The 69,764-nt window shown below is 46.8% G+C and overlaps 3 long non-coding RNA genes across 3 annotated transcripts; all 3 read left to right on the forward strand.

Annotated features, from left to right (window-relative positions):
* The first annotated feature begins 29,528 nt into the window (after positions 1-29,528).
* Positions 29,529-34,471, forward strand: LOC144898333 (uncharacterized). The gene is made up of 8 exons (XR_013627238.1): positions 29,529-29,606; positions 29,666-29,775; positions 29,904-30,363; positions 30,440-30,552; positions 30,663-30,740; positions 31,201-33,090; positions 33,173-34,339; positions 34,378-34,471. It is a non-coding gene; the product is annotated as an uncharacterized LOC144898333 (long non-coding RNA).
* Positions 34,472-44,688: 10,217 nt separating this feature from the next.
* LOC144898334 (uncharacterized) lies at positions 44,689-46,355 on the forward strand. Its single transcript, XR_013627239.1, has 5 exons — positions 44,689-44,766; positions 44,826-44,935; positions 45,064-45,523; positions 45,600-45,712; positions 45,823-46,355. It is a non-coding gene; the product is annotated as an uncharacterized LOC144898334 (long non-coding RNA).
* A 3,218-nt stretch (positions 46,356-49,573) lies between these two features.
* Positions 49,574-51,543, forward strand: LOC144898335 (uncharacterized). The gene is made up of 2 exons (XR_013627240.1): positions 49,574-50,384; positions 50,454-51,543. It is a non-coding gene; the product is annotated as an uncharacterized LOC144898335 (long non-coding RNA).
* Positions 51,544-69,764: the final 18,221 nt, after the last annotated feature.

A 69,764-nucleotide genomic window follows, 5' to 3' on the forward strand; every position in this document is an offset into this window, starting at 1 on the left:
CTGGCCCTTTAAGGCTGGGCCTCTAAGGCTGGACCTCAAAGGCTGGCCCTTTAAGCTGGCCCTTTAAGGCTGGCCCTCTAAAGCTGGCCCTTTAAGGCTGGCCCTTTAAGGCTGGCCCTTTAAGGCTGGCCCTCTAAGGCTGGCCCTTTAAGGCTGGCCCTTTAAGCTGGCCCCTTAAGGCTGGCCATCTAAGGCTGGCCCTTTAAGCTGGCCCTTTAAGGCTGGCCCTTTAAGCTGGCCCTTTAAGGCTGGCCCTTTAAGCTGGCCCTTTAAGGCTGGCCCTCTAAGGCTGGCCCTTTAAGACTGGCCTTTTAAGGCTGGCCCTTTAAGGCTGGCCCTTTAAGCTGGCCCCTTAAGGCTGGCCCTTTAAGCTGGCCCTCTAAGGCTGGCCCTTTAAGCTGGCCCTCTAAGGCTGGCCCTTTAAGGCTGGCCCTTTAAGGCTTGCCCTTTAAGGCTGGCCCTTTAAGCTGGCCCTTTAAGGCTGGCCATTTAAGCTGGCCCTTTAAGGCTGGCCCTTTAAGGCTGGCCCTTTAAGCTGGCCCTTTAAGGCTGGCCCTTTAAGCTGGCCCTTTAAGGCTGGCCCTTTAAGGCTGGCCCTTTAAGGCTGGCCCTTTAAGCTGGCCCCTTAAGGCTGGCCCTTTAAGCAGGCCCTCTAAGGCTGGCCCTTTAAGCTGGCCCTCTAAGGCTGGCCCTTTAAGCTGGCCCCTTAAGGCTGGCCCTTTAAGCTGGCCCTTTAAGGCTGGCCCTTTAAGATGGCCCTTTAAGGCTGGCCCTCTAAGGCTGGCCCTTTAAGACTGGCCCTTTAAGGCTGGCCCTTTAAGGCTGGCCCTTTAAGCTGGCCCCTTAAGGCTGGCCCTTTAAGCTGGCCCTCTAAGGCTGGCCCTTTAAGCTGGCCCTCTAAGGCTGGCCCTTTAAGGCTGGCCCTTTAAGGCTTGCCCTTTAAGGCTGGCCCTTTAAGCTGGCCCTTTAAGGCTGGCCCTTTAAGCTGGCCCTTTAAGGCTGGCCATCTAAGTCTGGCCCTTTAAACTGGCCCTTTAAGGCTGGGCCTCTAAGGCTGGACCTCAAAGGCTGGCCCTTTAAGCTGGCCCTTTAAGGCTGGCCCCCTAAGGCTGGCCCTTTAAGGCTGGCCCTTTAAGGCTGGCCCTTTAAGGCTGGCCCTCTAAGGCTGGCCCTTTAAGGCTGGCCCTTTAAGCTGGCCCCTTAAGGCTGGCCATCTAAGGCTGGCCCTTTAAGCTGGCCCTTTAAGGCTGGCCCTTTAAGCTGGCCCTTTAAGGCTGGCCCTTTAAGCTGGCCCTTTAAGGCTGGCCCTCTAAGGCTGGCCCTTTAAGACTGGCCGTTTAAGGCTGGCCCTTTAAGCTGGCCCCTTAAGGCTGGCCCTTTAAGCTGGCCCTCTAAGGCTGGCCCTTTAAGCTGGCCCTCTAAGGCTGGCCCTTTAAGGCTGGCCCTTTAAGGCTTGCCCTTTAAGGCTGGCCCTTTAAGCTGGCCCTTTAAGGCTGGCCATTTAAGCTGGCCCTTTAAGGCTGGCCCTTTAAGCTGGCCCTTTAAGGCTGGCCCTTTAAGCTGGCCCTTTAAGGCTGGCCCTTTAAGGCTGGCCCTTTAAGGCTGGCCCTTTAAGCTGGCCCCTTAAGGCTGGCCCTTTAAGCTGGTCCTCTAAGGCTGGCCCTTTAAGCTGGCCCTTTAAGGCTGGGCCTCTAAGGCTGGACCTCAAAGGCTGGCCCTTTAAGCTGGCCCTTTAAGGCTGGCCCTCTAAAGCTGGCCCTTTAAGGCTGGCCCTTTAAGGCTGGCCCTTTAAGGCTGGCCCTCTAAGGCTGGCCCTTTAAGGCTGGCCCTTTAAGCTGGCCCCTTAAGGCTGGCCATCTAAGGCTGGCCCTTTAAGCTGGCCCTTTAAGGCTGGCCCTTTAAGCTGGCCCTTTAAGGCTGGCCCTTTAAGCTGGCCCTTTAAGGCTGGCCCTCTAAGGCTGGCCCTTTAAGACTGGCCTTTTAAGGCTGGCCCTTTAAGGCTGGCCCTTTAAGCTGGCCCCTTAAGGCTGGCCCTTTAAGCTGGCCCTCTAAGGCTGGCCCTTTAAGCTGGCCCTCTAAGGCTGGCCCTTTAAGGCTGGCCCTTTAAGGCTTGCCCTTTAAGGCAGGCCCTCTAAGGCTGGCCCTTTAAGGCTTGCCCTTTAAGGCTGGCCCTTTAAGCTGGCCCCTTAAGGCTGGCCCTTTAAGCTGGCCCTCTAAGGCTGGCCCTTTAAGCTGGCCCTTTAAGGCTGGCCCTTTAAGCTGGCCCTGTAAAGCTGGCCCTCTAAGGCTGGCCTTTTAAGCTGGCCCTTTAAGGCTGGCCCTTTAAGCTGGCCCTCTAAGGCTGGCCCTTTAAGGCTGGCCCTTTAAGGCTGGCCCTTTAAGCTGGCCCCTTAGGGCTGGCCCTCTAAGGCTGGCCCTTTAAGCTGGCCCTTTAAGGCTGGCCCTGTAAGCTGGCCCTTTAAGGCTGGCCCTTTAAGGCTGGCCCTTTAAGCTGGCCCCTTAAGGCTGGCCATCTAAGGCTGGCCCTTTAAGCTGGCCCTTTAAGGCTGGCCCTTTAAGCTGGCCCTTTAAGGCTGGCCCTTTAAGCTGGCCCTTTAAGGCTGGCCCTCTAAGGCTGGCCCTTTAAGACTGGCCTTTTAAGGCTGGCCCTTTAAGGCTGGCCCTTTAAGCTGGCCCCTTAAGGCTGGCCCTTTAAGCTGGCCCTCTAAGGCTGGCCCTTTAAGCTGGCCCTCTAAGGCTGGCCCTTTAAGGCTGGCCCTTTAAGGCTTGCCCTTTAAGGCAGGCCCTCTAAGGCTGGCCCTTTAAGGCTTGCCCTTTAAGGCTGGCCCTTTAAGCTGGCCCCTTAAGGCTGGCCCTTTAAGCTGGCCCTCTAAGGCTGGCCCTTTAAGCTGGCCCTTTAAGGCTGGCCCTTTAAGCTGGCCCTGTAAAGCTGGCCCTCTAAGCCTGGCCTTTTAAGCTGGCCCTTTAAGGCTGGCCCTTTAAGCTGGCCCTCTAAGGCTGGCCCTTTAAGGCTGGCCCTCTAAGGCTGGCCTTTTAAGCTGGCCCTTTAAGGCTGGCCCTTTAAGCTGGCCCTCTAAGCCTGGCCCTTTAAGGCTGGCCCTTTAAGGCTGGCCCTTTAAGCTGGCCCCTTAGGGCTGGCCCTCTAAGGCTGGCCCTTTAAGCTGGCCCTTTAAGGCTGGCCCTGTAAGCTGGCCCTTTAAGGCTGGCCCTTTAAGGCTGGCCCTTTAAGCTGGCCCTTTAAGGCTGGCCCTTTAAGGCTGGCCCTTTAAGGCTGGCCCTTTAAGCTGGCCCCTTAAGGCTGGCCCTTTAAGCTGGCCCTCTAAGGCTGGCCCTTTAAGCTGGCCCTCTAAGGCTGGCCCTTTAAGGCTGGCCCTTTAAGGCTTGCCCTTTAAGGCTGTCCCTTTAAGCTGGCCCTTTAAGGCTGGCCATCTAAGTCTGGCCCTTTAAACTGGCCCTTTAAGGCTGGGCCTCTAAGGCTGGACCTCAAAGGCTGGCCCTTTAAGCTGGCCCTTTAAGGCTGCCCCCCTAAGGCTGGCCCTTTAAGGCTGGCCCTTTAAGGCTGGCCCTTTAAGGCTGGCCCTTTAAGGCTGGCCCTCCAAGGCTGGCCCTTTAAGGCTGGCCCTTTAAGGCTGGCCCTTTAAGCTGGCCCCTTAAGGCTGGCCATCTAAGGCTGGCCCTTTAAGCTGGCCCTTTAAGGCTGGCCCTTTAAGCTGGCCCTTTAAGGCTGGCCCTTTAAGCTGGCCCTTTAAGGCTGGCCCTCTAAGGCTGGCCCTTTAAGACTGGCCTTTTAAGGCTGGCCCTTTAAGGCTGGCCCTTTAAGCTGGCCCCTTAAGGCTGGCCCTTTAAGCTGGCCCTCTAAGGCTGGCCCTTTAAGCTGGCCCCTTAAGGCTGGCCCTTTAAGCTGGCCCTCTAAGGCTGGCCCTTTAAGCTGGCCCTCTAAGGCTGGCCCTTTAAGGCTTGCCCTTTAAGGCTGGCCCTTTAAGGCTGGCCCTTTAAGCTGGCCCTTTAAGGCTGGCCATCTAAGTCTGGCCCTTTAAACTGGCCCTTTAAGGCTGGGCCTCTAAGGCTGGACCTCAAAGGCTGGCCCTTTAAGCTGGCCCTTTAAGGCTGGCCCCCTAAGGCTGGCCCTTTAAGGCTGGCCCTTTAAGGCTGGCCCTTTAAGGCTGGCCCTCTAAGGCTGGCCCTTTAAGGCTGGCCCTTTAAGGCTGGCCCTTTAAGCTGGCCCCTTAAGGCTGGCCATCTAAGGCTGGCCCTTTAAGCTGGCCCTTTAAGGCTGGCCCTTTAAGCTGGCCCTTTAAGGCTGGCCCTTTAAGCTGGCCCTTTAAGGCTGGCCCTCTAAGGCTGGCCCTTTAAGACTGGCCTTTTAAGGCTGGCCCTTTAAGGCTGGCCCTTTAAGCTGGCCCCTTAAGGCTGGCCCTTTAAGGCTGGCCCTTTAAGCTGGCCCCTTAAGGCTGGCCCTTTAAGCTGGCCCTCTAAGGCTGGCCCTTTAAGCTGGCCCTCTAAGGCTGGCCCTTTAAGGCTTGCCCTTTAAGGCTGGCCCTTTAAGGCTGGCCCTTTAAGGCTGGCCCTTTAAGCTGGCCCCTTAAGGCTGGCCATCTAAGGCTGGCCCTTTAAGCTGGCCCTTTAAGGCTGGCCCTTTAAGCTGGCCCTTTAAGGCTGGCCCTTTAAGCTGGCCCTTTAAGGCTGGCCCTCTAAGGCTGGCCCTTTAAGCTGGCCCTTTAAGGCTGGCCCTTTAAGCTGGCCCTTTAAGGCTGGCCCTTTAAGCTGGCCCTTTAAGGCTGGCCCTCTAAGGCTGGCCCTTTAAGCTGGCCCTTTAAGGCTGGCCCTTTAAGCTGGCCCTGTAAAGCTGGCCCTCTAAGGCTGGCCTTTTAAGCTGGCCCTTTAAGGCTGGCCCTTTAAGCTGGCCCTCTAAGGCTGGCCCTTTAAGGCTGGCCCTTTAAGGCTGGCCCTTTAAGCTGGCCCCTTAGGGCTGGCCCTCTAAGGCTGGCCCTTTAAGCTGGCCCTTTAAGGCTGGCCCTGTAAGCTGGCCCTTTAAGGCTGGCCCTTTAAGGCTGGCCCTTTAAGCTGGCCCTTTAAGGCTGGCCCTTTAAGGCTGGCCCTTTAAGGCTGGCCCTTTAAGCTGGCCCTTTAAGGCTGGCCCTTTAAGCTGGCCCTTTAAGGCTGGCCCTTTAAGGCTGGCCCTTTAAGCTGGCCCCTTAAGGCTGGCCCTTTAAGCTGGCCCTCTAAGGCTGGCCCTTTAAGCTGGCCCTCTAAGGCTGGCCCTTTAAGGCTTGCCCTTTAAGGCTGGCCCTTTAAGCTGGCCCCTTAAGGCTGGCCCTTTAAGGCTGGCCCTTTAAGGCTGGCCCTTTAAGCTGGCCCTTTAAGGCTGGCCCTTTAAGCTGGCCCTGTAAAGCTGGCCCTCTAAGGCTGGCCTTTTAAGCTGGCCCTTTAAGGCAGGCCCTTTAAGCTGGCCCTTCTTCTTCTTCTTCTTCTTAATTTATTTCAGACATGAATACTATGTTACATTATTCTTTCTCACATATGCACTTACAATATCTATTTATATATATATATATATATATATATATACATACACAAATATATACATACATATACATACACAAATATCTACATACATACATATATACATATATACACATACACATACATGCATACACACAACACCTCATTACTACACATGTCTGAAAAGGAGCAGGAAGAAGCAAAGCTTATTAAATCCTACCCCTTCTCCACGCCATAGCAGTTACCAATTCAATAAGTTTTTTTTTTTTTTTTGTTTGCTTTTTTATTCCACACTTATGACAAAACAACAAAAGAAGAGTGGGAACATCGGACACCCCAGCAAAACCCCAGAACATTGCTGAAGCACACCACCAACCCCGCCAGTCAACCCACCTGGCCCCGACCCCCCTAGCCCCTGAGTGCACCCACCGAGTGCCCAGCACCCCAGCAGTCCCCGCACACCCCGCTGCCCTCCAATAAGACGCCATTTTGGCTGAACCCACAAGTATGTGTGATCCCTGGGCGGGCCTACATTTGGATGGATTGTTTGTTCTGTTATCCAACAGACCTCTTCCTCGTGCCACAGACATGTTACCAACATGTGGTCAACGTGACACCCGATGTCCAACCATCATTTACCTCATTATTGTGAGGCCACACGGAATGCTCCCATAAGAAGCACCCACCAAGCCCGGGCGCCCACAGCGCCATCTGCGGCTATTGAGGCCCCAGCCCCGCCAGAGAGCAGCAAGCAGCTGCTGAAGCACCTGAGACCCAGACTCACACCCCCAGTAGCCAGGGGAGGCCAGACAAGGCAGGGTCCACTTTACGAGGCCACAGCACACTCCCGCCCTTCCCAGAGCTTCACCTAGATGCCCGACATCACCCCCCCCTCATGTTGTCTGCCTATAAATGATGTTACCATGATGTAAACATAACAACTGGATTTGTTGCAACTTGGCTCACAGCAACTGTTATGTAATCTATACAATGCGGTTTACAATTTGCTTTCTGGTACTCATGATTCCCTTTCATATTTACTCATAAGATTGTTTATAAATAGTTGTTTAAATCTATTTAGCGTATCACAAGTTTTCATCTTTAAATCTAAATTATTCCATATATCTACTCCGTTGATTGACATACATCTTTGCTTTACATTTGTTCGTACTTTCCCTTTTGTATACACACTCATTCCTCGTAGGTCATATTGACTAGTACGAATCTGAAACATCCCCTGGACAACATTTGGGAGCATGTTTTTATTTACCTTAAACATCATTTGCGCAGTTTTGAAATCAACTAGGTCATAAAATTTTACAATTTGTGAATGTAAATAGAATTTACTTGTTGGTGCTTGGTAAGCAGCTTGATTGATTATCCTTATTATTCTCTTTTGCATCATGTAAATTGGTTTTGCAATGGTTTTGTAGGTGTGTCCCCAGATTTCAATGCCATAGACAATATATGGCTCTATAAAAGTTCGATATAGTAATTGTAGAGAGTGTTTATTGAGGATATACTTTAGTTTATATAGTATTGCGATTACTTTTGATATTTTGTTTTTTATATGATTTATATGTGATTTCCAGTTGAGTTTGTCATCTACAATAATTCCTAAAAATTTGCTTTCCTTTACGCGTTCAATTTCCGTATTCTCTATTTTAATTTGTGTTTGTTTTATTTTTTTATAGTTTCCAAATATAATATATTTGGTTTTATGTAGGTTTAATGATAATTTATTTGTGGCGAGCCATCTTTTTATGGTTCCGAGCTCCCTCTGCACTGTAACCAGGAGATGTTCCAGATCCCCACCAGTACATAATACATTTGTGTCATCGGCAAACAAAACAAAATGTAACAGCTTAGACACTTTACAGATGTCATTCATATATATAATAAATAATTTAGGACCCAGCACAGAACCTTGTGGTACCCCGCATGTCACATTCAGTAGATCAGATTTATTATCATTTAGTTGCACATATTGTTGTCTATTATTTAAATAATCTTGTAACCACCTTAGTGCTATACCTCTGATCCCATATCTTTCCAGCTTCTTTATTAATAAGTTGTGGTCAATAGTATCGAATGCTTTTTGTAAGTCCATAAAAATACCAATTGCATATTCCTTATTATCTATTGCTGTCGCTATTTTTTCTGTAAGTTCCATGACTGCTAATGTCGTAGATCGCTTTGATCTGAACCCATATTGATGTTCAGTTAGTACTTTTTGTGTTTCTATAAAGTGATCAAGTCTATGGTTAAAAAGTTTCTCTAAAATTTTGGAGAATTGTGGAAGTATAGAGATGGGTCTATAATTAGCGAATATATGTTTATTTTCGGTTTTATATATTGGAATGACTTTTGCTATTTTCATTTGATTAGGAAATATGCCTGTTTGAAATGACTGGTTGCAAATATGGGTCAGAGGTGTAGCTATACAATCTACAACTTCTTTTACTAATTGCATATCAATGCCAGTATAGTCAACTGATTTTTTGTTTTTACATGTATTTACCACATCCACAAGTTCTCTTTCAGTTATTTTCTTGAGGAAGATGGTATTTGGATTTACCTTAATAATATTCTCATCTACATCTTGAGTTGCTGTTGGGTGTACAATTTCTTTTGACAAGTCATGGCCCATATTCACAAAATAGTTGTTAAAGCCATTTGTAATTTCATTAGCTTTGGTTATATGTGGCTGATTCTCTTTAGTAAAGTAATTAGGATAATATAATTTAGTAACTCCTTTTTTAATAATAGTATTAAGCACTTTCCATAAACTCTGTGTGTCATTTTTGTGCTCTTCTAATTGTCTATGATAGTAATCCTTCTTATTGGTTCTCAATATGCTAATTAATTTATTTTTATATTTTTTATATTTATTCTCAGCTTCCTTTGTTCTTGACTGCAGAAACTGTTTGTAAAGTAGGTTTTTCTTTTTACACGCATTTTCCAAACCCCTTGTCATCCAAGGCTTTTCACATTGTATTTTCTTCTTTTTTGTTGTAATGGGACAATGTTTATCATATAATTTGGTAAAAGTTGCCAGAAATTCTTCGTATGCTTTATTAGGGTCATTGTTTGAGTAAATACCTGTCCATCTTTGCTCTTTTAAGTCCTTCTTAAGTGCTTCTATGGATTCAGTTGTTCTATATCTTATGTTGTAGGTATCAGAGTTTGCCTGTGTTTGGGTGTCATATGAACATTGTACTGTTATGAATACAGGTAAATGGTCACTGATGTCATTAAGAAGAAGTCCACTTACTATTTTTTTCTCCATTGCATTGGTAAATATATTATCTATTAGTGTTGCAGTGTCTGTTGTTATTCTACTAGGTTTTAATATGGTAGGAAATAAATTTACACAGTGTCCAGTGATTCAATATAGCTTTTTGTCTTATTGTGTTTATGTGGGTTTAATAGATCTATGTTAAAGTCACCACAGACAATTACCATTTTTCTATCATTCATCTTATGATACATTTCAATAAGTTTATCATTAAATACATCTATACAAGATCCTGGTGTTCTGTAGATGCAACTTATTATTATGTTACTGGTTTTCCCCATATCTATTTCTATTGTGACACATTCCATGATGTTTTCTATTTGCACTGACATATGCTCAATTTTTTTATACTTTAAATCACTGCTCACAAATAGGGCAACTCCTCCTCCCTTCTTATTGCTCCGATTTGTGGTAAATAATTCATACCCATCTAAACTAACATCAGCTTCTTTCTCACTGTCCAACCAAGTCTCTGATATTGCAATCACGTTAAAGGTAGGAATTTGTTTTAAATAGTCCCTGATTTTGGTGAAGTTTCTACTCAAACTTCTGCTGTTGAAGTGTATGACTGAAAAGGTTCCATCCATTAATTTTTTTTCTGTAAATGTCTCATCTGTGTAGTAGTCACAGCTACAGTTAATTGTGTTATAATGATGATTTTCTGAATCAATACTATTGTCTATATCATACATCTTGTGTTCAGTGTATGCAAAAGTTTCCAAATTCAGCTGTTCTAAATCATGATGTTCACTGCTCACGCTGTCTGCCACAGTCTCAATCAGTCCATCATCGTCTAAATCACTGAAGGGAAGTCTATATTCATTGTTCAGTTCCATTATTGGCATCATAGTGTATCATATAAACACAGTTATAATTTGGGATAAATGCACTTTTGTTCATACCCTCATTTACCTCATATATTTCACTCATAATATCAATATCTATATTTATATATGCATCCATGTTCTAATATATGCCCATTTTCTATATCCCACCACAACATATTGTCCATAGCCTGTCTTTCAATCAATTATAACAACAATTGTTCATTTCCTTCTTCTAAGTTGTTCAAGGTCTTTCAAGTCTCTTATCATCCTCGGCTGTGACCCTTCTTGTTCTCTTATCCATATGTTGCCATTTCTGGTCCATGTTGCGAAAATGCTTTTTTGTTTTCTTAGTATCCTTGCCTCTCGTGCAATGTCCCCATTTTTCTTTGTCAAGTGCTCATTTAAGTATACATTTGTACCTTTAAGTTTCTTTGCTTGCATTAACAGTTCATTCCTATGCTTTCTACTGATAAATCTTATGATGATAGCCGGTTTCTCCTTCTCTGTCTTTCTGGGTAATACGTGACAGATAGATATATCAGCACTTTGAATGCTTATGTTCTTACTGTGCAGAAATCCCACTACTTGTTGCTCCAGTGTCAGTAGTTCTTCCCGTGGTGCATCTTCTGTTGTCTCCAAGTTAGCTGTAGCTCGTGCGTAAGTTCGGTGTCGCGTTTCCAGACCTGTTAGTACCAAGTTGTCTCTTTTCGTGTATTGTTCCAATTCGTCCACCCTCTGCTCCAGCACAATAATCCTTCTGTCTTTTTCCATTAGCATAGCCTTCAAGGTTTTTACTTCCTCCACCAGTCCAATTAGTCGTTCCTGTTGTGATGTTAGCTTTGCAAGCTCACCAGACATAAAATTCAATGCTTTTTTAATCTCTTCCATGTCGTCAGCTGCTGCCGTGTCCTTATCTTTGTCCCGTGTATTGCTTCTCCCACTAGGCATTCTCGTTTCACTAGTCAGTGATTTGAGGGGGGGTAAATAATAATAATAATAATAGTCCGGTGTCTTCCGGGTTTGCGTAAAGCTTCACTCATTTCCCGGTAAGTCAGCATGATGTATTTTGTATGGATGAATTCATTGAAATCTCAAGATATATGATGGTTTGGCAGTAGTTTTAAAGCTCAGTCCGCTATATTGTCAAAAGTGTCACTCTTGTATTTTTTTCCTCTTATACAGCATGATACTCCAAAACAATTAGCTGCACCACATACAGTTGAAATAAAAGTCTATGGTCACGTCGCGGTAAAACAGTTCAACTTTGCAACAACTTTTCACTCCTTTCCCGGTCAGCAAGCATGATGTATTTGGTGTCAATGGATTGGTTGAAATCTCAAGATTCATATAATACCACTGGTTTGGTGCTACCTTTGAGTCCGCTAGATTGTCAAACATGTCCATGTTGCATTTTTCTCTCTTATGCAGTACGCTAGGAGCCTCCAGCACGCTAGGCCTAATGTTTGTAAACATTGCCAATCATGAATTGTTATTAGTAAGGATCATTTGAGATGGTTATGTTTTAATGTGATGTTTTGCTTAATGTCTATAGCCTGTACTATTTACAGCATCATTTAGTTTGTTTTTGTAACCCACATGGAAGTTATGCATCCTTGGAAAATAATGAAAATATATTTTATAATCAAATGATGATGATGAATATTTCTATCATATAAAAATATTCCCCGGTCTTTTATAACGTCCGTGAATGCAACCCAGTCACATGACGGAAGACGGAACGTTCTTCCGCTTGCGCTGCGTCTCAGCCAATCAGGTTCGCCAGGGCCGCAATCAAATACACCGGTGCGCTCTCCCTCACACACACTGGTGAGGAGACAGGCTACAGGACGCTGCTAACACGGTTAGTCTCGAACAAACTACTTCAACTTATATATATTGTTGATCGTTCTCTAAAACTTTGTGCATTATAAAACTTGTAGAAGCCGCGTGCCGTCGCTGCAGACATCTGGGTTCTAGCGGGGACTGAATTACGAGGGAATCGGTGAGTCTGGATGCTATTGTTGCGTGTGGTTAGCTTATGTAGCGTTAGCATATCAATGCGATCGGCAACCAACTTCGCTGCTGTAATGCGATTCATTGTTATGCTAACCCCCAAAACGATAATCAAACTTTTTAACTTGATTAACTGTTTAAATATTGAGCCACTGCTTTTGATTACTGTGTATTCTGAATGTTATGCACCTTAAATTGCATTTTAAAACAATCCTCTTTAAAGCTAAACCGGGGTTGATCATTGAAAATGTATTTTTATATTCTGATTTTGCATACTGATTCATTGATTTGTGTACACTGAGCTAGCTGATGATAATTATGACTGATTTACTGATAGTGGTCCTGTCTGTGATATACAGGCCAGGTGTGCCTGGTTGGGGACCCCGAGGCGAGCTAGACCCAAAGAGAACCGAACCACTTCAACATCCTCCTGCGGTCTGGTAGGGGTGTTGGCAGCCAGTTCTCTCCCACCTATGCACTGGTCACTTTATCTGTTCACATATGAACTCTGTTGCGCGCGATCATGGACAATTTCCACATATACCATGGACTCTGGGTTCCTATGAGATGGACATTCGCTCCACACATTGTTGTGGCCACTGACCCTTTATTGTGAATACTGTGATTTTGTGCTTTGTGTGATTTGAAGGGCATTTACACCCTGGACTGTGCTGAACCACTGTTGAATTGTGATTTCTTTATTTGTAAGAAACAAATGAACTAGATTGAAAGACTGAAGTGCACTTCATCAAACAGCTATAGGAATTCCCAAAACCTCTATACCATTTTACTGCCGTTTGTAAATATTGTCAATAATTTGTCACTGTTTGCACTTAAAGCAAATAATAAGGCACCAAGCCACTTAAAAGTACATTTTGTGTCTTGTGTGATATTACTGTACCTCAACCTCCCTAGAGCCGAGCATAGATCTTCTGAGCTAGTCCGTACTTGTATTTAATTCATCTTGACCTTTTCTTGCATTTCTCATACGTATATGCTACATTTTCACAAAATGCAATTTGATATTGTAATACTTACTTGTAATACATTACCGTTGTGGTGTACTGGCCACCGGTCCAGGGTGTACCCCGCCTCTCGCCCCCAAGTCAGCCGTACTATGTACTATGTACTATGTACTATGTACTATGACTGTTGTGATCAGAGGTGTAAATGTTCAGAAATCCTATGTGTTTGATTGTAGGACCTTCTGGGCTGTGACCTGTCTGAGACTTCAGGACCATAGACAGCGATGGTCACAGACTGAGTGCTGTCAGTCTTAAAGGTACTATATGTAAGAAATGTGTAGATTGATTGATTTTTGAAAAAATGGGACATGGGAGATGATAGCCGTATGGCTAATTTGCACTTCCCATTGGCAGCTTGGTTTTGAACATATAAATCACATTATTCATAAAACATGCAAGGTTATGTGTTTCATGCGTATTACTATATTGCAACTTGCCCAAGTGCACACTAGATGCTGTAAAGTGCTATTTTCATTTGACAATTCTCCAAACATTTTACAATCATGAAATACCAACAATGGTCATTTTATAATACTGAGAGAACTAGACTCTAAAAATGATTCATGGGATTAGTTAGTTGAGCTTAAAATCAAGAGCTTTTTCAACATAAAAGAATAAGGTTGTTACATGGACTTATTATAACAAGTTGGTAACTTATTTGAAGAAGTTGGTCCAGCTGAAAATATGGGCTTAGTTAGTTGAGTTGAGTTAAAATCAAGAGCTTTTTCAACATAAAACGATAAACTTGTGTCACTGACTTATTAAAACAAGTTGTTAACTTATTTGAAGAAGTTGGCCCAGCTGAAAATAGAAAAATAGAAATGTTAACTTAAATATGTATGTATATTTTGAAGCAAACTTTTGAACAAATTCAAATACAAAAACTTTATCTGTCCCCAGGGGTAATTCAAAGGCCACATTAAACATGCCGTTTCAAAACAAGAGCACCGCTCATGTTTCATGTTCATAGTAATGGGAGCTTTTATTTTGAAAAAAACAGGGAAGACGTTCTATTGTACGATGTCTCCGAGATGTCAGGACCAAACGTTTCTCCGAATTTTCTGGATGAAGGTAAGCTACAGGGTCACATTCTCACTTAAAAGGTTGTTAAAACTTGATGAAATGACATATTCCCACAGCTAGAGCCAAATGTTCAACAGCTTTCAGAAGCTGCTCTGCTCCTGCTCCTGCTTCTGGTTTTATCCTGCAATCACGTACAGAGAGGAGCCAGACTGCGACTGCTATTAATGCCTGTTGGAAAATCCCCAAAATCCCAAGAAAAAAACAAGAGTTTCTATGGAGCAATACGAGGTAAGTAACTGTTTTTGCTTTATTTTGTTCATAACGGCTACTAACTGTATCAGCAAATGTTGCACTAATTCGTGTTAACGCAGACATCATTGAAATGAAGCTAATGTAGCCATTTTGTAAAATGGTAGCTTCATAGCTGCCTATAACTGCATGTTACAAAACTTTAGAACTGAAGCTGTTCATAAATGTCCTTTTGCCCGCGCTCTCTCGCCCAGCGCCGCCCCTCGACCGTTTATCGTCAGACAAAGACGTCTGTGGCAGCCGAACGATTTGAATTAGCGGTAAACGTTAGTTAGTATATCACTCTTATCAAGGTAAGAGAAATGAGTGTATTGTTTTGTTCACATTTTTTCCAAGTTTGGACTACATTGATGAAGTTTGGCCAGCTAGTAGTTTCTGTTTTAAGTGACGTGTTGGTGTGTGTCTATGAGAGGTTAAGGCACCCACATTAGTTGTAGATACGCCATAGAACAAGTTTCCTTTTAGTAAGGCTGCAGTAGGCCTGGCTATTTTTCTCTTTTGCTATTGAGACAGGTGGCATTTTCTGAAGTTAGGAATGAATGTATACACACAAAATGTGTGTATAGTGGTGTGTAGTGTTTTTTTTTCTCATTTAGCTCACTTTAAAAGTCCAAAATATTGTGAAGCAGTTCAACCATATTTCAAATCCTTTAGAACCCAAGACAAAGGATCATTTTTGTGCAGTTGGTTGCAAGCACATTTTTCACACTTTTTCCATCTTCAATTTAGAAACACATCATAGGCAATATATTTTTCCAAGTCATGCTGCACACGCTGTAAGCACTAAAGCTATGAATCACTAAACAATTCCAAATGTCATGAAAAAATTCAAAGCCGTTTAAATAGAGCTTTGTTTAGTTTTAAAAATGAATTGGACCTGTAAACTTGTGTCAAGAAAAAGTGATCTTTGAAAGCATTATAGGCTTAGACCATGGTGGCCATGGTGGAGAACTTCTCCCTTGCCTCCATTGGGAGCGTTATTGGGAGCGTTATTGCTCGTTTAAAACATGGGGCAGCCTGAGAACCCATCTGTCAAGAAGCCATTCAACTCGTGAGACAGGGACACGCAGAGAAGTTCTGTCTTTGAAATGTTCATGTTGCTCTTTAAACACCATCTCCACAGAAAGAGAATACTTTGAACACATTGGCCGTCATTTAAAAAAGCAGGAAACAGTGTCTTGTGTTTTTGAAAATTGCTCTCAAAACAAACATTTCTGGAACATTTGCCTCTCATAGGAGCCGGAAACACACTCCTCATTCCCTGGATGACTTCAAGCCTGAGCTCTTGCAGAGGTACTGTATGTTCATCTTTCAAATACAGGGGTCCTTTTGATATGATCCTTTTGACGAGGATATGGAGGTTACAGTGAGTGAAGATCCTGAAGATGAAGAAATGAGAGAACTGCCACTGCAACTTCATTGAAAAAAATGTAGCCCACCTGCTGTTGAAAATGGAAAGCATATTCAATGTACCACAAAGGTGTATTCATGAGTTAGTGGAAGAACTGCACTTTATTTCTTCATCAGCTTCAGGTCCTCTTTTGAAAGATATTTTACAGTCATGCTTAAAGAGGCATAATTGTTGATGAAAAGTTGATGATGTGATCATCTCAGAGATGGCGACAGACCTATCTGTGCAAGTCTAAGCCAATGACATTAGCTCTAGGACATACTGCTCCTCTTTCCACCTTTCCACCTACAAAAGAAGGGAGCATTTTTCCATGGTGGAACCTACAGAATATCTAATCATGTCTTCTCAGTTCTTCTCAGGGAGAAGAAAAGTTTCCAACATGTACCAATTTGAAAGTCCTTGCATGAGGTTTTGAAGAAAAAAAGAGATCCAGGATTTGCTCAAACATAGCTCTGAAGCAGACAGCAGCTCTGACACTCACTACAATTCATTTCATGATGGCATACATTTGAAAAACAATAAATTGCTATGAGAAAAGAATCCAGCCATTTCTCTCATTCTGTATGTGGATGATTTTGAAGTGTGTAATCCACTTGGCACATCAAGAAAAAAACACAAAATGACTGCTGTGTATTGGGTTTTAGCCAATGTGCCACCATTGCTCAGATCCTCGCTCACATCAATCTACCTTGCCATTCTCTGCAAGGCTGATGATGTTCAAAAGTTTGGCTATAGTGCTGTGTTAGAACCACTGCTTAAGGACCTTCCTTGCCAGCCTAGAAGAAGAAGGACTTTACATTCCTTCAATAGGTCTACGAGTCAAAGGTACTGTGTATTGTGTCGTTGCAGATAACCTTGGTGCCCACTCTATTGGAGGGTTTGTGGAGAGCTTCTCACGTCTCACAAGTACACACACCTGCAGGTTCTGTCTTGGAGAAAGATCTCAATTCCAGGTGAGTGAAGTTAAAACAGGAACAACACAAGAGCACAGGTTGCATGTTCAGACAGCACAGAGAGATACAAGTGCATTCTTCTCATTGTTATGGAGTAAAGAGACAGTGCCCACTGACTGACAAACTCAAATATTTCAATGTTTTATCTGGCTATCCACCTGATTTGCTACATGATCTCTTTGAAGGCGTTGTGCCTTTAGAGTTAGCACTATGCCTAAATGTGTTCATCAAAGAGAAATATTTCACACTCGAGGAATGAAATCAATGAATCAAAGAGTTCCCATACAGATGGACAGATAGAACGGATGCACCGCAACCAGTTCCACTGACTTTTGCTGCAAGAAAAACTGTTGGTGGAAATGCCCATGAAAACTGGGCTTTGCTTCGCCTCCTTCCCCTGATAGTTGGAGAAAGAATCCCTGAGAATGAACCAGCATGGCTGATCCTTCTGAACCTTAAGGACATAGTTGAACTTGTCCTTTCTCCTGTTCACACAGACCTCGCTGTTTGTTTCCTTGAAAGCAAGATTTCTGAGCATCGGCACAGATTCCTGGAGGTTTTCCCTCAGGAAAGCATCATTTTCTTGAACACTACCCACACCAGCCAGATGAAAGCTTTTGGTCCACTTGGTTCATTTGGTTCACTTTGTGGACTATGCGCTTTGAAGCTAAGCACAGCTTTTTGAAGCGTGTGGTCAGACATACGCATAGCTTCCGAAACATTCTGTTGTCTCTTGCAGTGAAGCATCAGTTAATGATTGCATACCATCTACATGGCAGTAAAATTGTTCAGTCTCTACAAGTAGCAAAAGTGTCAACAGTGGATTTGACTGTGCTGAGGGAAGACATTAAGAAAGCAGTGGAATGAAAATTCCCTGGTGAATCATTTGTCCACATGGCAAACACAGTGTGCTACAGTGGCACCAGTTATTCCACTGGCATGATCTTGGCACATGGTTCAACAGGTGGTCTGCCAGATTTTGTAGAATTGATGCAGCTTGTTGTCATAAATGGCAAGGTTGGCTTCATTGTCAAATGTTTCAATTCATGGTATATTGAGCATCTTAGAAACACAACAAGTGTTTTCAAGCTCATTGAGCCTCGTGAGTTGTTTGACATCTTCCCCATGGCAGCATACGGTGTTGCAGGGAAGCGTATGGTGACCCAGAAGTGCTACATGAATGTACCATAGATTGCAAAGGGGTCAGTATAACTCATCATTTGTTTGAGTTTATAGGAGAGACCTCAAAAATGGCATCATCCTCTCTGTATATGGGGTTACTGTCTCATTACAAAAACAAAGTTGTTGTTTTTTTTCAATGAACGTGCTTGCCCCACACTTGAGCACAAATGATCATTTTCACTTGCAGGTGTAGTGAGAATATACAACTCCTTGAATGTGTGTATTCCAATCATATTTTTGTGACGAAGTGTGATAATGTTCAACCTATAATCAAACATGAGACAATATTAGTTTGTCAATTTGCCAGAAGCATGGTAAGACTTTTAAACCCAGACCACACTGATTCTCGCTGAGGAGAGGATGTTAGGCTCTTGATGACTATGCCAATATGGAGATCTGAAATTATGATTAGTAGTAGTTGTAAATATGAGCTCCATAATACTGACACGAGATGGACAACAAGATGGTACAAGATCTTTGTAGTTTGACTTTTATGACATTATTCTTCAGGGGGAAATGTTCAAGTGAACAAAGCTTTGTTCCTATCCTTGTCTTTGCCACAGAAATAAAAGTCTTCAACATTTAATCATAGTATAAGCAGGCATATAGGATTCTTTGCATTGGCTTTTGTAGAAGTATACTTATGGACACAAATCTAAGACTTGGTGTGAAGTTTGATGATGAGGAAATGTCACGGATGTGTGATGTCAAATTTCTTGGAGACTGAATCAACCAGTACTTGTCAGCATACTAGTTTACTATATGATAAATGTGATGAAAATTCAAAGTCCAAAGCTTTTATTTATCTAGAGTCATTTTTAGTGGTCATATTCTTCTCCCATACTGAATGATGATGATTATATGATGTGTCTGCATGTATTCTAGAACCCAAACTGATGTCATGTTTTCTCTAATAGATACCCTGATGTCTCCTCAAGCCAAACTTGGGATCATTCTTCAGGACCGTGAAATTGGCAAACTGGACTTACCGGATGGAATCCCTGATGAACTTGAGTCTATTGTGAGGGAGAAATTTGGGCTTGATGGGAACTTTACCTTGCATTATAAGGATGCTGACTTTGGAGAGGAATATTTTTCTCTTACCTCAACAAGTGACACCAAGGACAAGGATACCATTAAGGTGGTTCACATTGTTGAACCTCCTACAGTTACTCTGACCTTTACTGATGGGTACTGACAGTTCCTTTGAAAGTGCATCAGTAGCCTCGCTCCCTAATTCTGAGACCTCTGTCCATCCTGCTAGCAGCAGCTGTTCCTCTGGATCGCAGGACACACTGATCACACTTTCATCACCTGAACAGGTTACTCACCGTACACAGTGTTGGCCCACTACATTTCCTGTACCTAATTTTGCTTACGACACAGAGCTTGTGCTGGCCTCAGGAAATGAAGTTTTCAAGAAGGATGGAATTCAGCTCAACTTTGCCACAATCCTTTGCCTCCAGACATCCTTGAGAAGCTGGCTGAAAGCATCTTACCCCACTAGTGCGCAGTTTAACCATGTTGCTGAGGCACTGATTCAGAAGCATCCTTGCCTTAAAGAACCAGGGTCATATAATGGATGCTACGCATGGCAACAAAGACTAAAACATAAAATGGCCAGCTATAGATCTAAATGGAGAGGGCTAGGATGCCCTGAGCTTGATGTGAACTCTCTCAGAAAGAAGCGAGCATAGAGCATGAGAAAGCCCCTGCAAAGAATATCCAAAAAAAAAGCCAAGAAGGGCAGGCAGAGGTGAACTATTTACCTCCTCACCCACAAGGAGAAACAGAAGGAACTTTGGAGCTCCTTGATGAAGTAAAGAAGAGGAACAACTGCCAGGTCATCAGTGAGAAAATGGCAAAGACTTTCTCCATTCGCAGGCAGGAAGTTGCACCACAAGCACCACAAATCTGTGACATAAGAGACCGATGGCCGGCTCTTTTCGATGCAACTCAGGTTAATATTGTTTTATAAAATGGTTTGCAGTATGTGCTATGTCAGTCAATTTACTACATGAACAAATTGCACCTTTTTATTTGTATTTTATACAGATAAATGAAGAATTCAGAAGGATCACCGCTGGTTGCCTTGAGAGAACATTCATGGCAAAACTGGACCAGTATACCCCAAAAATAATGGCACTGGTGTCCTCAAGAGGAGGAGATTCAGCACATAAAGAACATGCTGCTAGAGGTATAAATAAATGTAACAAGGTTCATTTCAAATAGAAAAAAAAATCACTTTATTTTTAGGAGGTGTTGATGGGTTAGTTAAATAAATATTTCAATCAATAAATCATAAATTCATCTTTTTAAAGATTGTTTCATTTTCTTGTATTATTTTATTTACAGGACCAGTCGGTAGAAAGTAGGAGAGAAGCTGCAATCCGTAGCCTAATCGTGTACCTGAGAGAACAGGAGGAGGATCTCTTTAAAGAACAGCTGCTAAGTAATCCAACACTTCAACTTCAAGGATTTAACCTGGGCAGTATTTAGGGGTGGCAGACTGAATGACTGGGTGCAACTGAATGATAGGAACCAAAATCAGGACCATCAGTGATATATTCAGGAAGTTTGGTGAAAAGTGAAAGTTTTCTACGTTTTATCAGAACTTTATGGGCAGCGTTTGTTTGTCAAAAGTATGTCATTAAAAATGTTTGTTTTGCTACTAAACAGCCGTCCCCAAAGCCCACGTTAAATCCTGAAGTTAACCCAAGTGCAGATTCACTGTACATTATTCTTGTTTTTACATAAGACAAAAAACACTGATGTTGACTCTGATCTACTTATGCCAGAATGGTGATGAAGTGATGAAGATTGTTGTGAGCAGAGGGGCATCTGAACCAGCCAACGCAACAGTGGTGATTGAGGGAGCAGAAGTCCTGGATGGCCTGACTGTCCCAAGAGCATGTGCCTTGCTCATGGGACTAATGTATGCACTCAACCTGAGTTACCCAAAAGAGTTACCTGAAAAGCACTTTTGAGGTATTTCAAAAGATATTCCTTGAGCTGGATGCTCTGAGAGCAAGTCCCAAGGTAATGTCTCTAAAAGCTAAACTGCTGCACTGAAAATTAGGCTGCATTCTAATTTCACTGTTATGTTTAATGCAGTTTAATACAAGTCATTTCTTTGAAGGATCATTTTGAAGACTAGTTTGTCATTTTTTTTTTTTACTTTTGAGCTGTTAGCTGTCAATATTTAGACCTACATACATACGTACACATTTGATATATTCTGTGTTCTTTTTTGGAAGAAGTATGACTGCTATGTAAAATATGTTTCAATATTCTTCAGGAAGAAATATGTATAATATGTAATATTTGATTTCATGTCTTCATTTGGAGCTCCTCCATGTTTATTTGATGGTAAACAGTTGGACAAGTTGGCCATTATATGCAGTGGTGGAGTGAGTACACGACTTCAGTACTTGAGTAAGAGTACAAATCCTCCTTGTCAAATTTACTCCACTACAAGTAAAAGTAGCTCTGTCAAAATGTTACTCGAGTAAGAGTATGAAATCAATTTTCTACTCGAGTACAAATTACAAAGTACAAATCCTTAAAATCTGTACTCAAGTAAATTTACTCCGTTACTTTCCACCACTGATTATATGTAATAAACAAGTTTGACCATTAAACTGACTGAACTGTATTTATGTTCATAAAATTAATGTTATTGATAAAAAAAACAATTGAGAAAACAATTTGAAATATTTGTGATGAGGAATGAAAAACAAATGAGCTGGAATAGCTTAAATTAATTATATTGACAACTTCATTGAACTTTAACCATTTTATTAAAATTGAGTTGGTTCACCTGAATTGAACTTGAACCATTTTATTAAAATGAAGTTGGTTCACCTTAATTAACTGTTTGCAGGATGAAGTAAATCATGTCGGTTGTCCTTAAATAACTTAGTTTCTAACATTAAAAGACTTGTTGGATTTACTGAAAGGTTTTAGTTGGAATTTCTTAAAAAGATTGACGCAAATTGTTACCTTCATTGAATTAAGCTGAGCCACTATATTTTTTTTTAGAGTGTATAGAACAGAAATATAAAGTGCTTGTTGAATTGCACGTTGCTCTCCTGCCTAAGAATAAAAGATAAATGATGACAGAATTACAGACTTATGACATACTACAATAATGAATTAGCAGTTATAATTTGTGGCTACCCAACTATGTAAAAATGCAACATTATAACATACAATAGATAACACACAACAAATCAGCAGCAGTGGACAAGTTAAAAATTATCACAATCAGTGGCAACGGGTTTGATTTTCCAAAGTTGAAGATGCTTGGAAAATGAAGCAATAGTGGGTAGATCAGGCACTTGGTGCGGAGTTCCAAGAATTTGTCGCTCCGTAGGAAAAAGTTGCTTGACCAAAGGTCCTTCTCCTTAAAAGAACAGTGGGTTAGCACAGCAAATCAGAGACCTTTTCTCCAAAAATAACAGGTGGACGAGAGCTTGGATGACTCTGACCTATCTCGCTTATGGGCGGTACAAAGTCAAAGTCTTCTTTTGGAAGCCTCAGTCCTCCTGTGGGCGTCTCTTTCCCGAGTGAATGGTCTTATATGGTAGAAGCACATGCATGCAGAAGCCAACTTTTAACATACACTTGCATACTTGCACTTAAGTGCGTTCACACTGTGTACAAGCAGAACAGAGACACCTAGTGCCAAAAACGCAGAACTACAGCACACAGACTTCCCACAATGCCATTTTTCTTAAAGGGCCATGACGCACTTTCCGGAAACGATGGTCGCAACATTCAGATGAAGCACGGACGGCCGGAAGCCCCGCCCGGCACGCTATAGAGCGGTTTCAAATAAAAGAGGGACGGCCTGAGGGCAACCTGCTTCTTACGCACTTTGAAGAAAACTGAGCAAGTGTGAGTAGTAAGTACGCAAACTCTCTGTACTCTTTGTACACGCTATTAAAACATTATAATTGTTAAATGGCTTTAAGTGACCTTTAAACGGCATACATTGAGCTAGCTTAAGTAGCACACGGCCTTCAACTTCAGAGGCTCATATTCAAAAAACTAAAGCAGACAGCAGGCTGAATTCTATATAGTTTGAAAGCATATTGACTGCGCTTTCCCTCCTTTTTTTGTTTTACAGAACTCCCTTCTATGGCAGGAGGCTGGTCCACCGGTCACACCTGTAATTGATTGCAGCAGCTACTAACAGTGAACATGGCCACCTTGTGCCATGCCATTCTGCGCATGCGTCAGAGGATCGTTTGAGCTCAGACTTCCCAAGGCGAAGTTCGAGGGCGCCATGTTTTCACGGGAAGACGATGGAAGACGATGGAAGACGACGGAAGACGACGTGGACAGTCGTTTAACAAGGAAATTCATCGATGTGGAGCCATATGGGTAGGTCATATGCTTATCTGACTTGTTTTCTGTCACCTTTCCTGTTCCTGTTCAATGTTTACGTCAGTGCAGTGTCATAATGTGACATACGCAACGTTAGCATTAGCTTACCTTTAGCCTGCCAGCCAGCTAGCTAGCTAGCTAGCTAGCTCGCTATCAACTGCGAGCTGTTTTCGGTTGCAGAACAGGAGATTTTTATGTTTATTAAATGTGTAAGGATTCGTCCCTTTTATATATGTTATGTGATTATTTTGGCAGCAACAGTGTCCTCTAAGCCATGGGAACCGCGTGTAGCGCAAACATTTGTTGAAGTATGCTAGCGACCTGAGTCTTGTGGATACCGTCGGGGAGCGGGAGTTTTTGTTTGTGACAAGTATTCCATGGAAGTGAATTTTGGAACTTTAATTTCACCTATACACATACACGATCTCTAGACACCTGGGGTGAAGGACGCGCCACAGAGAGGCCGCCGCCGGGGTCAAGGTGGCCAACCCCTACAGAAGGTAACATTACAATATGTATATGGTTATTTGAATCTGGAAATGGCAGTTTAGCCTTTTAAGTTTTATTGATTTAAAGAGTTGGATAATGGAGTTCCTCAACGATATCCCGTTGTGAGGAAAAAAGAGTTTTGTTTAGGTTAGGTTTCAAGACACAGATGAAAAATGTGTATTAACCCATTGATGCATAAGTGGGTCAAAAATGACCCAGTCAGGTTGTTTTCTTGAAATATCTTCATAATGATTTTTTTTTTATCATTTCATATTCCAGTTATTCCGAAAAAAAACATGTTTTTAATATAATACCATTCAAATTTTTAACTTACCTTTTATACATTTCAAGAAATATGGACTCTTATGGAAGAGTGTAGGGTCCAGTCACTCATGCATCTTAGGGTTAAGAACTAAGTTGATTTTGAGTGTTTTGTTTAAAAAAAAAAAACAAAAAAAAACCCAACAAATATTGTCAAGCAGCTTTGTCGTTTGGACTACTAACCATTGTGATGATTTTAGATTTTGTAGTTGCCATAATTGAAATGATTTCTCCATCCATTTAACAGAATGCTGAAGGATGTTGACGCTCAAGAATTTGGTCCCAACAGCTTAGACAAGGTAAGATTACAGTACAGCTGTTGAATGACACCAACATGGTTTAGTTATTCATTCATTTTCTATGTCTCTTATCCTCACTAGGGTGGGGGTATGCTGGAGCCTGATTTGGGGCGAGAGGCGGGGTACACCCTGGACCGGTGGCCAGCCAATCCCAGGGCACATACAGTACATCCGGAAAGTATTCACAGCGCTTCACTTTTTCCACATTTTGTCAAGTTACAGCCTCATTCCCAATTGTATTAATTTAATCTCTTACCTCAAAATACTCCATTATGACAATGTGAAAAAGTTTTTTTTTTACTTTTTTGAATTTATTAAAAATAGAAAACAAAAAAATCACATTTACATAAGTATTCACAGCCTTTGCCATGAAGCTCAAAATTGAGCTCAGGTGCATCTTTTTTCCACTGATCATCCTTGAGATAATAACTGTCTATATAAGGTCCCACAGTTGACTGTGCATGTCAGAGCACAAACGCCAAGCATGAAGTCAAAAGAACTGTCTGTAGACCTGCGAGACAGGATTGTCTTGAGGCACAAATCTGGGGAAGGATACAGAAACATTTCTGCTGCTTTGAAGGTCCCAATGAGCACAGTGGCCTCCATCCCTACAGTGAAGCATGGTGGTGGCAGCATCATGCTGTGGGGATGTTTTTCAGCAGCAGGAACTGGCAGACTAGTCAGGATAGAAGGAAAAATGAATGCAACAATATATAGAGATATCCTGGATGAAAATATTGCTGCATTCATTTTTCCTTCTATCCTGGCTGGTCGAATAATGGGGGCCACTGTGCTCATTGGGACCTTCAAAGCAGCAGAAATGTTTCTGTATCCTTCCCCAGATTTGTGCCTCAAGACAATCCTGTCTCGCAGGTCTACAGACAGTTCTTTTGACTTCATGCTTGGCGTTTGTGCTCTGACATGCACAGTCAACTGTGGGACCTTATATAGACAGTTATTGTATTTCCAAATCATGTCCAGTCAACTGAATTTACTGCAGGTGGACTCCAATTGAGTGTATAGTAGACACCAAACGTCCAGAAGGAGGCGACTGGCACACTAGTGTGGGAAGTCCATACCTGCATGAGGAAAGTGGAAGTCAAAAAATAATCATTCTAATAATACGATTCCCAATTAAGGGAATAAATCCCAGGTCTTTGGTTTAGTTATGAAATGTTGAATTCATTTCACAGGTGCCTCAACCTGTGGCTGTGTTGTGTTTTTGTGCACAGTCATCTGGAAGTAAATACAGCTTTACTACAAATGCAGTGAAGCTGTTCTGGTTTGAAATAATGTTTTGTAGAAGATGTGTTAAGATCATTTCATTCAAAGAAGGCCATCTTAAAAAAATACTACACAATCATATTGGAAAAGTGGTGTAGGTGGTAGCTTAAATCATGTAAATATTACTTATAATTTGCTCCAAATAAAGTCAGGGAAAACTAGTTAAACAATCCTGAAAAGCGAGTACATTTATATGGATTTTGAAGTAGATTCAAAGGTAGTTTGGGGTCAAATTTACTAGCAAAGAGTACCTCTTTCATTCAAAAAAAGTAAATTTGACCAGAGTATTTCCCAAGGAAAAGTTGCTTGGGAATTGTGCGTGCAAATTGTTACCTAGCTTTTCTCAAGTAAATGGCACTCCAAATTTTTTTTCAGTGTACTGCCCAGTGGACCGCGACCTCCTCCAGCTGTTTTTGGGAGTTCTTTTGTCTCTGGACTGCTCCATGGTATGCCTTCTGCCCCTATCGCCTTGCTTTTCCTTTTTTGGACTGCACTAATGAATACAGATATTCTGGCTGCCACATGAATTACATGTGCAGCATTCTCCATCCATTTAACAGAATACTGAAGGATGTTGACGCTCAAGAATTTGGTCCCAACAGCTTAGACAAGGTAAGATTACAGTACAGCTGTTGAATGACACCAACATGGTTTAGTTATTCATTCATTTTCTATGTCTCTTATCCTCACTAGGGTGGGGGTATGCTGGAGCCTGATTTGGGGCGAGAGGCGGGGTACACCCTGGACCGGTGGCCAGCCAATCCCAGGGCACATACAGTACATCCGGAAAGTATTCACAGCGCTTCACTTTTTCCACATTTTGTCAAGTTACAGCCTCATTCCCAATTGTATTAATTTAATCTCTTACCTCAAAATTCTACACAAAATACTCCATTATGACAATGTGAAAGTTTTTTTTTTTACTTTTTTGAATTTATTAAAAATAGAAAACAAAAAAATCACATTTACATAAGTATTCACAGCCTTTGCCATGAAGCTCAAAATTGAGCTCAGGTGCATCTTTTTTCCACTGATCATCCTTGAGATAATAACTGTCTATATAAGGTCCCACAGTTGACTGTGCATGTCAGAGCACAAACGCCAAGCATGAAGTCAAAAGAACTGTCTGTAGACCTGCGAGACAGGATTGTCTTGAGGCACAAATCTGGGGAAGGATACAGAAACATTTCTGCTGCTTTGAAGGTCCCAATGAGCACAGTGGCCCCCATTATTCGACTAGCCAGGATAGAAGGAAAAATGAATGCAGCAATATTTTCATCCAGGATATCTCTATATATTGTTGCATTCATTTTTCCTTCTATCCTGACTAGTCTGCCAGTTCCTGCTGCTGCTGCATGATGCTGCCACCACCATGCTTCACTGTAGGGATGGAGGCCACTGTGCTCATTGGGACCTTCAAAGCAGCTGAAGTGTTTCTGTATCCTTCCCCAGATTTGTGCCTCAAGACAATCCTGTCTCGCTGGTCTACAGACAGTTCTTTTGACTTCATGCTTGGCGTTTGTGCTCTGACATGCACAGTCAACTGTGGGACCTTATATAGACAGTTATTATATTTCCAAATCATGTCCAATCAACTGAATTTACTGCAGGTGGACTCCAACTGAGTGTATAGTAGACACCAAACGTCCAGAAGGAGGCGACTGGCACACTAGTGTGGGAAGTCCATACCTGCATGAGGAAAGTGGAAGTCAAAAAATAATCATTCTAATAATACGATTCCCAATTAAGGGAATAAATCCCAGGTCTTTGGTTTAGTTATGAAATGTTGAATTAATTTCACAGGTGCCTCAACCTGTGGCTGTGTTGTGTTTTTGTGCACCGCCATCTGGAAGTAAATACAGCTTTAGTACAAATGCAGTGAAGCTGTTCTGGTTTGAAATAATGTTTTGTAGAAGATGTGTTAAGATCATTTCATTCAAAGAAGGCCATCTTAAAAAAAATACTACACAATCATATTAGAAAAGTGGTGTAGGTGGTAGCTTAAATCATGTAAATATTACTTATAATTTGCTCCAAATAAAGTCAGGGAAAACTAGTTAAACAATCCTGAAAAGCGAGTACATTTATATGGATTTTGAAGTAGATTCAAAGGTAGTTTGGGGTCAAATTTACTAGCAAAGAGTACCTTTTTCATTCAAAAAAAGTAAATTTGACCAGAGTATTTCCCAAGGAAAAGTTGCTTGGGAATTGTGCGTGCAAATTGTTACCTAGCTTTGCTCAAGTAAATGGCACTCCAAATTTTTTTTCAGTGTACTGCCCAGTGGACCGCGACCTCCTCCAGCTGATTTTGGGAGTTCTTTTGTCTCTGGACTGCTCCATGGTATGCCTTCTGCCCCCATCGCCTTGCTTTTCCTTTTTTGGACTGCACTAATGAATACAGATATTCTGGCTGCCACATGAATTACATGTGCAGCATTCTCCATCCATTTAACAGAATACTGAAGGATGTTGACGCTCAAGAATTTGGTCCCAACAGCTTAGACAAGGTAAGATTACAGTACAGCTGTTGAATGACACCAACATGGTTTAGGTTATTCTATGCTTTACAGTGTCAAAACCTTTTTTCAAGTCGAAGATTGGTTTGAAATTGGAAACGGACAAGGATCTACGTTCTTATATATTGAATGACAGCTGATGCCTTCCATACACAAGGAAAAACTGCCGCAGAAATTGAGAGAGTGAGATTTGTGGTTACAGGAGTTATTGATGTACAATTGAGTTCTTTCAACATAAAAGTATCAATGCCCAATCTGCATCTTTTGTTTTAGAATATTTAATCCTTAATCCATTTGTAGAAAGCTTGCTGGCCACAGTAAAGTAGCAACTCGTCACATTATGAATACATGTACCAGATGATAAATGATGAGTTTTGTTGCTCCATCAGGTTACATCTGGAGGTGTTTGATAAAGACATGGACATGAAGGATGACTTTATGGGAAGGTACTGCTTCCAGTACACATTAGTAGTGTTGTTATTATCGATACTGTCACATACTGCAACTGCTTGATAATACTGCTTACTACCTCCAGCGCAGCGATGCCAGTATTGAGAAGAGCACCGCCATCCTCCTTTATCTACACTTTATTGTCCGATTCACAAGAAAAATTATGTCACACACTTACAGTATATTAAAGACAGGTTGTAGAATTTGATATGGTTGGAATCATTTAGAACATTCATGTAGAACGCAAATGATATTAAATATATATGTATAAATATCAAATATTGCAGTGTAAATAAATAAAAATAAACATGAATTAGAGAAAAGAAATCCATTCCATTATCAAGTGGTTGAAATAATTGTCATGTTTCTCAACATGCAGGCTGAAGGTCAAACTGAAGGACATAATTGATTCTCAGTACACGGATCAGGTATGGAAACGGCTTATATTATTGTCATTGAATTGTTCAAGCATTCAAAGGATTGTGTGTGTTTTATGTATCAGTGTATCAGTACACGCTCAGTGATGTCAAGTCAGGTCGCGTTCACCTGATCCTGGAATGGCTTCCAACAGCCTCGGAGGCAGACCAACTGGATAAGGGGGGTGCTTCCAGAAGAAGAAAAAGCGTACTAATGCTTCATTCAACTATAAAAAATACTAATATCGAACCATTCTCTTCAGATTCTCAAGTTCTACTCCAGGCAGTCCTACCAGAACAAAGCCGTTCCATCTGTGGGACTTTTGTTTGTCTTCATCGAACAAGCAGATGGTTTACCAGTAAGTGAGTCGAGGAGGTACTGAGGAGGCATGATCTGTGTTTTATTATGACCCATGTGGCGTGTCAACAGGTGGAAAAGAGCCAAAAGTGGGAGCGGATATGCTTCTTGGAAAAACATCCCACAAAACTACTGTGAGACTACTAAGCGTGGCAACTAGCCAAATAATAACCAGGGTATTGGCATCCGGGACTAACACGTCCATCTTTGCTGTAGGTGTGTGATCGCACGACATCACCTCAGTGGAATGAGGCGTTCTGCTTCCTGGTTCATGACCCTAGAGAAGAGAATGTTGTTGTCAAGGTAAGTTAACAATATTATTTTTAGTATTTCCACCATGTGATATCAACAAACTTGACTTGTATTACTATCTTTACACTTTGTTTCTCCAGCTCTCTCACAGCTGGACGTTGCCCATGGGTTCCTTAGTCGTCCCAATCAGAGAGCTGCTCTCGGAACCAGAACTGGTCCTGGATCAGTGGTTCCATCTGGATGGCGCCTCCCCAGAGAGTCAGATTCTTCTTCGAGCTGAACTCAAGGTAGGCGATCTCTCATTCTAGTCTTAACTCGCACCAGACTTCACATGCAATTGTTGCAGATGCTGATTCCGAGCAAATGTCCTCGTGGTGATCATGAGGCTAAATTCACTTCCAAAGACTCCGACCGCTCGACTGAGCAGCAGAAACGGGAGGCAGATGTGATGCAAAAGTGAGCGCTGCGTATATCCAAGCACACTAGTCTCAGGTCTTATTTGGTTTTCATGCTACATTGGGTTCTTAGGTCAAGTTTGGTGGACACTCGGGTAGAAACTCTTTTCTATGTCTTATCCTCACTAGGGTTGGGGTATGCTGGAGCCTGATTTGGGGCGAGAGGCGGGGTACACCCTGGACCGGTGGCCAGCCAATCCCAGGGCACATACAGTGCATCCGGAAAGTATTCACAGCGCTTCACTTTTTCCACATTTTGTCAAGTTACAGCCTCATTCCAAATTGTATTAATTTAATCTCTTACCTCAAAATACTCCACTCCACTAATGAACTGCACTAATGAATACAGATATTCTTGCTGCCACATGAATTACATGTGCAGCATTTTTGGTAGGTTGAGCGTTGTTGCGCTTCCACCTGAATTGGCATCAGCTGTTGGGGCTCGATTGCGAGGCGGTGCCAGGGTTATTGATGGGTCTTGGCGTCACCGGGGCGCTCATTGTTCCTTGCTTTTCACCTGTCGAGGCTGTGTTGGCGCGCTCCGGTGGCGGGCTCTGGTCTGTCGTGCCATCAGCAGCGTATGTGAAAGGTAGGCATAAAATTACTGGGCGTGTACCGGTGACGGTGCATCATGTGACCGCAGCCATGGTTGTTTTAATTTGCAGCGGGGTTGGTTGTTGAGGACCTGGCGTGCATTTTGGAGGGCTTGCAGGAAGTGCAGTGTCAGCCTCTTGAGGCTAGGATTGCACTGGCTGTGTGTTAAGCTACCTTTGCTCCGGTAAGCTGCCGATGCTTTAAACAAGCAGAAAGCTAACTTTAGCACCACATGTTGTCTGTCTCAAAGTTAAATGATCTGGTTAGATAATTAATTTTCTTTTTTGTGGTTAGCACAGAGAGGTTGTCACGTTCCGGCTTGGGAGCTTTACGGCACGACCCCAGGATGCAGAGATGAGGACCCAATAGCAGGTAAAAAGGCATTTATTGTTGATACTATGCAGCAGACCAACGCACTAGCATGTTCAACAGAGAAAACAACATCAATGACCCAACAAAGAAAGGAGCGCGCACCTGAACCAAATAGGCATCACAAATAATGAGAAACAGGTGCGGGAGATAATGGACATCAACTGAAAACACAGCAGAGCAACACAGGAAGGAAATACAAAACAAGGGCATGAACGAGGAACTGAGGAAAACTAAGAGCTGTCACAAGGGGGTGACAGACGTTAAACTATTTGTTGGCAAATTCAGGTTCAACATTCAGTGTGTGTGTGTAAAATGTTGCAGATTGAATAGTTTAACAGGCTAACACACATAATATTGTTTGAAGCAATGTCGGTGTGTTCTGTTGTACTTTGCTAGCTCTGACAGAGGTTTAAACTTCAAAAGTGGTGCCCTGTCTAATATTTTGTGTATGTGTTTTCAGGTTGCTGCAACGAACGTGACTCGGCACTGTAAGTTCTGTTCAGCTTTTTTTTTTACCACTAGAACATCTATTTAAACACTGTAGATTGCAGCACAACCACTTTTCAAAAATGAGCCCCCTCCCATGCCTCCATGATGATTGCATGTGCACATTTCAGACACTTGGTGCACTGAGTAGTCACCTGTCAAGATATCATACTTAATTGTGACTTTTTAGTGTCCTTTATGCACATCTGAGCAACCATTTTCAGTCTGTACTCCTCAGTCACATAAGATCACACTTAAAAAAGAACGAGACAGAGGTATAGTATATAAAATAATTATCTAACCAGATCATTTAACTTTTAAATAGACACAACACATGGTGCTAGAGTTAGCACAAATGTCTACTCTTCATTGAACGCCATAAAAGTAGAGTGCACCAAGGGAGTCTTGCATCAGACTTTTCTAGTGACATTGTCTTTGAGCATACTCACAATCAACATGCTTTCGGCTGGCTATATTTTCCTAATAACACGGTATCTATAGACATTAACTGTAGATACTGTACAAGGTGAGCTGATCCAAGAGCAGCCCCAGTCCTGTTTTTGTGAATGATTATATTTTGTTGTTGTTGACATGTGCTGGCAATTTGCTCCTCATGTGCTGGAATGTTGTTGACAAATGGTATGACGTTATTGTACATTTTTAGCGCGCGCGCTTTTATTTTGAATTTCTTTCAAACCCCGCCGACGGCAGCAGTGCGCTTTCGTCACTGGTGAGTAGCATGTCTTTATCTCTATCATGTAATATTCTCGTATTAAACCAACATTACCACAGACGTATTGTGAGCTAAGCCAATGGTAAATTTGCAAAAGTGCCTGTTTGAACTGTGCTAATGTTCTAGCTAACAAGTGTTTTGGCTAACCTTCTAGCTAACAAATGGTTTAGCTAACGTTTATAGTTAGTTAAACCTGGTTTAGTTAGTTAAATAAACAAAGGTGCAGTAGTACTATGGTGCCAGATATTGACCCCAGTCATTTAAGTAGGGACATTTTTTTTGGTCTTGTTTATGATAGTGTTACTCAACAGCTTGATGTGTTGCTTTCAGGGATTCAATGAGTTTAATTATCATCTCATCAGTTGATGTGTGTGAGTGCATATGTCATAACTTAGAAGAGAGTTAGGAGTCTTAGGAGAGAAAAAGTCACCCATTGTTGAACATCTATGCTGGCTGTACAGTCATAGCTAGTATATAGTTTGTGCTAAAATTGTGAATTTGACCTGAAATTGTATTTTACAGTTGGTGGGTGAATGTTGACCACAAAGCATTTACCTGTGCAAAAACAATAATTATAGGAAGTGTCCCTTGTTAACTTCTCTCAACCATTGTCTTCCTGTCCCATTTAGAATTGTCCAGATCACACTGCCAGAAAGTGTTCTTTGCCACGCGAGTCATTGAAATGTATTAGTTTGCCACATTTGCACAATGTACATGTTGTCAGTTTGTGCTCATCTGTCATTTTCAGTTCTGATATTACTGCACTTGCAAGCTCAAATTGTAGTAGGCCATGTGACGTGCATGATGACCACTAGTTGGCGGTACATACCAAGTAGAAACAGCAGTAGATTACAGTGACCCCTATTTTTGTATTTATATATCTATAAATATATAATATAATTATATATATTTTTGTATTAACCACAAGTGATGATCCCCCGTTGACAACCAGGGTTAGGGTCCGGGGTTGGAGTCAGGGGTTAGGATGAACTGAAGTGTTTGTGCTGTCTTCTACAGGCTGGATGAAGGCCAGCCTTGCTAGCGCTCTCCACTCACACCAGGCCTGTGGGGCAAAAACAGTATCTGCAGCTTCAACTCTGGGTTCTTCTCCCCGTCTTAACCAATGGAAGGGTTAGGATGCACTGAAATGTTCATGCTGTCTTCTCCTGACAATAGTCACAAGTTAGCAAAGGTGGGGTGTTTGTGCTTCCAGGTTCTTCTGTTGATCCCGAAGGACAACACCAGTTTTTCCACCTTTGTGGGAACGATTGCGTTGGCAAGAAGATCCTTGGCATTCCTGAAGGTGTCCCCCGGAAAGCTGTCCACCTGCAGGTCTGGGAAGTCATTTGGTGGAAACTGGAATCTCCCAGGATGACGAATCTCTTCCGCACGGCAAGTTGCCAATCAACCATTTTCCTGGTGGTGTGCCGATGACGCTGGACCAGTTGCTTTTGGCTCCCGCCGATTGAGCCGGACATAGAGCTGTCGAAGCTGATGTCCGCCAGTATATCTTCCCATTGGCCTTTTTCCGCAGGTGACTCCCTTGGTGGCGTAAGTAGTGGGGCGTCGTCAAGCAAATTCTGACTCCCAACAGCAAAGGGCCTATGTGGTCCGAGTTGGTAGGGGACCGGGGGGTAACCGATTCCCCTCGCGCCATCTGATCCAAGAGCAGGGACAGCTGGTCACCGTAATCGTCGGATTCCTCTCCCGGTGGCTGACCTTGGTCGAGGTTTTTCTCTTTCCTCGTGCGTTTGCGCTGGGTGCTGACCCAGGGGGTAGCGCTGGAGTCTCAGGGGTTTTGTCCTTCGGCGGTAAGGATGTTTTGCAGGTCTTGCAGGTCTTGGGATGAGGATACCTCTGGTTCTGTTTGGATACCGGCATCCAGGCAGGCCCCGGCAACTGTTGGATCGAGCCGAGAACGAAGAGAAGTGGTTGGGATGGATGGCCTTCCGGCGTCCCAGAGGTGGAGGGTTCCCAGAGGTGGAGGGTTCCTCCAAATCTTGTTCCAATCCTTGGATGTCAGGGTTTGTCGGTGGCGGATCTTCGTTTTGTGCGGGTGGTTTTACAGGTTCATATTCCTGGATTCTATTTTTCAATTTCTCTAGGGTTCTCAACGGAAAGCGAATTCTGACTCCCAACGCCGAAGGGCCTCTGTGGCCTGGGTTGGTGGGGGAGTGGGGGGAACCGATTCCCCTCGCGCCATCAGATCCAAGAGCAGGGACAGCTGGTCACCGTAATCGTCGGATTCCTCTCCCGGTGGCTGACCTTGGTCGAGGTTTTTCTCTTTACTCGTGCGGTAGCGCTGGAGTCTCAGGGGTTTTGTCCTTCGGCGGTAAGGATGTTTTGCAGGTCTTGGGATAAGGATTTACAGGTTTTACAGGTTTTACAGGTTTCACAGGTTTTCACAGGTTTTCACAGGTTTTCACAGGTTTTCACAGGTTTTCACAGGTTTTCACAGGTTTTCACAGGTTTTCACAGGTTTCACAGGTTTCACAGGTTTCACAGGTTTCACTTTCTTAGGGTTCTCAACGGAAAGCGAATTCTGACTCCCAACGCCGAAGGGCCTCTGTGGCCCGGGTTGGTGGGGGAGTGGGGGGAACCAATTCCCCTCGCGCCATCAGATCCAAGAGCAGGGACAGCTGGTCACCGTAATGGTCGGATTCCTCTCCCGGTGGCTGACCTTGGTCGAGGTTTTTCTCTTTACTCGTGCGGTAGCGCTGGAGTCTCAGGGGTTTTGTCCTTCGGCGGTAAGCATGTTTTGCAGGTCTTGGGATGAGGTTTTACAGGTTTTACAGGTTCATATTCCTGGATTCTATTTTTCAATTTCTTAGGGTTCTCAACAGAAAGCGAATTCTGACTCCCAACGCCGAAGGGCCTCTGTGGCCCGGGTTGGTGGGGGAGTGGGGGGAACCGATTCCCCTCGCGCCATCAGATCCAAGAGCAGGGACAGCTGGTCACCGTAATCGCCGGATTCCTCTCCCGGTGGCTGACCTTGGTCAAGGTTTTTCTCTTTCCTCGTGCGTTTGCGCTGGGTGCTGACCCAGGGGGTAGCGCTGGAGTCTCAGGGGTTTTGTCCTTTGGCGGTAAGGATGTTTTGCAGGTCTTGGGATGGAATGAGGGCACCCAAGTTTGTTTGGCTTGGGGGTCTCAACGGAAAGCTTGCAGCTGAATTTGTGTAGGCAGAAGTCGGTTCTATGTTTATACGACCTTTCGTTGGGGAGTTACTGGCGAAAAACGTCGCCCATTGAGATTGCATTGTTGGAAGCAGCAGTCCATTAAAGTGACCACGAGATGGTGGTATTTACCGAGTAGAATAGCATTACTTTAAAGTGACCCCTAGTTGGCAGTACATAGCAAGTAGAAATAGCAGCCTCCCCCCTCCCTCACCCCCTGCCTTCCTCATTTGGGCCCAGCCTTCCACACCCCAGTCCCCGAGCCCCCCAGCCTTCTACATTTAGGCCCAGCCTCACCCGTCCCACACCCCAGCCCCCCACTCCCTCGCCCCAGCCCCCCCAGCCTTCTTACACTTGTGCCCAACCTGTGGAGGGCAGTAATACGCCTTGGAGCGTTGAAACAAAAGAGGAAGAAGACAGACTGGCAGAGAATGGTGGTATCAACGGACCAGCTAACCGAAGGAAACATGAGTAGTCTGCGCTGCGCCGTTGGGTAAGTAGTCAACATAGATCTCGTTTGAATGTTTGGGTTAGGGTTTTAGGGCTATGGTTGGAGGAGGGTTTTAGGGCCGAGTTAGGGCTGGCTAGGGCGAGTTGGGGCCAGGGCTCTTTAGGGCTGGCTAGGGCGAGTTAGGGCGAGTTGGGGCCAGGGCTGGCTAGGGCGAGTTGGGGCTAGGGCGAGTTGGGGCCAGGGCTGGCTAGGGCGAGTTGGGGCCAGGGCTCTTTAGGGCTGGCTAGGGCTCGTTAGGGCCAGATATAAATTTGACCATCCATTTAACAGAATACTGAAGGATGTTGACGCTCAAGAATTTGGTCCCAACAGCTTAGACAAGGTAAGATTACAGTACAGCTGTTGAATGACACCAACATGGTTTAGTTATTCATTCATTTTCTATGTCTCTTATCCTCACTAGGGTGGGGGTATGCTGGAGCCTGATTTGGGGCGAGAGGCGGGGTACACCCTGGACCGGTGGCCAGCCAATCCCAGGGCACATACAGCGCATCCGGAAAGTATTCACAGCGCTTCACTTTTTCCACATTTTGTCAAGTTACAGCCTCATTCCAAATTGTATTAATTTAATCTCTTACCTCAAAATACTCCATTATGACAATGTGAAAAAGGTTATTATATTTCCAAATCATGTCCAATCAACTGAATTTACTGCAGGTGGACTCCAATTGAGTGTATAGTAGACACCAAAAGTCCAGAAGGAGGCGACTGGCACACTAGTGTGGGAAGTCCATACCTGCATGAGGAAAGTGGAAGTCAAAAAATAATCATTCTAATAATACGATTCCCAATTAAGGGAATAAATCCCAGGTCTTTGGTTTAGTTATGAAATGTTGAATTAATTTCACAGGTACCTCAACCTGTGGCTGTGTTGCGTTTTTGTGCACCGTCATCTGGAAGTAAATACAGCTTTAGTACAAATGCAGTGAAGCTGTTCTGGTTTGAAATAATGTTTTGTAGAAGATGTGTTAAGATCATTTCATTCAAAGAAGGCCATCTTAAAAAAAATACTACACAATCATATTAGAAAAGTGGTGTAGGTGGTAGCTTAAATCATGTAAATATTACTTATAAATTGCTCCAAATAAAGTCAGGGAAAACTAGTTAAACAATCCTGAAAAGCGAGTACATTTATATGGATTTTGAAGTAGATTCAAAGGTAGTTTGGGGTCAAATTTACTAGCAAAGAGTACCTCTTTCATTCAAAAAAAGTAAATTTGACCAGAGTATTTCCCAAGGAAAAGTTGCTTGGGAATTGTGCGTGCAAATTGTTACCTAGCTTTTCTCAAGTAAATGGCACTCCAAATTTTTTTTCAGTGTACTGCCCAGTGGACCGCGACCTCCTCCAGCTGTTTTTGGGAGTTCTTTTGTCTCTGGACTGCTCCATGGTATGCCTTCTGCCCCCATCGCCTTGCTTTTCCTTTTTTGGACTGCACTAATGAATACAGATATTCTGGCTGCCACATGAATTACATGTGCAGCATTCTCCATCCATTTAACAGAATACTGAAGGATGTTGACGCTCAAGAATTTGGTCCCAACAGCTTAGACAAGGTAAGATTACAGTACAGCTGTTGAATGACACCAACATGGTTTAGGTTATTCTATGCTTTACAGTGTCAAAACCTTTTTTCAAGTCGAAGATTGGTTTGAAATTGGAAACGGACAAGGATCTACGTTCTTATATATTGAATGACAGCTGATGCCTTCCATACACAAGGAAAAACTGCCGCAGAAATTGAGAGAGTGAGATTTGTGGTTACAGGAGTTATTGATGTACAATTGAGTTCTTTCAACATAAAAGTATCAATGCCCAATCTTTTGTTTTAGAATATTTAATCCTTAATCCATTTGTAGAAAGCTTGCTGGCCACAGTAAAGTAGCAACTCGTCACATTATGAATACATGTACCAGATGATAAATGATGAGTTTTGTTGCTCCATCAGGTTACATCTGGAGGTGTTTGATAAAGACATGGACATGAAGGATGACTTTATGGGAAGGTACTGCTTCCAGTACACATTAGTAGTGTTGTTATTATCGATACTGTCACATACTGCAACTGCTTGATAATACTGCTTACTACCTCCAGCGCAGCGATGCCAGTATTGAGAAGAGCACCGCCATCCTCCTTTATCTACACTTTATTGTCCGATTCACAAGAAAAATTATGTCACACACTTACAGTATATTAAAGACAGGTTGTAGAATTTGATATGGTTGGAATCATTTAGAACATTCATGTAGAACGCAAATGATATTAAATATATATGTATAAATATCAAATATTGCAGTGTAAATAAATAAAAATAAACATGAATTAGAGAAAAGAAATCCATTCCATTATCAAGTGGTTGAAATAATTGTCATGTTTCTCAACATGCAGGCTGAAGGTCAAACTGAAGGACATAATTGATTCTCAGTACACGGATCAGGTATGGAAACGGCTTATATTATTGTCATTGAATTGTTCAAGCATTCAAAGGATTGTGTGTGTTTTATGTATCAGTGTATCAGTACACGCTCAGTGATGTCAAGTCAGGTCGCGTTCACCTGATCCTGGAATGGCTTCCAACAGCCTCGGAGGCAGACCAACTGGATAAGGGGGGTGCTTCCAGAAGAAGAAAAAGCGTACTAATGCTTCATTCAACTATAAAAAATACTAATATCGAACCATTCTCTTCAGATTCTCAAGTTCTACTCCAGGCAGTCCTACCAGAACAAAGCCGTTCCATCTGTGGGACTTTTGTTTGTCTTCATCGAACAAGCAGATGGTTTACCAGTAAGTGAGTCGAGGAGGTACTGAGGAGGCATGATCTGTGTTTTATTATGACCCATGTGGCGTGTCAACAGGTGGAAAAGAGTGGAAAAGAGCCAAAAGTGGGAGCGGATATGCTTCTTGGAAAAACATCCCACAAAACTACTGTGAGACTACTAAGCGTGGCAACTAGCCAAATAATAACCAGGGTATTGGCATCCGGGACTAACACGTCCATCTTTGCTGTAGGTGTGTGATCGCACGACATCACCTCAGTGGAATGAGGCGTTCTGCTTCCTGGTTCATGACCCTAGAGAAGAGAATGTTGTTGTCAAGGTAAGTTAACAATATTATTTTTAGTATTTCCACCATGTGATATCAACAAACTTGACTTGTATTACTACCTTTACACTTTGTTTCTCCAGCTCTCTCACAGCTGGACGTTGCCCATGGGTTCCTTAGTCGTCCCAATCAGAGAGCTGCTCTCGGAACCAGAACTGGTCCTGGATCAGTGGTTCCATCTGGATGGCGCCTCCCCAGAGAGTCAGATTCTTCTTCGAGCTGAACTCAAGGTAGGCGATCTCTCATTCTAGTCTTAACTCGCACCAGACTTCACATGCAATTGTTGCAGATGCTGATTCCGAGCAAATGTCCTAGTGGTGATCATGAGGCTAAATTCACTTCCAAAGACTCCGACCGCTCGACTGAGCAGCAGAAACGGGAGGCAGATGTGATGCAAAAGTGAGCGCTGCGTATATCCAAGCACACTAGTCTCAGGTCTTATTTGGTTTTCATGCTACATTGGGTTCTTAGGTCAAGTTTGGTGGACACTCCGGTAGAAACTCTTTTCTATGTCTTATCCTCACTAGGGTTGGGGTATGCTGGAGCCTGATTTGGGGCGAGAGGCGGGGTACACCCTGGACCGGTGGCCAGCCAATCCCAGGGCACATACAGTGCATCCGGAAAGTATTCACAGCGCTTCACTTTTTCCACATTTTGTCAAGTTACAGCCTCATTCCCAATTGTATTAATTTAATCTCTTACCTCAAAATTCTACACAAAATACTCCATTATGACAATGTGAAAAAGTTTTTTTTTTACTTTTTTGAATTTATTAAAAATAGAAAACAAAAAAATCACATTTACATAAGTATTCACAGCCTTTGCCATGAAGCTCAAAATTGAGCTCAGGTGCATCTTTTTTCCACTGATCATCCTTGAGATAATAACTGTCTATATAAGGTCCCACAGTTGACTGTGCATGTCAGAGCACAAACGCCAAGCATGAAGTCAAAAGAACTGTCTGTAGACCTGCGAGACAGGATTGTCTTGAGGCACAAATCTGGGGAAGGATACAGAAACATTTCTGCTGCTTTGAAGGTCCCAATGAGCACAGTGGCCTCCATCCCTACAGTGAAGCATGGTGGTGGCAGCATCATGCTGTGGGGATGTTTTTCAGCAGCAGGAACTGGCAGACTAGTCAGGATAGAAGGAAAAATGAATGCAACAATATATAGAGATATCCTGGATGAAAATATTGCTGCATTCATTTTTCCTTCTATCCTGGCTGGTCGAATAATGGGGGCCACTGTGCTCATTGGGACCTTCAAAGCAGCAGAAATGTTTCTGTATCCTTCCCCAGATTTGTGCCTCAAGACAATCCTGTCTCGCAGGTCTACCAGACAGTTCTTTTGACTTCATGCTTGGCGTTTGTGCTCTGACATGCACAGTCAACTGTGGGACCTTATATAGACAGTTATTGTATTTCCAAATCATGTCCAGTCAACTGAATTTACTGCAGGTGGACTCCAATTGAGTGTATAGTAGACACCAAACGTCCAGAAGGAGGCGACTGGCACACTAGTGTGGGAAGTCCATACCTGCATGAGGAAAGTGGAAGTCAAAAAATAATCATTCTAATAATACGATTCCCAATTAAGGGAATAAATCCCAGGTCTTTGGTTTAGTTATGAAATGTTGAATTCATTTCACAGGTGCCTCAACCTGTGGCTGTGTTGTGTTTTTGTGCACAGTCATCTGGAAGTAAATACAGCTTTAGTACAAATGCAGTGAAGCTGTTCTGGTTTGAAATAATGTTTTGTAGAAGATGTGTTAAGATCATTTCATTCAAAGAAGGCCATCTTAAAAAAATACTACACAATCATATTAGAAAAGTGGTGTAGGTGGTAGCTTAAATCATGTAAATATTACTTATAATTTGCTCCAAATAAAGTCAGGGAAAACTAGTTAAACAATCCTGAAAAGCGAGTACATTTATATGGATTTTGAAGTAGATTCAAAGGTAGTTTGGGGTCAAATTTACTAGCAAAGAGTACCTCTTTCATTCAAAAAAAGTAAATTTGACCAGAGTATTTCCCAAGGAAAAGTTGCTTGGGAATTGTGCGTGCAAATTGTTACCTAGCTTTTCTCAAGTAAATGGCACTCCAAATTTTTTTTCAGTGTACTGCCCAGTGGACCGCGACCTCCTCCAGCTGTTTTTGGGAGTTCTTTTGTCTCTGGACTGCTCCATGGTATGCCTTCTGCCCCTATCGCCTTGCTTTTCCTTTTTTGGACTGCACTAATGAATACAGATATTCTGGCTGCCACATGAATTACATGTGCAGCATTCTCCATCCATTTAACAGAATACTGAAGGATGTTGACGCTCAAGAATTTGGTCCCAACAGCTTAGACAAGGTAAGATTACAGTACAGCTGTTGAATGACACCAACATGGTTTAGTTATTCATTCATTTTCTATGTCTCTTATCCTCACTAGGGTGGGGGTATGCTGGAGCCTGATTTGGGGCGAGAGGCGGGGTACACCCTGGACCGGTGGCCAGCCAATCCCAGGGCACATACAGTACATCCGGAAAGTATTCACAGCGCTTCACTTTTTCCACATTTTGTCAAGTTACAGCCTCATTCCCAATTGTATTAATTTAATCTCTTACCTCAAAATTCTACACAAAATACTCCATTATGACAATGTGAAAAAGTTTTTTTTTTTACTTTTTTGAATTTATTAAAAATAGAAAACAAAAAAATCACATTTACATAAGTATTCACAGCCTTTGCCATGAAGCTCAAAATTGAGCTCAGGTGCATCTTTTTTCCACTGATCATCCTTGAGATAATAACTGTCTATATAAGGTCCCACAGTTGACTGTGCATGTCAGAGCACAAACGCCAAGCATGAAGTCAAAAGAACTGTCTGTAGACCTGCGAGACAGGATTGTCTTGAGGCACAAATCTGGGGAAGGATACAGAAACATTTCTGCTGCTTTGAAGGTCCCAATGAGCACAGTGGCCCCCATTATTCGACTAGCCAGGATAGAAGGAAAAATGAATGCAGCAATATTTTCATCCAGGATATCTCTATATATTGTTGCATTCATTTTTCCTTCTATCCTGACTAGTCTGCCAGTTCCTGCTGCTGCTGCATGATGCTGCCACCACCATGCTTCACTGTAGGGATGGAGGCCACTGTGCTCATTGGGACCTTCAAAGCAGCTGAAGTGTTTCTGTATCCTTCCCCAGATTTGTGCCTCAAGACAATCCTGTCTCGCTGGTCTACAGACAGTTCTTTTGACTTCATGCTTGGCGTTTGTGCTCTGACATGCACAGTCAACTGTGGGACCTTATATAGACAGTTATTATATTTCCAAATCATGTCCAATCAACTGAATTTACTGCAGGTGGACTCCAACTGAGTGTATAGTAGACACCAAACGTCCAGAAGGAGGCGACTGGCACACTAGTGTGGGAAGTCCATACCTGCATGAGGAAAGTGGAAGTCAAAAATAATCATTCTAATAATACGATTCCCAATTAAGGGAATAAATCCCAGGTCTTTGGTTTAGTTATGAAATGTTGAATTAATTTCACAGGTGCCTCAACCTGTGGCTGTGTTGTGTTTTTGTGCACCGCCATCTGGAAGTAAATACAGCTTTAGTACAAATGCAGTGAAGCTGTTCTGGTTTGAAATAATGTTTTGTAGAAGATGTGTTAAGATCATTTCATTCAAAGAAGGCCATCTTAAAAAAAATACTACACAATCATATTAGAAAAGTGGTGTAGGTGGTAGCTTAAATCATGTAAATATTACTTATAATTTGCTCCAAATAAAGTCAGGGAAAACTAGTTAAACAATCCTGAAAAGCGAGTACATTTATATGGATTTTGAAGTAGATTCAAAGGTAGTTTGGGGTCAAATTTACTAGCAAAGAGTACCTTTTTCATTCAAAAAAAGTAAATTTGACCAGAGTATTTCCCAAGGAAAAGTTGCTTGGGAATTGTGCGTGCAAATTGTTACCTAGCTTTGCTCAAGTAAATGGCACTCCAAATTTTTTTTCAGTGTACTGCCCAGTGGACCGCGACCTCCTCCAGCTGATTTTGGGAGTTCTTTTGTCTCTGGACTGCTCCATGGTATGCCTTCTGCCCCCATCGCCTTGCTTTTCCTTTTTTGGACTGCACTAATGAATACAGATATTCTGGCTGCCACATGAATTACATGTGCAGCATTCTCCATCCATTTAACAGAATACTGAAGGATGTTGACGCTCAAGAATTTGGTCCCAACAGCTTAGACAAGGTAAGATTACAGTACAGCTGTTGAATGACACCAACATGGTTTAGGTTATTCTATGCTTTACAGTGTCAAAACCTTTTTTCAAGTCGAAGATTGGTTTGAAATTGGAAACGGACAAGGATCTACGTTCTTATATATTGAATGACAGCTGATGCCTTCCATACACAAGGAAAAACTGCCGCAGAAATTGAGAGAGTGAGATTTGTGGTTACAGGAGTTATTGATGTACAATTGAGTTCTTTCAACATAAAAGTATCAATGCCCAATCTGCATCTTTTGTTTTAGAATATTTAATCCTTAATCCATTTGTAGAAAGCTTGCTGGCCACAGTAAAGTAGCAACTCGTCACATTATGAATACATGTACCAGATGATAAATGATGAGTTTTGTTGCTCCATCAGGTTACATCTGGAGGTGTTTGATAAAGACATGGACATGAAGGATGACTTTATGGGAAGGTACTGCTTCCAGTACACATTAGTAGTGTTGTTATTATCGATACTGTCACATACTGCAACTGCTTGATAATACTGCTTACTACCTCCAGCGCAGCGATGCCAGTATTGAGAAGAGCACCGCCATCCTCCTTTATCTACACTTTATTGTCCGATTCACAAGAAAAATTATGTCACACACTTACAGTATATTAAAGACAGGTTGTAGAATTTGATATGGTTGGAATCATTTAGAACATTCATGTAGAACGCAAATGATATTAAATATATATGTATAAATATCAAATATTGCAGTGTAAATAAATAAAAATAAACATGAATTAGAGAAAAGAAATCCATTCCATTATCAAGTGGTTGAAATAATTGTCATGTTTCTCAACATGCAGGCTGAAGGTCAAACTGAAGGACATAATTGATTCTCAGTACACGGATCAGGTATGGAAACGGCTTATATTATTGTCATTGAATTGTTCAAGCATTCAAAGGATTGTGTGTGTTTTATGTATCAGTGTATCAGTACACGCTCAGTGATGTCAAGTCAGGTCGCGTTCACCTGATCCTGGAATGGCTTCCAACAGCCTCGGAGGCAGACCAACTGGATAAGGGGGGTGCTTCCAGAAGAAGAAAAAGCGTACTAATGCTTCATTCAACTATAAAAAATACTAATATCGAACCATTCTCTTCAGATTCTCAAGTTCTACTCCAGGCAGTCCTACCAGAACAAAGCCGTTCCATCTGTGGGACTTTTGTTTGTCTTCATCGAACAAGCAGATGGTTTACCAGTAAGTGAGTCGAGGAGGTACTGAGGAGGCATGATCTGTGTTTTATTATGACCCATGTGGCGTGTCAACAGGTGGAAAAGAGCCAAAAGTGGGAGCGGATATGCTTCTTGGAAAAACATCCCACAAAACTACTGTGAGACTACTAAGCGTGGCAACTAGCCAAATAATAACCAGGGTATTGGCATCCGGGACTAACACGTCCATCTTTGCTGTAGGTGTGTGATCGCACGACATCACCTCAGTGGAATGAGGCGTTCTGCTTCCTGGTTCATGACCCTAGAGAAGAGAATGTTGTTGTCAAGGTAAGTTAACAATATTATTTTTAGTATTTCCACCATGTGATATCAACAAACTTGACTTGTATTACTACCTTTACACTTTGTTTCTCCAGCTCTCTCACAGCTGGACGTTGCCCATGGGTTCCTTAGTCGTCCCAATCAGAGAGCTGCTCTCGGAACCAGAACTGGTCCTGGATCAGTGGTTCCATCTGGATGGCGCCTCCCCAGAGAGTCAGATTCTTCTTCGAGCTGAACTCAAGGTAGGCGATCTCTCATTCTAGTCTTAACTCGCACCAGACTTCACATGCAATTGTTGCAGATGCTGATTCCGAGCAAATGTCCTCGTGGTGATCATGAGGCTAAATTCACTTCCAAAGACTCCGACCGCTCGACTGAGCAGCAGAAACGGGAGGCAGATGTGATGCAAAAGTGAGCGCTGCGTATATCCAAGCACACTAGTCTCAGGTCTTATTTGGTTTTCATGCTACATTGGGTTCTTAGGTCAAGTTTGGTGGACACTCCGGTAGAAACTCTTTTCTATGTCTTATCCTCACTAGGGTTGGGGTATGCTGGAGCCTGATTTGGGGCGAGAGGCGGGGTACACCCTGGACCGGTGGCCAGCCAATCCCAGGGCACATACAGTGCATCCGGAAAGTATTCACAGCGCTTCACTTTTTCCACATTTTGTCAAGTTACAGCCTCATTCCAAATTGTATTAATTTAATCTCTTACCTCAAAATACTCCACTCCACTAATGAACTGCACTAATGAATACAGATATTCTTGCTGCCACATGAATTACATGTGCAGCATTTTTGGTAGGTTGAGCGTTGTTGCGCTTCCACCTGAATTGGCATCAGCTGTTGGGGCTCGATTGCGAGGCGGTGCCAGGGTTATTGATGGGTCTTGGCGTCACCGGGGCGCTCATTGTTCCTTGCTTTTCACCTGTCGAGGCTGTGTTGGCGCGCTCCGGTGGCGGGCTCTGGTCTGTCGTGCCATCAGCAGCGTATGTGAAAGGTAGGCATAAAATTACTGGGCGTGTACCGGTGACGGTGCATCATGTGACCGCAGCCATGGTTGTTTTAATTTGCAGCGGGGTTGGTTGTTGAGGACCTGGCGTGCATTTTGGAGGGCTTGCAGGAAGTGCAGTGTCAGCCTCTTGAGGCTAGGATTGCACTGGCTGTGTGTTAAGCTACCTTTGCTCCGGTAAGCTGCCGATGCTTTAAACAAGCAGAAAGCTAACTTTAGCACCACATGTTGTCTGTCTCAAAGTTAAATGATCTGGTTAGATAATTATTTTTCTTTTTTGTGGTTAGCACAGAGAGGTTGTCACGTTCCGGCTTGGGAGCTTTACGGCACGACCCCAGGATGCAGAGATGAGGACCCAATAGCAGGTAAAAAGGCATTTATTGTTGATACTATGCAGCAGACCAACGCACTAGCATGTTCAACAGAGAAAACAACATCAATGACCCAACAAAGAAAGGAGCGCGCACCTGAACCAAATAGGCATCACAAATAATGAGAAACAGGTGCGGGAGATAATGGACATCAACTGAAAACACAGCAGAGCAACACAGGAAGGAAATACAAAACAAGGGCATGAACGAGGAACTGAGGAAAACTAAGAGCTGTCACAAGGGGGTGACAGACGTTAAACTATTTGTTGGCAAATTCAGGTTCAACATTCAGTGTGTGTGTAAAATGTTGCAGATTGAATAGTTTAACAGGCTAACACACATAATATTGTTTGAAGCAATGTCGGTTCATATTCAGGTTCATATTCCTGGATTCTATTTTTCAATTTCTCTAGGGTTCTCAACGGAAAGCGAATTCTGACTCCCAATGCCGAAGGGCCTCTGTGGCCTGGGTTGGTGGGGGAGTGGGGGGAACCGATTCCCCTCGCGCCATCAGATCCAAGAGCAGGGACAGCTGGTCACCGTAATCGTCGGATTCCTCTCCCGGTGGCTGACCTTGGTCGAGGTTTTTCTCTTTCCTCGTGCGGTAGCGCTGGAGTCTCAGGGGTTTTGTCCTTCGGCGGTAAGGATGTTTTGCAGGTCTTGGGATGAGGATTTACAGGTTTTACAGGTTTTACAGGGTTCACAGGGTTCATATTCCTGGATTCTATTTTTCAATTTCTTAGGGTTCTCAACGGAAAGCGAATTCTGACTCCCAACGCCGAAGGGCCTCTGTGGCCTGGGTTGGTGGGGGAGTGGGGGGAACAGATTCCCCTCGCGCCATCAGATCCAAGAGCAGGGACAGCTGGTCACCGTAATCGTCGGATTCCTCTCCCGGTGGCTGACCTTGGTCGAGGTTTTTCTCTTTACTCGTGCGGTAGCGCTGGAGTCTCAGGGGTTTTGTCCTTCGGCGGTAAGGATGTTTTGCAGGTCTTGGGATAAGGTTTTACAGGTTTTACAGGTTTTACAGGTTTTGCAGGTTTTGCAGGTTTTGCAGGTTTTGCAGGTTTTGCAGGTTTTGCAGGTTTTGCAGGTTTCGCAGGTTTCGCAGGTTTCGCAGGTTTCACAGGTTTCACAGGTTTCAATTTCTTAGGGTTCTCAACGGAAAGCGAATTCTGACTCCCAACGCCGAAGGGCCTCTGTGGCCCGGGTTGGTGGGGGAGTGGGGGGAACCGATTCCCCTCGCGCCATCAGATCCAAGAGCAGGGACAGCTGGTCACCGTAATCGCCGGATTCCTCTCCCGGTGGCTGACCTTGGTCAAGGTTTTTCTCTTTCCTCGTGCGTTTGCGCTGGGTGCTGACCCAGGGGGTAGCGCTGGAGTCTCAGGGGTTTTGTCCTTTGGCGGTAAGGATGTTTTGCAGGTCTTGGGATGGAATGAGGGCACCCAAGTTTGTTTGGCTTGGGGGTCTCAACGGAAAACTTGCAGCTGAATTTGTGTAGGCAGAAGTCGGTTCTATGTTTATACGACCTTTCGTTGGGGAGTTACTGGCGAAAAACGTCGCCCATTGAGATTGCATTGTTGGAAGCAGCAGTCCATTAAAGTGACCACGAGATGGTGGTATTTACCGAGTAGAATAGCATTACTTTAAAGTGACCCCTAGTTGGCAGTACATAGCAAGTAGAAATAGCAGCCTCCCCCCTCCCTCACCCCCTGCCTTCCTCATTTGGGCCCAGCCTTCCACACCCCAGTCCCCGAGCCCCCCAGCCTTCTACATTTAGGCCCAGCCTCCCCCGTCCCACACCCCAGCCCCCCACTCCCTCGCCCCAGCCCCCCCAGCCTTCTTACACTTGTGCCCAACCTGTGGAGGGCAGTAATACGCCTTGGAGCGTTGAAACAAAAGAGGAAGAAGACAGACTGGCAGAGAATGGTGGTATCAACGGACCAGCTAACCGAAGGAAACATGAGTAGTCTGCGCTGCGCCGTTGGGTAAGTAGTCAACATAGATCTCGTTTGAATGTTTGGGTTAGGGTTTTAGGGCTATGGTTGGAGGAGGGTTTTAGGGCCGAGTTAGGGCTGGCTAGGGCGAGTTGGGGCCAGGGCTCTTTAGGGCTGGCTAGGGCGAGTTAGGGCGAGTTGGGGCCAGGGCTGGCTAGGGCGAGTTGGGGCCAGGGCTGGCTAGGGCGAGTTGGGGCCAGGGCTCTTTAGGGCTGGCTAGGGCTCGTTAGGGCCAGATATAAATTTGACCATCCATTTAACAGAATACTGAAGGATGTTGACGCTCAAGAATTTGGTCCCAACAGCTTAGACAAGGTAAGATTACAGTACAGCTGTTGAATGACACCAACATGGTTTAGTTATTCATTCATTTTCTATGTCTCTTATCCTCACTAGGGTGGGGGTATGCTGGAGCCTGATTTGGGGCGAGAGGCGGGGTACACCCTGGACCGGTGGCCAGCCAATCCCAGGGCACATACAGCGCATCCGGAAAGTATTCACAGCGCTTCACTTTTTCCACATTTTGTCAAGTTACAGCCTCATTCCAAATTGTATTAATTTAATCTCTTACCTCAAAATACTCCATTATGACAATGTGAAAAAGGTTATTATATTTCCAAATCATGTCCAATCAACTGAATTTACTGCAGGTGGACTCCAATTGAGTGTATAGTAGACACCAAAAGTCCAGAAGGAGGCGACTGGCACACTAGTGTGGGAAGTCCATACCTGCATGAGGAAAGTGGAAGTCAAAAAATAATCATTCTAATAATACGATTCCCAATTAAGGGAATAAATCCCAGGTCTTTGGTTTAGTTATGAAATGTTGAATTAATTTCACAGGTACCTCAACCTGTGGCTGTGTTGCGTTTTTGTGCACCGTCATCTGGAAGTAAATACAGCTTTAGTACAAATGCAGTGAAGCTGTTCTGGTTTGAAATAATGTTTTGTAGAAGATGTGTTAAGATCATTTCATTCAAAGAAGGCCATCTTAAAAAATACTACACAATCATATTCAAATAAAGTCAGGGAAAACTAGTTAAACAATCCTGAAAAGCGAGTACATTTATATGGATTTTGAAGTAGATTCAAAGGTAGTTTGGGGTCAAATTTACTAGCAAAGAGTACCTTTTTCATTCAAAAAAAGTACATTTGACCAGAGTATTTCCCAAGGAAAAGTTGCTTGGGAATTGTGCGTGCAAATTGTTACCTAGCTTTTCTCAAGTAAATGGCACTCCAAATTTTTTTTCAGTGTACTGCCCAGTGGACCGCGACCTCCTCCAGCTGTTTTTGGGAGTTCTTTTGTCTCTGGACTGCTCCATGGTATGCCTTCTGCCCCTATCGCCTTGCTTTTCCTTTTTTGGACTGCACTAATGAATACAGATATTCTGGCTGCCACATGAATTACATGTGCAGCATTCTCCATCCATTTAACAGAATACTGAAGGATGTTGACGCTCAAGAATTTGGTCCCAACAGCTTAGACAAGGTAAGATTACAGTACAGCTGTTGAATGACACCAACATGGTTTAGTTATTCATTCATTTTCTATGTCTCTTATCCTCACTAGGGTGGGGGTATGCTGGAGCCTGATTTGGGGCGAGAGGCGGGGTACACCCTGGACCGGTGGCCAGCCAATCCCAGGGCACATACAGTACATCCGGAAAGTATTCACAGCGCTTCACTTTTTCCACATTTTGTCATGTTACAGCCTCATTCCCAATTGTATTAATTTAATCTCTTACCTCAAAATACTCCATTATGACAATGTGAAAAAGTATTTTTTTTACTTTTTTGAATTTATTAAAAATAGAAAACAAAAAATCACATTTACATAAGTAGTCACAGCCTTTGCCATGAAGCTCAAAATTGAGCTCAGGTGCATCTTTTTTCCACTGATCATCCTTGAGATCTTTCTACAGCGTAATTGGAGTCCACCTGCAGTAAATTCAGTTGATTGGACATGATTTGGAAAATATAATAACTGTCTATATAAGGTCCCACAATATTTTCATCCAGGATATCTCTATATATTGCTGCATTCATTTTTCCTTCTATCCTGACTAGTCGAATAATGGGGGCCACTGTGCTCATTGGGACCTTCAAAGCAGCAGAAATGTTTCTGTATCCTTCCCCAGATTTGTGCCTCAAGACAATCCTGTCTCGCAGGTCTACAGACAGTTCTTTTGACTTCATGCTTGGCGTTTGTGCTCTGACATGCACAGTCAACTGTGGGACCTTATATAGACAGTTATTGTATTTCCAAATCATGTCCAATCAACTGAATTTACTGCAGGTGGACTCCAATTGAGCTGTAGAAAGATCTGTGAATACTTATGTAAATGTGATTTTTTTGGTTTTCTATTTTTAATATATTCAAAACATGAATGTAACATGACAAAATGTAGAAAAAGTGAAGCGCTGTGAATACTTTCCGGATGCACTGTACCTTCATGGAGACAAACGTGTGACGTCTCATGTAAGGTTAGTTGTTGTGACCTTTGACCCGTACTGTGCACTTTGCTTCCTCTGTCTTTCTTGTGGTTGGTTCAGGACTGAGCGATGACATCCTAGAGACTCATTTGGATCTCGACGTGGACCCCATGCTGTACGACTCTGCTGCAAACTCAGACGAGGATGTCGTGTACTCCAGCAGCCCTTTCACTGACTCTCAACTGTTGGACGTATCTTTGCTGCCGCCCGCTCTCTGACATCCCTGCTTTGGACATGGAGGATTGTCCTTGTCTTCAATTGCTGCTTGGAACCCCAGCCAAGCCCGCCTCACCCATGTGTGTGATGAAATGGCATTGTGTATATTATGCAATAAAAAATAAGTCAACTAAAGAGACCCACTCCAAAGGGCTGGCCTCTATGTGGTTTATATACGGTATGAATATATGGGTTGGTCAAGTAGTTCAAGGTGGAGGACAGCTGGGCTATGGTGGGTCCCGTGCCTGTATCTAGTGCGGTTAAAATAGAAGGGTGACCGAGCCAGAACCATGCCGAGGGCAAAGGAGTAGCCCCAAGGAAACCCCTCACCCCCTCCACACCCAATTGTAGACCAGCCCCCAAGGTTCCTAACGCAGCAGGGAGGATACTTAATAGGTATCATAGCTACATGACAACCTTCCCTCAATCGTTGGAACAAAGTGACAATTTGAAATCACTGCAGTACTGCCATAACGCCACTAGGTGACAGCATTGCTCCGCTAACACCCTCATAACTCCGAGTTAACTCCCAAGACCCAAAGTTTCCACCGTTTTGGGAAATGTGGTGCGTAAATCCGTGTAAAAATTGGCCATGAAGCTCAAGCATGCGACGAAACGATGAACATGCACACTGTAAGAAGGCGAATAGATGTTACACGCATTATTTTCATGATTTCTGCTTTTCCATCAACTATTTGTTTTTAGTAGAGATGGTGAAATGAGCCCGAAGCCTCGAAGTGTGTCAAGTCTTCCTGAGTCACACTGCTTCCAAATGGTGACCATTTCATCACGTGACCGCTGACGTCATGAGCATCTTATGTCACAGCGCGCATTGAAACGGACTGGTTATTTTGGCGCTAACTTGTGCATATAATGACCACCAAGCAATTGAACTGTTAATGACATGAACTAATTAAAGCATTTTTGTTTGTAATGGCGATCTGTCTTTCACTCGTTGTAGCGAGATTGCTTTGCCTTCCTTCTTCCACCAGATGTCGCTAATATTGCCTTTGACGGAGACAACGCTCCCAATGTGTTCCGGGACAATGTGAAGGACAACAAAGCTCAAGTTTTCATCTTCCGAGTACACTCGGACGTTAGGAACACACCATTTCCAGCACATGCATATTTCAACTGCTAAACACATTGCTAGACAGTAGAGTGGGATGAATGCCAATAGTGAACTTTTACTGCAACTATGAAGGATGGCCATCTTGAATTGGATGTATAAGTGTTGGATTATTTACCGGTAAATTTTGTAAAGTGGACTGACATGTTGCTACATGTTTCTGGCCTGAAAGGGCCAGCCTTAGAGGGCCAGCCTTAAAGGGCCAGCCTTAAAGGGCCAGCCTTAAAGGCCCAGCTTAAAGGGCCAGCCTTAGAGGGTCAGCTTTAAAGGGCCAGCCTTAGAGGGTCAGCTTTAAAGGGCCAGCTTAAAGGGCCAGCCTTATAGGGCCAGCTTAAAGGGCCAGCCTTAGAGGGCCAGCCTTAAAGGGCAAGCCTTAAAGGGCCAGCCTTAGAGGGCCAGCCTTAGAGGGCCAGCTTAAAGGGCCAGCCTTAGAGGGCCAGCTTAAAGGGCCAGCCTTAAGGGGCCAGCTTAAAGGGCCAGCCTCAAAGGGCCAGCCTTAAAGGGCCAGCTTAAAGGGCCAGCCTTAAAGGGCCAGCTTAAAGGGCCAGCCTTAAAGGGCCAGCCTTAAAGGGCCAGCTTAAAGGGCCAGCCTTAAAGGGCAAGCCTTAAAGGGCCAGCCTTAAAGGGCCAGCTTAAAGGGCCAGCCTTAAAGGGCCAGCCTTAAAGGGCCAGCTTAAAGGGCCAGCCTTAAAGGGCCAGCTTAAAGGGCCAGCCTTAGAGGGCCAGCTTAAAGGGCCAGCCTTAAGGGGCCATCTTAAAGGGCCAGCCTTAAAGGGCCAGCCTTAAAGGGCCAGTCTTAAAGGGCCAGCCTTAGAGGGCCAGCCTTAAAGGGCCAGCTTAAAGGGCCAGCCTTAGAGGGCCAGCTTAAAGGGCCAGCCTTAAGGGGCCAGCTTAAAGGGCCAGCCTTAAAGGGCCAGCTTAAAGGGCCAGCCTTAAAGGGCCAGCCTTAAAGGGCCAGCTTAAAGGGCCAGCCTTAAAGGGCCAGCTTAAAGGGCCAGCCTTAAAGGGCAAGCCTTAAAGGGCCAGCCTTAAAGGGCCAGCCTTAGAGGGCCAGCTTAAAGGGCCAGCCTTAGAGGGCCAGCTTAAACAGCCAGCCTTAAGGGGCCAGCTTAAAGGGCCAGCCTTAAAGGGCCAGCCTTAAAGGGCCAGTCTTAAAGGGCCAGCCTTAGAGGACCAGCCTTAAAGGGCCAGCTTAAAGGGCCAGCTTAAAGGGCCAGCCTTAAGGGGGAGGGCTTAAAGGGCCAGCCTTAAAGGGCCTGCCTTAAAGGGCCAGCTTTAAAGGGCCAGCTTAAAGGGCCAGCCTTAAAGGGCCAGCCTTAAAGGGCCAGCTTAAAGGGCCAGCCTTAAGGGGCCAGCTTAAAGGGCCAGCCTTAAAGGGCAAGCCTTAAAGGGCCAGCCTTAGAGGGCCAGCTTAAAGGGCCAGCCTTAGAGGGCCTGCTTAAAGGGCCAGCCTTAAGGGGCCAGCTTAAAGGGCCAGCCTTAAAGGGCCAGCCTTAAAGGGCCAGCTTAAAGGGCCAGCCTTAAAGGGCCAGCTTAAAGGGCCAGCCTTAAAGGGCCAGCTTAAAGGGCCGGCCTTAAAGGGCCAGCCTTAAGGGGCCAGCTTAAAGGGCCAGCTTAAAGGGCCAGCCTTAGAGGGCCAGCTTAAAGGGCCAGCCTTAAGGGGCCAGCTTAAAGGGCCAGCCTTAAAGGGCAAGCCTTAAAGGGCCAGCCTTAGAGGGCCAGCTTAAAGGGCCAGCCTTAGAGGGCCAGCTTAAAGGGCCAGCCTTAAGGGGCCAGCTTAAAGGGCCAGCCTCAAAGGGCCAGCCTTAAAGGGCCAGCTTAAAGGGCCAGCCTTAAAGGGCCAGCTTAAAGGGCCAGCCTTAAAGGGCCAGCCTTAAAGGGCCAGCTTAAAGGGCCAGCTTTAAAGGGCCAGCTTAAAGGGCCAGCCTTAAAGGGCAAGCCTTAAAGGGCAAGCCTTAAAGGGCCAGCCTTAAAGGGCCAGCCTTAGAGGGCCAGCTTAAAGGGCCAGCCTTAGAGGGCCAGCTTAAAGGGCCAGCCTTAAGGGGCCAGCTTAAAGGGCCAGCCTTAAAGGGCCAGCCTTAAAGGGCCAGTCTTAAAGGGCCAGCCTTAGAGGGCCAGCCTTAAAGGGCCAGCCTTAAAGGGCCAGCCTTAAAGGGCCAGCCTTAGAGGGCCAGCCTTAAAGGGCCAGCTTTAAAGGGCCAGTCTTAAAGGGCCAGCCTTAGAGGGCCAGCCTTAAAGGGCCAGCTTAAAGGGCCAGCCTTAAAGGGCCAGCTTAAAGGGCCAGCCTTAAAGGGCCAGCCTTAAAGGGCCAGCTTAAAGGGCCAGCCTTAAAGGGCCAGCTTAAAGGGCCAGCCTTAGAGGGCCAGCCTTAAGGGGCCAGCTTAAAGGGCCAGCCTTAAAGGGCCAGCCTTAGAGGGCCAGCTTAAAGGGCCAGCCTTAGAGTGCCAGCCTTAAGGGGCCAGCTTAAAGGGCCAGCCTTAAAGGGCCAGCCTTAGATGGCCAGCTTAAAGGGCCAGCCTTAGAGGGCCAGCTTAAAGGGCAAGCCTTAAGGGGCCAGCTTAAAGGGCCAGCCTTAAAGGGCCAGCCTTAAAGGGCCAGTCTTAAAGGGCCAGCCTTAGAGGGCCAGCTTTAAAGGGCCAGCTTAAAGGGCCAGCCTTAAAGGGCCAGCCTTAAAGGGCCAGGTTAAAGGGCCAGCCTTAGAGGGCAAGCCTTAAGGGGCCAGCTTAAAGGGCCAGCCTTATAGGGCCAGCCTTAAAGGGCCAGCTTAAAGGGCCAGCCTTAAAGGGCCAGCTTAAAGGGCCAGCCTTAAAGGGCCAGCCTTAGAGGGCCAGCTTAAAGGGCCAGCCTTAGAGGGCCAGCCTTAAAGGGCCAGCCTTAAAGGGCCAGCTTAAAGGGCCAGCTTTAAAGGGCCAGCTTAAAGGGCCAGCCTTAAAGGGCCAGCCTTAAAGGGCCAGCCTTAAAGGGCCAGCCTTAGAGGGCCAGCTTAAAGGGCCAGCTTAAAGGGCCAGCCTTAGAGGGCCAGCTTAAAGGGCCAGCCTTAAGGGGCCAGCTTAAAGGGCCAGCCTTAAAGGGCAAGCCTTAAAGGGCCAGCCTTAGAGGGCCAGCTTAAAGGGCCAGCCTTAGAGGGCCAGCTTAAAGGGCCAGCCTTAAGGGGCCAGCCTTAAAGGGCCAGCCTTAAAGGGCCAGCCTTAAGGGACCAGCTTAAAGGGCCAGCCTTAAAGGGCCAGTCTTAAAGGGCCAGCCTTAGAGGGCCAGCCTTAAAGGGCCAGCTTAAAGGGCCAGCCTTAAAGGGCCAGCTTAAAAGGCCAGCCTTAAAGGGCCAGCTTAAAGGGCCAGCCTTAGATGGCCAGCCTTAAGGGGCCAACTTAAAGGGCCAGCCTTAAAGGGCCAGCCTTAAAGGGCCAGCCTTAAAGGGCCAGCCTTAAATAGCCAGCCTTAAAGGGCCAGCTTAAAGGGCCAGCTTAAAGGGCCAGCCTTAGAGGGCCAGCTTAAAGGGCCAGCCTTAAGGGGCCAGCTTAAAGGGCCAGCCTTAAAGGGCAAGCCTTAAAGGGCCAGCCTTAGAGGGCCAGCCTTAGAGGGCCAGCTTAAAGGGCCAGCCTTAGAGGGCCAGCTTAAAGGGCCAGCCTTAAGGGGCCAGCTTAAAGGGCCAGCCTCAAAGGGCCAGCCTTAAAGGGCCAGCTTAAAGGGCCAGCCTTAAAGGGCCAGCTTAAAGGGCCAGCCTTAAAGGGCCAGCTTAAAGGGCCAGCCTTAAAGGGCCAGCCTTAAAGGGCCAGCTTAAAGGGCCAGCCTTAAAGGGCAAGCCTTAAAGGGCCAGCCTTAAAGGGCCAGCCTTAAAGGGCCAGCTTAAAGGGCCAGCCTTAAAGGGCCAGCTTAAAGGGCCAGCCTTAGAGGGCCAGCTTAAAGGGCCAGCCTTAAGGGGCCAGCTTAAAGGGCCAGCCTTAAAGGGCCAGCTTAAAGGGCCAGCCTTAAAGGGCCAGCCTTAAAGGGCCAGCTTAAAGGGCCAGCCTTAAAGGTCAAGCCTTAAAGGGCCAGCCTTAAAGGGCCAGCCTTAGAGGGCCAGCTTAAAGGGCCAGCCTTAGAGGGCCAGCTTAAACAGCCAGCCTTAAGGGGCCAGCTTAAAGGGCCAGCCTTAAAGGGCCAGCCTTAAAGGGCCAGTCTTAAAGGGCCAGCCTTAGAGGACCAGCCTTAAAGGGCCAGCTTTAAAGGGCCAGCTTAAAGGGCCAGCCTTAAAGGGCCAGCCTTAAAGGGCCAGCTTAAAGGGCCAGCCTTAAGGGGCCAGCTTAAAGGGCCAGCCTTAAAGGGCAAGCCTTAAAGGGCCAGCCTTAAAGGGCAAGCCTTAAAGGGCCAGCCTTAGAGGGCCAGCTTAAAGGGCCAGCCTTAGAGGGCCTGCTTAAAGGGCCAGCCTTAAGGGGCCAGCTTAAAGGGCCAGCCTTAAAGGGCCAGCCTTAAAGGGCCAGCCTTAAAGGGCCAGCTTAAAGGGCCAGCCTTAAAGGGCCAGCTTAAAGGGCCAGCCTTAAAGGGCCAGCTTAAAGGGCCGGCCTTAAAGGGCCAGCCTTAAGGGGCCAGCTTAAAGGGCCAGCTTAAAGGGCCAGCCTTAGAGGGCCAGCTTAAAGGGCCAGCCTTAAAGGGCAAGCCTTAAAGGGCCAGCCTTAGAGGGCCAGCTTAAAGGGCCAGCCTTAGAGGGCCAGCTTAAAGGGCCAGCCTTAAGGGGCCAGCTTAAAGGGCCAGCCTCAAAGGGCCAGCCTTAAAGGGCCAGCTTAAAGGGCCAGCCTTAAAGGGCCAGCTTAAAGGGCCAGCCTTAAAGGGCCAGCTTAAAGGGCCAGCTTTAAAAGGCCAGCTTAAAGGGCCAGCCTTAAAGGGCAAGCCTTAAAGGGCCAGCCTTAAAGGGCCAGCCTTAGAGGGCCAGCTTAAAGGGCCAGCCTTAGAGGGCCAGCTTAAAGGGCCAGCCTTAAGGGGCCAGCTTAAAGGGCCAGCCTTAAAGGGCCAGCCTTAAAGGGCCAGTCTTAAAGGGCCAGCCTTAGAGGGCCAGCCTTAAAGGGCCAGCCTTAAAGGGCCAGCCTTAAAGGGCCAGCCTTAGAGGGCCAGCCTTAAAGGGCCAGCTTTAAAGGGCCAGTCTTAAAGGGCCAGCCTTAGAGGGCCAGCCTTAAAGGGCCAGCTTAAAGGGCCAGCCTTAAAGGGCCAGCTTAAAGGGCCGGCCTTAAAGGGCCAGCCTTAAAGGGCCAGCTTAAAGGGCCAGCCTTAAAGGGCCAGCTTAAAGGGCCAGCCTTAGAGGGCCAGCCTTAAGGGGCCAGCTTAAAGGGCCAGCCTTAAAGGGCCAGCCTTAGAGGGCCAGCTTAAAGGGCCAGCCTTAGAGGGCCAGCCTTAAGGGGCCAGCTTAAAGGGCCAGCCTTAAAGGGCCAGCCTTAGATGGCCAGCTTAAAGGGCCAGCCTTAGAGGGCCAGCTTAAAGGGCAAGCCTTAAGGGGCCAGCTTAAAGGGCCAGCCTTAAAGGGCCAGCCTTAAAGGGCCAGTCTTAAAGGGCCAGCCTTAAGGGGCCAGCTTAAAGGGCCAGCCTTAAAGGGCCAGCCTTAAAGGGCCAGTCTTAAAGGGCCAGCCTTAGAGGGCCAGCTTTAAAGGGCCAGCTTAAAGGGCCAGCCTTAAAGGGCCAGCCTTAAAGGGCCAGGTTAAAGGGCCAGCCTTAGAGGGCAAGCCTTAAGGGGCCAGCTTAAAGGGCCAGCCTTATAGGGCCAGCCTTAAAGGGCCAGCTTAAAGGGCCAGCCTTAAAGGGCCAGCTTAAAGGGCCAGCCTTAAAGGGCCAGCCTTAGAGGGCCAGCTTAAAGGGCCAGCCTTAGAGGGCCAGCTTAAAGGGCCAGCCTTAAGGGACCAGCTTAAAGGGCCAGCCTTAAAGGGCCAGTCTTAAAGGGCCAGCCTTAGAGGGCCAGCCTTAAAGGGCCAGCTTAAAGGGCCAGCCTTAAAGGGCCAGCTTAAAGGGCCAGCCTTAAGGGGCCAGCTTAAAGGTCCAGCCTTAAAGGGCAAGCCTTAAAGGGCCAGCCTTAGAATGCCAGCCTTAGAGGGCCAGCTTAAAGGGCCAGCCTTAGAGGGCCAGCTTAAAGGGCCAGCCTTAAGGGGCCAGCTTAAAGGGCCAGCCTCAAAAGGCCAGCCTTAAAGGGCCAGCCTTAAAGGGCCAGCTTAAAGGGCCAGCCTTAAAGGGCCAGCCTTAAAGGGCCAGCTTAAAGGGCCAGCCTTAAAGGGCCAGCTTAAAGGGCCAGCCTTAAAGGGCCAGCCTTAGAGGGCCAGCTTAAAGGGCCAGCCTTAGAGGGCCAGCTTAAAGGGCCAGCCTTAAGGGACCAGCTTAAAGGGCCAGCCTTAAAGGGCCAGCCTTAAAGGGCCAGCTTAAAGGGCCAGCTTAAAGGGCCAGCCTTAGAGGGCCAGCTTAAAGGGCCAGCCTTAAAGGGCCAGCTTAAAGGGCCAGCCTTAAAGGGCAAGCCTTAAAGGGCCAGCCTTAGAGGGCCAGCCTTAGAGGGCCAGCTTAAAGGGCCAGCCTTAGAGGGCCAGCTTAAAGGGCCAGCCTTAGAGGGCCAGCTTAAAGGGCCAGCCTCAAAGGGCCAGCCTTAAAGGGCCAGCCTTAAAGGGCCAGCTTAAAGGGCCAGCCTTAAAGGGCCAGCTTAAAGGGCCAGCCTTAAAGGGCCAGCCTTAAAGGGCCAGCTTAAAGGGCCAGCCTTAAAGGGCCAGCTTAAAGGGCCAGCCTTAAAGGGCAAGCCTTAAAGGGCCAGCCTTAAAGGGCCAGCCTTAAAGGGCCAGCTTAAAGGGCCAGCCTTAAAGGGCCAGCTTAAAGGGCCAGCCTTAAAGGGCCAGCTTAAAGGGCCAGCCTTAGAGGGCCAGCTTAAAGGGCCAGCCTTAAGGGGCCAGCTTAAAGGGCCAGCCTTAAAGGGCCAGCCTTAAAGGGCCAGTCTTAAAGGGCCAGCCTTAGAGGGCCAGCCTTAAAGGGCCAGCTTAAAGGGCCAGCCTTAAAGGGCCAGCCTTAGAGGGCCAGCTTAAAGGGCCAGCCTTAGAGGGCCAGCTTAAAAGGCCAGCCTTAAGGGGCCAGCTTAAAGGGCCAGCCTTAAAGGGCCAGCCTTAAGGGGCCAGCTTAAAGGGCCAGCCTTAAGGGGCCAGCTTAAAGGGCCAGCCTTAAAGGGCCAGCCTTAAAGGGCCAGCTTAAAGGGCCAGCCTTAAAGGGCCAGCTTAAAGGGCCAGCCTTAGAGGGCCAGCTTAAAGGGCCAGCCTTAAGGGGCCAGCTTAAAGGGCCAGCCTTAAAGGGCAAGCCTTAAAGGGCCAGCCTTAGAGGGCCAGCTTAAAGGGCCAGCCTTAGAGGGCCAGCTTAAAGGGCCAGCCTTAAGGGGCCAGCTTAAAGGGCCAGCCTCAAAGGGCCAGCCTTAAAGGGCCAGCCTCAAAGGGCCAGCCTTAAAGGGCCAGCTTAAAGGGCCAGCCTTAAAGGGCCAGCTTAAAGGGCCAGCCTTAAAGGGCCAGCCTTAAAGGGCAAGCCTTAAAGGGCCAGCCTTAGAGGGCCAGCTTAAAGGGCCAGCCTTAGAGGGCCAGCTTAAAGGGCCAGCCTTAAGGGGCCAGCTTAAAGGGCCAGCCTCAAAGGGCCAGCCTTAAAGGGCCAGCCTCAAAGGGCCAGCCTTAAAGGGCCAGCTTAAAGGGCCAGCCTTAAAGGGCCAGCTTAAAGGGCCAGCCTTAAAGGGCCAGCCTTAAAGGGCCAGCTTAAAGGGCCAGCTTTAAAGGGCCAGCTTAAAGGGCCAGCCTTAAAGGGCCAGCCTTAAAGGGCCAGCCTTAAAGGGCCAGCCTTAGAGGGCCAGCTTAAAGGGCCAGCCTTAAGGGGCCAGCTTAAAGGGCCAGCTTAAAGGGCCAGCCTTAGAGGGCCAGCTTAAAGGGCCAGCTTAAAGGGCCAGCCTTAAAGGGCAAGCCTTAAAGGGCCAGCCTTAGAGGGCCAGCTTAAAGGGCCAGCCTTAGAGGGCCAGCTTAAAGGGCCAGCCTTAAGGGGCCAGCCTTAAAGGGCCAGCCTTAAAGGGCCAGCCTTAAGGGACCAGCTTAAAGGGCCAGCCTTAAAGGGCCAGTCTTAAAGGGCCAGCCTTAGAGGGCCAGCCTTAAAGGGCCAGCTTAAAGGGCCAGCCTTAAAGGGCCAGCTTAAAAGGCCAGCCTTAAAGGGCCAGCTTAAAGGGCCAGCCTTAGATGGCCAGCCTTAAGGGGCCAACTTAAAGGGCCAGCCTTAAAGGGCCAGCCTTAAAGGGCCAGCCTTAAAGGGCCAGCCTTAAAGGGCCAGCCTTAAAGGGCCAGCTTAAAGGGCCAGCCTTAGAGGGCCAGCTTAAAGGGCCAGCCTTAAGGGGCCAGCTTAAAGGGCCAGCCTTAAAGGGCAAGCCTTAAAGGGCCAGCCTTAGAGGGCCAGCCTTAGAGGGCCAGCTTAAAGGGCCAGCCTTAGAGGGCCAGCTTAAAGGGCCAGCCTTAAGGGGCCAGCTTAAAGGGCCAGCCTCAAAGGGCCAGCCTTAAAGGGCCAGCTTAAAGGGCCAGCCTTAAAGGGCCAGCTTAAAGGGCCAGCCTTAAAGGGCCAGCCTTAAAGGGCCAGCTTAAAGGGCCAGCCTTAAAGGGCAAGCCTTAAAGGGCCAGCCTTAAAGGGCCAGCCTTAAAGGGCCAGCTTAAAGGGCCAGCCTTAAAGGGCCAGCCTTAAAGGGCCAGCTTAAAGGGCCAGCCTTAAAGGGCCAGCTTAAAGGGCCAGCCTTAGAGGGCCAGCTTAAAGGGCCAGCCTTAAGGGGCCAGCTTAAAGGGCCAGCCTTAAAGGGCCAGCCTTAAAGGGCCAGTCTTAAAGGGCCAGCCTTAGAGGGCCAGCCTTAAAGGGCCAGCTTAAAGGGCCAGCCTTAGAGGGCCAGCTTAAAGGGCCAGCCTTAAGGGGCCAGCTTAAAGGGCCAGCCTTAAAGGGCCAGCTTAAAGGGCCAGCCTTAAAGGGCCAGCCTTAAAGGGCCAGCTTAAAGGGCCAGCCTTAAAGGGCCAGCTTAAAGGGCCAGCCTTAAAGGGCAAGCCTTAAAGGGCCAGCCTTAAAGGGCCAGCCTTAGAGGGCCAGCTTAAAGGGCCAGCCTTAGAGGGCCAGCTTAAACAGCCAGCCTTAAGGGGCCAGCTTAAAGGGCCAGCCTTAAAGGGCCAGCCTTAAAGGGCCAGTCTTAAAGGGCCAGCCTTAGAGGACCAGCCTTAAAGGGCCAGCTTAAAGGGCCAGCTTAAAGGGCCAGCCTTAAGGGGGAGGGCTTAAAGGGCCAGCCTTAAAGGGCCTGCCTTAAAGGGCCAGCTTTAAAGGGCCAGCTTAAAGGGCCAGCCGTAAAGGGCCAGCCTTAAGGGGCCAGCTTAAAGGGCCAGCCTTAAAGGGCAAGACTTAAAGGGCCAGCCTTAGAGGGCCAGCTTAAAGGGCCAGCCTTAGAGGGCCTGCTTAAAGGGCCAGCCTTAAGGGGCCAGCTTAAAGGGCCAGCCTTAAAGGGCCAGCCTTAAAGGGCCAGCTTAAAGGGCCAGCCTTAAAGGGCCAGCTTAAAGGGCCAGCCTTAAAGGGCCAGCTTAAAGGGCCGGCCTTAAAGGGCCAGCCTTAAGGGGCCAGCTTAAAGGGCCAGCTTAAAGGGCCAGCCTTAGAGGGCCAGCTTAAAGGGCCAGCCTTAAGGGGCCAGCTTAAAGGGCCAGCCTTAAAGGGCAAGCCTTAAAGGGCCAGCCTTAGAGGGCCAGCTTAAAGGGCCAGCCTTAGAGGGCCAGCTTAAAGGGCCAGCCTTAAGGGGCCAGCTTAAAGGGCCAGCCTCAAAGGGCCAGCCTTAAAGGGCCAGCTTACAGGGCCAGCCTTAAAGGGCCAGCTTAAAGGGCCAGCCTTAGAGGGCCAGCCCTAAGGGGCCAGCTTAAAGGGCCAGCCTTAAAGGGCCAGCCTTAAAGGGCCAGCCTTAAAGGGCCAGCCTTAAAGGGCCAGTCTTAAAGGGCCAGCCTTAGAGGACCAGCCTTAAAGGGCCAGCTTAAAGGGCCAGCTTAAAGGGCCAGCCTTAAGGGGGAGGGCTTAAAGGGCCAGCCTTAAAGGGCCTGCCTTAAAGGGCCAGCTTTAAAGGGCCAGCTTAAAGGGCCAGCCGTAAAGGGCCAGCCTTAAGGGGCCAGCTTAAAGGGCCAGCCTTAAAGGGCAAGACTTAAAGGGCCAGCCTTAGAGGGCCAGCTTAAAGGGCCAGCCTTAGAGGGCCTGCTTAAAGGGCCAGCCTTAAGGGGCCAGCTTAAAGGGCCAGCCTTAAAGCGCCAGCTTAAAGGGCCAGCCTTAAAGGGCCAGCTTAAAGGGCCGGCCTTAAAGGGCCAGCCTTAAGGGGCCAGCTTAAAGGGCCAGCCTTAAAGGGCAAGCCTTAGAGGGCCAGCTTAAAGGGCCAGCCTTAGAGGGCCAGCTTAAAGGGCCAGCCTTAAGGGGCCAGCTTAAAGGGCCAGCCTCAAAGGGCCAGCCTTAAAGGGCCAGCTTACAGGGCCAGCCTTAAAGGGCCAGCTTAAAGGGCCAGCCTTAGAGGGCCAGCCCTAAGGGGCCAGCTTAAAGGGCCAGCCTTAAAGGGCCAGCCTTAAAGGGCCAGCCTTAGAGGGCCAGCTTAAAGGGCCAGCCTTAAAGGGCCAGCTTAAAAGGCCAGCCTTAGAGGGCCAGCTTTACAGGGCCAGCCTTAAGGGGCCAGCTTAAAGGGCCAGCCTTAGAGGGCCAGCTTAAAGGGCCAGCCTTAAGGGGCCAGCTTAAAGGGCCAGCCTTAAAGGGCAAGCCTTAAAGGGCCAGCCTTAGAGGGCCTGCCTTAAAGGGCAAGCCTTAAAGGGCCAGCCTTGAAGGGCCAGCCTTAGAGGGCCAGCTTAAAGGGCCAGCCTTAAAGGGCCAGCCTTAAAGGGCCAGCCTTAGGGGGCCAGCCTTAAAGGGCCAGCTTAAAGGGCCAGCCTTAGAGGGCCAGCTTAAAGGGCCAGCCTTAGAGGGCCAGCTTAAAGGGCCAGCCTTAAGGGGCCAGCTTAAAGGGCCAGCCTTAAAGGGCCAATCTTAAAGGGCCAGTCTTAAAGGGCCAGCCTTAGAGGGCCAGCCTTAAAGGGCCAGCTTAAAGGGCCAGCCTTAAAGGGCCAGCTTAAAGGGCCAGCCTTAAAGGGCCAGCTTAAAGGGCCAGCCTTAAAGGGCCAGCCTTAAAGGGCCAGCTTAAAGGGCCAGCTTTAAAGGGCCAGCTTAAAGGGCCAGCCTTAAAGGGCCAGCCTTAAAGGGCCAGCCTTAAGGGGCCAGCTTAAAGGGCCAGCTTAAAGGGCCAGCCTTAGAGGGCCAGCTTAAAGGGCCAGCTTAAAGGGCCAGCCTTAAAGGGCAAGCCTTAAAGGGCCAGCCTTAGAGGGCCAGCTTAAAGGGCCAGCCTTAGAGGGCCAGCTTAAAGGGCCAGCCTTAAGGGGCCAGCCTTAAAGGGCCAGCCTTAAAGGGCCAGCCTTAAGGGACCAGCTTAAAGGGCCAGCCTTAAAGGGCCAGTCTTAAAGGGCCAGCCTTAGAGGGCCAGCCTTAAAGGGCCAGCTTAAAGGGCCAGCCTTAAAGGGCCAGCTTAAAAGGCCAGCCTTAAAGGGCCAGCTTAAAGGGCCAGCCTTAGATGGCCAGCCTTAAGGGGCCAACTTAAAGGGCCAGCCTTAAAGGGCCAGCCTTAAAGGGCCAGCCTTAAAGGGCCAGCCTTAAAGGGCCAGCCTTAAAGGGCCAGCCTTAAAGGGCCAGCCTTAAAGGGCCAGCTTAAAGGGCCAGCTTAAAGGGCCAGCCTTAGAGGGCCAGCTTAAAGGGCCAGCCTTAAGGGGCCAGCTTAAAGGGCCAGCCTTAAAGGGCAAGCCTTAAAGGGCCAGCCTTAGAGGGCCAGCCTTAGAGGGCCAGCTTAAAGGGCCAGCCTTAAAGGGCCAGCTTAAAGGGCCAGCCTTAAAGGGCCAGCCTTAAAGGGCCAGCCTTAAAGGGCCAGCCTTAGAGGGCCAGCTTAAAGGGCCAGCCTTAAGGGGCCAGCTTAAAGGGCCAGCCTTAGAGGGCCAGCTTAAAGGGCCAGTTTAAAGGGCCAGCCTTAAAGGGCAAGCCTTAAAGGGCCAGCCTTAGAGGGCCAGCTTAAAGGGCCAGCCTTAGAGGGCCAGCTTAAAGGGCCAGCCTTAAGGGGCCAGCCTTAAAGGGCCAGCCTTAAAGGGCCAGCCTTAAGGGACCAGCTTAAAGGGCCAGCCTTAAAGGGCCAGTCTTAAAGGGCCAGCCTTAGAGGGCCAGCCTTAAAGGGCCAGCTTAAAGGACCAGCCTTAAAGGGCCAGCTTAAAAGGCCAGCCTTAAAGGGCCAGCTTAAAGGGCCAGCCTTAGATGGCCAGCCTTAAGGGGCCAACTTAAAGGGCCAGCCTTAAAGGGCCAGCCTTAAAGGGCCAGCCTTAAAGGGCCAGCCTTAAAGGGCCAGCCTTAAAGGGCCAGCCTTAAAGGGCCAGCTTAAAGGGCCAGCTTAAAGGGCCAGCCTTAGAGGGCCAGCTTAAAGGGCCAGCCTTAAGGGGCCAGCTTAAAGGGCCAGCCTTAAAGGGCAAGCCTTAAAGGGCCAGCCTTAGAGGGCCAGCCTTAGAGGGCCAGCTTAAAGGGCCAGCCTTAGAGGGCCAGCTTAAAGGGCCAGCCTTAAGGGGCCAGCTTAAAGGGCCAGCCTCAAAGGGCCAGCCTTAAAGGGCCAGCTTAAAGGGCCAGCCTTAAAGGGCCAGCTTAAAGGGCCAGCCTTAAAGGGCCAGCCTTAAAGGGCCAGCTTAAAGGGCCAGCCTTAAAGGGCAAGCCTTAAAGGGCCAGCCTTAAAGGGCCAGCCTTAAAGGGCCAGCTTAAAGGGCCAGCCTTAAAGGGCCAGCCTTAAAGGGCCAGCTTAAAGGGCCAGCCTTAAAGGGCCAGTCTTAAAGGGCCAGCCTTAGAGGGCCAGCCTTAAAGGGCCAGCCTTAAAGGGCCAGTCTTAAAGGGCCAGCCTTAGAGGGCCAGCCTTAAAGGGCCAGCCTTAAAGGGCCAGCCTTAAAGGGCCAGCCTTAGAGGGCCAGCCTTAAAGGGCCAGCTTTAAAGGGCCAGCCTTAGAGGGCCAGCCTTAAAGGGCCAGCTTAAAGGGCCAGCCTCAAAGGGCCAGCCTTAAAGGGCCAGCTTAAAGGGCCAGCCTTAAAGGGCCAGCTTAAAGGGCCAGCCTTAAAGGGCCAGCCTTAAAGGGCCAGCTTAAAGGGCCAGCCTTAAAGGGCAAGCCTTAAAGGGCCAGCCTTAGAGGGCCAGCTTAAAGGGCCAGCCTTAGAGGGCCAGCTTAAAGGGCCAGCCTTAAGGGGCCAGCTTAAAGGGCCAGCCTCAAAGGGCCAGCCTTAAAGGGCCAGCCTTAAAGGGCCAGCTTAAAGGGCCGGCCTTAAAGGGCCAGCCTTAAAGGGCCAGCTTAAAGGGCCAGCTTTAAAGGGCCAGCTTAAAGGGCCAGCCTTAAAGGGCCAGCTTAAAGGGCCAGCCTTAAAGGGCCAGCCTTAAAGGGCCAGCCTTAAAGGGCCAGCTTAAAGGGCCGGCCTTAGAGGGCCAGCCTTAAAGGGCCAGCTTAAAGGGCCAGCTTTAAAGGGCCAGCTTAAAGGGCCAGCCTTAAAGGGCCAGCTTAAAGGGCCGGCCTTAAAGGGCCAGCCTTAAAGGGCCAGCTTAAAGGGCCAGCCTTAAAGGGCCAGCTTAAAGGGCCAGCCTTAGAGGGCCAGCCTTAAGGGGCCAGCTTAAAGGGCCAGCCTTAAAGGGCCAGCCTTAGAGGGCCAGCTTAAAGGGCCAGCCTTAGAGGGCCAGCCTTAAGGGGCCAGCTTAAAGGGCCAGCCTTAAAGGGCCAGCCTTAGATGGCCAGCTTAAAGGGCCAGCCTTAGAGGGCCAGCTTAAAGGGCAAGCCTTAAGGGGCCAGCTTAAAGGGCCAGCCTTAAAGGGCCAGCCTTAAAGGGCCAGTCTTAAAGGGCCAGCCTTAGAGGGCCAGCTTTAAAGGGCCAGCTTAAAGGGCCAGCCTTAAAGGGCCAGCTTAAAGGGCCAGCCTTAGAGGGCCAGCTTAAAGGGCCAGCCTTAAGGGGCCAGCTTAAAGGGCCAGCCTTAAAGGGCAAGCCTTAAAGGGCCAGCCTTAGAGGGCCAGCTTAAAGGGCCAGCCGTAGAGGACCTGCTTAAAGGGCCAGCCTTAAGGGGCCAGCTTAAAGGGCCAGCCTTAAAGGGCCAGCCTTAAAGGGCCAGATTAAAGGGCCAGCCTTAAAGGGCCAGCTTAAAGGGCCAGCCTTAAAGGGCCAGCTTAAAGGGCCAGCCGTAGAGGACCTGCTTAAAGGGCCAGCCTTAAGGGGCCAGCTTAAAGGGCCAGCCTTAAAGGGCAAGCCTTAAAGGGCCAGCCTTAGAGGGACAGCTTAAAGGGCCAGCCTTAAGGGGCCAGCTTAAAGGGCCAGCCTCAAAGGGCCAGCCTTAAAGGGCCAGCTTAAAGGGCCAGCCTTAAAGGGCCAGCTTAAAGGGCCAGCCTTAAAGGGCCAGCCTTAAAGGGCCAGCTTAAAGGGCCAGCCTTAAAGGGCAAGCCTTAAAGGGCCAGCCTTAGAGGGCCAGCTTAAAGGGCCAGCCTTAGAGGGCCAGCTTAAAGGGCCAGCCTTAAGGGGCCAGCTTAAAGGGCCAGCCTTAGATGGCCAGCCTTAAGGGGCCAGCTTAAAGGGCCAGCCTTAAAGGGCCAGCCTTAAAGGGCCAGCCTTAAAGGGCCAGCCTTAAAGGGCCAGCCTTAAAGGGCCAGCCTTAAAGGGCCAGCTTAAAGGGCCAGCCTTAAGGGGCCAGCTTAAAGGGCCAGCCTTAAAGGGCAAGCCTTAAAGGGCCAGCCTTAGAGGGCCAGCTTAAAGGGCCAGCCTTAGAGGGCCAGCTTAAAGGGCCAGCCTTAAGGGGCCAGCTTAAAGGGCCAGCATTAAAGGGCCAGCCTTAAAGGGCCAGCTTTAAAGGGCCAGCTTAAAGGGCCAGCCTTAAAGGGCCAGCCTTAAAGGGCCAGCTTAAAGGGCCAGCCTTAAGGGGCCAGCTTAAAGGGCCAGCCTTAAAGGGCCAGCCTTAAAGGGCCAGCCTTAGAGGGCCAGCTTAAAGGGCCAGCCTTAGAGGGCCTGCTTAAAGGGCCAGCCTTAAGGGGCCAGCTTAAAGGGCCAGCCTTAAAGGGCCAGCCTTAAAGGGCCAGCTTAAAGGGCCAGCCTTAAAGGGCCAGCTTAAAGGGCCGGCCTTAAAGGGCCAGCCTTAAAGGGCCAGCTTATAGGGCCAGCCTTAAAGGGCCAGCCTTAAAGGGCCAGCCTTAAAGGGCCAGCTTAAAGGGCCAGCTTAAAGGGCCAGCCTTAAGGGGCCAGCTTAAAGGGCCAGCCTTAAAGGGCAAGCCTTAAAGGGCCAGCCTTAGAGGGCCAGCCTTAGAGGGCCAGCTTAAAGGGCCAGCCTTAGAGGGCCAGCTTAAAGGGCCAGCCTTAAGGGGCCAGCTTAAAGGGCCAGCCTCAAAGGGCCAGCCTTATAGGGCCAGCCTTAAAGGGCCAGCTTAAAGGGCCAGCCTTAAAGGGCCAGCTTAAAGGGCCAGCCTTAGAGGGCCAGCCTTAAAGGGCCAGCTTAAAGGGCCAGCTTTAAAGGGCCAGCTTAAAGGGCCAGCCTTAAAGGGCCAGCTTAAAGGGCCAGCCTTAGATGGCCAGCCTTAAGGGGCCAGCTTAAAGGGCCAGCCTTAAGGGGCCAGCTTAAAGGGCCAGCCTTAAAGGGCCAGCCTTAAAGGGCCAGCCTTAAAGGGCCAGCCTTAAAGGGCCAGCCTTAAAGGGCCAGCTTAAAGGGCCAGCCTTAAGGGGCCAGCTTAAAGGGCCAGCCTTGAAGGGCAAGCCTTAAAGGGCCAGCCTTAGAGGGCCAGCTTAAAGGGCCAGCCTTAGAGGGCCAGCTTAAAGGGCCAGCCTTAAGGGGCCAGCTTAAAGGGCCAGCCTCAAAGGGCCAGCCTTATAGGGCCAGCCTTAAAGGGCCAGCTTAAAGGGCCAGCCTTAAAGGGCCATCTTAAAGGGCCAGCCTTAGAGGGCAAGCCTTAAGGGGCCAGCTTAAAGGGCCAGCCTTAAAGGGCCAGCCTTAGAGGGCCAGCTTAAAGGGCCAGCCTTAAAGGGCCAGCTTAAAGGGCCAGCCTTAGAGGGCCAGCTTTACAGGGCCAGCTTAAAGGGCCAGCCTTAAAGGGCCAGCTTAAAGGGCCAGCCTTAGAGGGCCAGCTTAAAGGGCCAGCCTTAAGGGGACAGCTTAAAGGTCCAGCCTTAAAGGGCAAGCCTTAAAGGGCCAGCCTTAGAGGGCCAGCCTTAGAGGGCCAGCTTAAAGGGCCAGCCTTAGAGGGCCAGCTTAAAGGGCCAGCCTTAAGGGGCCAGCTTAAAGGGCCAGCCTCAAAGGGCCAGCCTTAAAGGGCCAGCCTTAAAGGGCCAGCTTAAAGGGCCAGCCTTAAAGGGCCAGCTTAAAGGGCCAGCCTTAAAGGGCCAGCCTTAAAGGGCCAGTCTTAAAGGGCCAGCCTTAGAGGACCAGCCTTAAAGGGCCAGCTTAAAGGGCCAGCTTAAAGGGCCAGCCTTAAGGGGGAGGGCTTAAAGGGCCAGCCTTAAAGGGCCTGCCTTAAAGGGCCAGCTTTAAAGGGCCAGCTTAAAGGGCCAGCCGTAAAGGGCCAGCCTTAAGGGGCCAGCTTAAAGGGCCAGCCTTAAAGGGCAAGACTTAAAGGGCCAGCCTTAGAGGGCCAGCTTAAAGGGCCAGCCTTAGAGGGCCTGCTTAAAGGGCCAGCCTTAAGGGGCCAGCTTAAAGGGCCAGCCTTAAAGGGCCAGCCTTAAAGGGCCAGCTTAAAGGGCCAGCCTTAAAGGGCCAGCTTAAAGGGCCAGCCTTAAAGGGCCAGCTTAAAGGGCCGGCCTTAAAGGGCCAGCCTTAAGGGGCCAGCTTAAAGGGCCAGCCTTAGAGGGCCAGCTTAAAGGGCCAGCCTTAAGGGGCCAGCTTAAAGGGCCAGCCTTAAAGGGCAAGCCTTAAAGGGCCAGCCTTAGAGGGCCAGCTTAAAGGGCCAGCCTTAGAGGGCCAGCTTAAAGGGCCAGCCTTAAGGGGCCAGCTTAAAGGGCCAGCCTCAAAGGGCCAGCCTTAAAGGGCCAGCTTACAGGGCCAGCCTTAAAGGGCCAGCTTAAAGGGCCAGCCTTAGAGGGCCAGCCCTAAGGGGCCAGCTTAAAGGGCCAGCCTTAAAGGGCCAGCCTTAAAGGGCCAGCCTTAAAGGGCCAGCCTTAAAGGGCCAGTCTTAAAGGGCCAGCCTTAGAGGACCAGCCTTAAAGGGCCAGCTTAAAGGGCCAGCTTAAAGGGCCAGCCTTAAGGGGGAGGGCTTAAAGGGCCAGCCTTAAAGGGCCTGCCTTAAAGGGCCAGCTTTAAAGGGCCAGCTTAAAGGGCCAGCCGTAAAGGGCCAGCCTTAAGGGGCCAGCTTAAAGGGCCAGCCTTAAAGGGCAAGACTTAAAGGGCCAGCCTTAGAGGGCCAGCTTAAAGGGCCAGCCTTAGAGGGCCTGCTTAAAGGGCCAGCCGTAAGGGGCCAGCTTAAAGGGCCAGCCTTAAAGGGCCAGCTTAAAGGGCCAGCCTTAAAGGGCCAGCTTAAAGGGCCGGCCTTAAAGGGCCAGCCTTAAGGGGCCAGCTTAAAGGGCCAGCCTTAAAGGGCAAGCCTTAGAGGGCCAGCTTAAAGGGCCAGCCTTAGAGGGCCAGCTTAAAGGGCCAGCCTTAAGGGGCCAGCTTAAAGGGCCAGCCTCAAAGGGCCAGCCTTAAAGGGCCAGCTTACAGGGCCAGCCTTAAAGGGCCAGCTTAAAGGGCCAGCCTTAGAGGGCCAGCCCTAAGGGGCCAGCTTAAAGGGCCAGCCTTAAAGGGCCAGCCTTAAAGGGCCAGCCTTAGAGGGCCAGCTTAAAGGGCCAGCCTTAAAGGGCCAGCTTAAAAGGCCAGCCTTAGAGGGCCAGCTTTACAGGGCCAGCTTAAAGGGCCAGCCTTAAAGGGCCAGCTTAAAGGGCCAGCCTTAGAGGGCCAGCTTAAAGGGCCAGCCTTAAGGGGCCAGCTTAAAGGGCCAGCCTTAAAGG

Source organism: Doryrhamphus excisus, linkage group LG4 (assembly GCF_037039965.1).
Source record: "Doryrhamphus excisus strain RoL-2023G ecotype Guam linkage group LG4, RoL_Dexc_Guam_v1.1, whole genome shotgun sequence".
NCBI lineage: Eukaryota > Metazoa > Chordata > Actinopteri > Syngnathiformes > Syngnathidae > Doryrhamphus > Doryrhamphus excisus.